This window comes from Gastrolobium bilobum, unplaced genomic scaffold (genome assembly GCF_033153095.1).
Source record: "Gastrolobium bilobum isolate Gb01-03AN ecotype WA unplaced genomic scaffold, APGP_CSIRO_Gbil_v1 utg1162, whole genome shotgun sequence".
Lineage (NCBI taxonomy): Eukaryota > Viridiplantae > Streptophyta > Magnoliopsida > Fabales > Fabaceae > Gastrolobium > Gastrolobium bilobum.
This window is the reverse complement of record NW_026898943.1, coordinates 385,907-457,123: the sequence shown is the minus strand read 5'-3', so window position 1 is coordinate 457,123 and position 71,217 is coordinate 385,907. Positions and strand designations below refer to the sequence as shown.

General features: G+C 34.6%; 9 protein-coding genes across 14 annotated transcripts in view; 3 read left to right on the top strand and 6 right to left on the bottom strand.

Moving 5' to 3' along the window:
- Positions 1 to 3,167, top strand: part of LOC133285649 (ACT domain-containing protein ACR1-like) — a 4,631-nt gene extending 1,464 nt beyond the window's left edge. Inside the window, exons 4-8 of the mRNA XM_061482898.1 lie at positions 719 to 833; positions 1,085 to 1,152; positions 1,470 to 2,123; positions 2,198 to 2,305; positions 2,424 to 3,167. Coding sequence (XP_061338882.1) covers positions 719 to 833; positions 1,085 to 1,152; positions 1,470 to 2,123; positions 2,198 to 2,305; positions 2,424 to 2,798 — 1,320 coding nt within the window. The 3' untranslated portion in view covers positions 2,799 to 3,167. The remainder of the gene's footprint in view (positions 1 to 718; positions 834 to 1,084; positions 1,153 to 1,469; positions 2,124 to 2,197; positions 2,306 to 2,423) is intronic.
- Positions 3,168 to 3,502: 335 nt separating this feature from the next.
- Positions 3,503 to 7,601, bottom strand: LOC133285660 (uncharacterized). Of its 3 annotated transcripts, none has more exons than XM_061482918.1 (4): positions 7,001 to 7,601; positions 6,512 to 6,699; positions 5,360 to 6,065; positions 3,503 to 3,953 (listed from the first exon to the last, which is right to left on the bottom strand). In XM_061482918.1, exons 1-3 carry the CDS (start codon positions 7,581 to 7,583, stop codon positions 5,385 to 5,387), a joined length of 1,452 nt encoding a protein of 483 aa, XP_061338902.1. In that variant the 5' UTR covers positions 7,584 to 7,601; the 3' UTR covers positions 3,503 to 3,953; positions 5,360 to 5,384. The 3 variants fall into 3 exon arrangements, with proteins under 3 accessions (XP_061338902.1, XP_061338903.1, XP_061338901.1); XM_061482919.1 differs by lacking the exon at positions 3,503 to 3,953 and having other exon boundaries at positions 4,389 to 6,065; positions 7,001 to 7,446; positions 7,522 to 7,601; XM_061482917.1 differs by lacking the exon at positions 3,503 to 3,953 and having other exon boundaries at positions 4,389 to 6,065.
- Positions 7,602 to 9,314: 1,713 nt separating this feature from the next.
- On the bottom strand, positions 9,315 to 9,800 carry LOC133285674 (uncharacterized). The gene has a single exon (XM_061482938.1). It carries the CDS (start codon positions 9,798 to 9,800, stop codon positions 9,315 to 9,317), a length of 486 nt encoding a protein of 161 aa, XP_061338922.1.
- Positions 9,801 to 32,897: 23,097 nt separating this feature from the next.
- Positions 32,898 to 35,438, bottom strand: LOC133285681 (U-box domain-containing protein 30-like). Its single transcript, XM_061482952.1, has 2 exons — positions 35,404 to 35,438; positions 32,898 to 34,843 (listed from the first exon to the last, which is right to left on the bottom strand). The coding sequence occupies exon 2, from the start codon at positions 34,830 to 34,832 to the stop codon at positions 33,483 to 33,485; it is 1,350 nt and encodes a 449-aa protein (XP_061338936.1). The 5' UTR covers positions 34,833 to 34,843; positions 35,404 to 35,438; the 3' UTR covers positions 32,898 to 33,482.
- An 8,876-nt stretch (positions 35,439 to 44,314) lies between these two features.
- LOC133285694 (uncharacterized) lies at positions 44,315 to 45,480 on the top strand. The gene is made up of 4 exons (XM_061482966.1): positions 44,315 to 44,551; positions 44,646 to 44,709; positions 44,792 to 45,031; positions 45,144 to 45,480. Exons 1-4 carry the CDS (start codon positions 44,471 to 44,473, stop codon positions 45,296 to 45,298), a joined length of 540 nt encoding a protein of 179 aa, XP_061338950.1. The 5' UTR covers positions 44,315 to 44,470; the 3' UTR covers positions 45,299 to 45,480.
- A 228-nt stretch (positions 45,481 to 45,708) lies between these two features.
- LOC133285687 (galactomannan galactosyltransferase 1) lies at positions 45,709 to 48,947 on the bottom strand. The gene is made up of 2 exons (XM_061482960.1): positions 47,450 to 48,947; positions 45,709 to 46,034 (listed from the first exon to the last, which is right to left on the bottom strand). The coding sequence occupies exon 1, from the start codon at positions 48,877 to 48,879 to the stop codon at positions 47,458 to 47,460; it is 1,422 nt and encodes a 473-aa protein (XP_061338944.1). The 5' UTR covers positions 48,880 to 48,947; the 3' UTR covers positions 45,709 to 46,034; positions 47,450 to 47,457.
- A 7,840-nt stretch (positions 48,948 to 56,787) lies between these two features.
- On the bottom strand, positions 56,788 to 60,307 carry LOC133285658 (heptahelical transmembrane protein 4-like). 4 transcript variants are annotated; one of them, XM_061482914.1, is made up of 4 exons: positions 60,095 to 60,307; positions 59,641 to 59,924; positions 58,214 to 58,490; positions 56,790 to 57,717 (listed from the first exon to the last, which is right to left on the bottom strand). In XM_061482914.1, the coding sequence occupies exons 2-4, from the start codon at positions 59,883 to 59,885 to the stop codon at positions 57,064 to 57,066; spliced, it is 1,176 nt and encodes a 391-aa protein (XP_061338898.1). In that variant the 5' UTR covers positions 59,886 to 59,924; positions 60,095 to 60,307; the 3' UTR covers positions 56,790 to 57,063. The 4 variants fall into 4 exon arrangements, with proteins under 4 accessions (XP_061338899.1, XP_061338898.1, XP_061338896.1 ...); XM_061482912.1 differs by having other exon boundaries at positions 56,795 to 57,717; positions 59,641 to 59,899; positions 60,095 to 60,301; XM_061482913.1 differs by having other exon boundaries at positions 56,795 to 57,717; positions 59,641 to 59,892; positions 60,095 to 60,301.
- Positions 60,308 to 66,407: 6,100 nt separating this feature from the next.
- LOC133285673 (uncharacterized) lies at positions 66,408 to 67,248 on the bottom strand. Its single transcript, XM_061482937.1, has 2 exons — positions 67,237 to 67,248; positions 66,408 to 67,040 (listed from the first exon to the last, which is right to left on the bottom strand). Exons 1-2 carry the CDS (start codon positions 67,246 to 67,248, stop codon positions 66,408 to 66,410), a joined length of 645 nt encoding a protein of 214 aa, XP_061338921.1.
- Positions 67,249 to 69,771: 2,523 nt separating this feature from the next.
- LOC133285662 (pentatricopeptide repeat-containing protein At2g16880) overlaps positions 69,772 to 71,217 on the top strand; it is a 4,645-nt gene continuing 3,199 nt past the window's right edge. Inside the window, exon 1 of the mRNA XM_061482924.1 lies at positions 69,772 to 71,217. This exon is cut by the window's right edge and continues 943 nt beyond it. Within this exon, the coding sequence (XP_061338908.1) occupies positions 69,776 to 71,217 (1,442 nt within the window). The 5' untranslated portion in view covers positions 69,772 to 69,775.

Sequence of the window (71,217 nt, the reverse complement as noted above, 5' to 3'; positions counted from 1 at the left end):
CCTAACAGTTGGAACCAATACAATTATTGTGCTTGCTTTTTTAACCATTAAAAGTTAGGATATCAATGGTAAAGGGTGGAAGAAGTCTACCTAGTTCTGTACCTGATTGCCGAATAACTTAATTTATTCCCTATTTCTGTTTTATTGTCATCTTGTGAGGGGAAGAAAAAAATCTCAGCTGAACTACAAAAGAAAAACCAAATTTGGCTCGTATTCTATGAAAATGACGTAAAGCAGTTGTAAAAAGAGTCACTGGTTTCATGTACCTAAAGATTAAAATAAAATAAAATAAAAAGAGTCTCTGATTTAGAAATCAGAGACAAGCAAACAGGCAGAAACAGTTATTGTTGCTAGCAACCAAAAATAATATAATGGTTTAGGCTTTTGGCTTAAGAGGTCTAAAACAACAACTAAATGCAGGAGCGTGAGAATTAAAAAAACTTCTGACTTCATTTTCTTTTAACAATTCAACATTAAATTTAATAAATTCTTCTTGAAATTCAAATATGAGTGATAAATAATTAAGTCCTGATGGATTAGGAATATTCTTAGTTAGAATCAGCTTAAAATTTTGGGATAAGATACGATATCAAAGTCACATATTATTGATTGGGTTCCTAATACATGGGTCATTGTTAGTGGTCTGTGTATTGGGATTGGGCTTCTCACATGCTCCCTCCCTGTCTAACTTAACAAATTGTATGTTGCTGACAAACAGGTTGATAGTGCGAACAAGCATGGGATATTATTGGAGATGGTCCAGGTGTTGACAGATCTTGACCTCATCATTTCCAAATCATACATTTCCTCTGATGGTGGATGGTTTATGGACGGTCAGTGTTTCTCCTTCTCCAATCCCCTTTTTTTCGTGCAGTTTTCTAAAATTTCCCTCAATCCTTCGAAATGATAATTGAGTAAATAATCATTAAAATGCTTACATTTATCTTGTATGAGCTATGCATGAGTCATGAAACACCAAGCTCCATGACTGCTCCATGACTATGACACCATCATCTGCCAACTGTAATGGTTCGTTTCTGATCCATGTGATGTGGTGTCGCTCTTTATTTCTTACACAATGCAGTGTTCCACGTGACTGATCAAGCTGGCAAGAAGCTCACAGACGAAAAACTCATGCTCCACATTCAGCAGGTCTTTCTCTCTGTCTCTTCCATTTTGCACTAATGTCATGCTTACACATTATTTTGTTAAAGAAATATATATATATATGTATTGAAATATATGTTTTTCATATTTTATTATTTTAAAAAATGAGATAAAATATTTACAAAAAAAAAAAAAAAAAAATAAGATAAAATAATGTAAAGAAAATGATGGGTAAATATTATTACAGGTCTCTCCCGGTAATCTTATTTATCTAATTATTCAAAGAAACAAATAATTTAATTATATGAAACTAAAATATAAAATCCGAAAGACAAATTGAACAAAGATAATTCATGTTCTAGGCTCTGTGCGCCACTAGAAGACAAGGAGAGATTTTAAGGGACTCAGAAATGTCCAGTTGCAATGGACCACAGCCGCAACCAAACGTGTCAACGGTGAACACAGCCTTGGAGATGACTGGGACGGACCGACCGGGCCTTCTATCAGAGATATCAGCAATGCTGGTGGACTTGGGCTGTAACGTCACCTCTGCAATGGCCTGGACCCACAATGACATTGCGGCCTGCATTATCTACGTGGAAGACGCATCCCAACCTGGGCCCATCAGCGACCCAATAAGGTTGGCCCACTTGGAGGAGAAGCTGGAGAACGTGGTGGAGGCCCATGGTGGGACGGGAGAGAGGAAGTGCGTGAGGTTGACAACCTTCTCCGCCGGGCGCACCCATACCGAACGGCGGCTCCACCAGCTGATGTACGCGGACAGGGATTACGAGAGCTGCCGTGCCTGTCACGGGGATAGTAGCGGGGAGCACAAGAAGGGGTGTGATGGGACCCACGTTTCTGTTGGTAGATGCGAAGACAAAGGGTACTGGGAGGTTAACGTGAGGAGCAGGGACCGTCCTAAGCTACTCTTCGATACGGTGTGCGTGCTAACGGACATGCAGTATGTCGTGTTTCACGCCGCCATCAGGTCACAGAGACCAATGGCTGATCAGGTGCTAGCACAATTTCAATTTTCAAGTGGAGCTATATTATTCTTATGCAGTTGGTATTAATCCACGTTTTGCAGGAGTACTTCATAAGGCACAGCATGGGTAGTTCAACTCTGGACAGCGAAAGCGAGAGGCAAAAGTTCACCTTATGCTTAATTGCTGCTATAGAGCGCAGAGTCTCGCATGTAAGTTCCCTATAAGACCCTGCATTAAGTTTTTCTTCTGCTTTTTCGTTATTATATACTATACCTGTATGCTTCATCCGTCTTAATCGTGGCTCTTAATTAATATGAAATGATGCAGGGATTAAGGGTGGATATTCGCACTGAAAATAGAGTAGGGCTGCTATCGAGTGTGACGCGGGTCTTTCGTGAAAATGGACTATCCATATCAAGGGTTGAGATTAGAACAGAGGGGGAGAAAGCAGTGGGATCGTTCTTTGTTACAGATTCTTCAGGTCGAGAAGTGAACCCAAATATAGCGGAGTTGGTGAGACGAGAGTCTGGTGGATCCATCGTTACTGATCACAAGTCGCCCCATAGGGTACCTCAATCATCACCCTCATCGGTTATACGTGAAACCAAGAGCAGTGTAGAGGCTAAGCCAAGATTTTCTCTTGGAAGAATGCTATGGTCTCATTTAGAGCGCTTTTCCGGTAATTTTGGCCCCATTAATTAGATCCTGATAAGCTCCCGTCTCCGGAAATGGTGTTCTATTTCAAGGAATGTCCCTACTAAATTGCTGTATACACAAAAATGAGAAGGGGTAGAGTTGTTCTAACTTCTATTTTGATTGTCACTGTACATATTTTATCATTAAAATCCCAGGCTATTACACGATGAGAAATGAGATTGACAGGCTAATTTGTACTCTTTAAGTGGTATGAGCAATGAGCTTAGTAGGATATGGCTTTGAGTGTATTGAGATTGAGGAATGGATCTTCCTACATGAGTTTTTAACATGACATGATCATGAAAAGAGAGAAATACACACATACAATAAACAAGTGGAACTCTAATAAAATTTGTAAAACCCTATTTAATATGTTTGTGTTCATCTCTCTTTACCTAACGATCTTACAATATCCATTGTCCGTAGAGGTTGATATTGTTATGTCATTTTCAAGCATTGATTTTGGTTTAATCTAATAATCATTAAAAGCTTCCAATGAGGGAGGATGCAGATCACAAAACAAGTCTTCCGCTTCTTTCCTTTGTTTTTTCTTTTGGGGGGTATACCATCCACCTACCAAAGCTTGATCGTTTGTTTTGAACTACTAGGATTCAAACTTTAAACATTTTAGTCTAATCTTTCATCAAAATCGGATACATGCAAGAGTAATAGTATAGCATACCGCCATTTAGTTATTTATTTTTGGGTACAATAGCATTCAGTTGTTTAAAAGAAATAAAAGAGTAACCCCATATTTTTTTAATAAAGTAATGCCCAAAATTGATTTTGGAGAAAAAGGAGTGAATTACAAAGAATAGAAACTTTCAAGCCGTCAGTTAAGACACCCGTCAGCGTGTACAGTGTTACAGGTTCCGGATAATTAACCACCCATCCAAACTTGGAAGTGAACTCCTTTCAGGCTTTCACAACCGTTCCAATCATACGAAGAACGTCCCCCTGAAACATATTATGCTTACTAGGATGGTAGCTATAAGCTCACTTTTACAAGAGCAAACTGGACATCTCGTGAACATAAAGAACAGACAAGCTCCTTGCTTCTTTTTAAATAGTTCGATATAACGTAATGGTTCCATCTGGCGATCCTTCTATTCTTCTTCGTACTGACTCTTCAGGTGTGTTACGGGAATAAAATGTCCAACTCTAATTGTATGTGTGACAAAGTAGCAGAGAAAGAGGATGACGACAAAAATTAGGAGAAATGCTCAAAGGAGAAAAAAGAACAAAATAAGTGATAACATATTTGATACGTCAACAAGAGTCAGTCTCTCGCAATTAATGTCAAGCTGCACAACTGACTTGTATGGCCATTCAATAGCAAGGAAATCAACTAGTTAAATTTGATGCAACACAAGTAAAATTTATCTCACCCATGATCTTTACTATCTTAATTTTGTTTCTATATCTATTGGAATAGGTCAAGTTAGTTATCATCAATGGGCGGAGTACAAAACAATTCCTAACTCCCGTTTAGGATGCAATGGTGTCAAGATACCCCAATATAGCAATTTAAATCAAAGCTACAACAGAACCGACAAGCAGGATAATTACAGTAAATCAACAACCACGCATGCCACTTCTCATATATCAATTATAGTTTTTAAATCAAGATTAAGAAAAATAAAGCCAAGAGGGTGTAGGGAGTATGACAATTACAAGAGCAGTATGCAATGGCGTCAATATACCCAATCCAGCAATTTAAATCAAAGCTACAATAGAACTGATAAGCAGGATAATTCCAGTAACACAACAACCGGCATGCCACATTTCAAAGATCAACTGTATTTTTTAAATTAAAATATAAAAACCTAACACCAAGAAGGATGTCGACAGTATGACATTGACAAGAGCAGGAATGATGCCGATTAATTTCTACTTCACTTGTAGGTTTCTTAATCTCAGAAATTCAAAAATCCCAATTAAACCAAACTACCAAAGCCAAAATAGCAGCGAGTTAAAACTAATGATGAACTATATTATTAAGCATTAGAAATTAGGACTTCAGAGTTCTGATCTTTAGGCACAACAGCAATGTTAATACCTGTAATTATGGGGATGCAAGTTCTTCAGTGTGAGGTGGTGTTTAAGAGAAACATCTAGCTATCTCCGAACGAAATAGCCCTAAGATTATGCATCACATGCTTAGAAATTTTACTATTGACAACACCAGCTTATTATAAAAACAAAGTTTTACCCTTGCTTATATATTTCAATCGCTATATTCCCTCTATTTTTATAAAGCGTAGTTATTCTCATGATCAATTAAATAAATATTCATCATGGCTGTTACTAATAATATCATGCCAGGTTACATTTAAGATCGTTTAAAAACAAGTTCAGTCAATTAAAAGTATTAATAATCTCAAATAACTTGGAATTCAATACCAAATCGAAGATTTAATTTATGTACGGTGCAGTAATAACCACACATTGGACAATGCCGGAAACTGGCTTTATGTACACACACATTTTTCAGAAGTTATTCATCGAGTACAGGGACTATATGCAAATATTTACAAAAATACAAGAGTCATATAAAAAAAACTTACCTCTAGGACATTTTCCGTGGCATTATCATATTACATCATTGTCATCAACGTTAAGCCAATCATTGGAATCCTTGGTCATAGATGTACGAGCACTTGACTGCTCAGAACCAGCATGTCTGCATTCAACGGAATTTATATCCTTATCAAAGTGAGGTGAACTTCTATCTAACTGAACCCAATCTCGTGAGTCTTTTGTTGAAGAATCAGAACCTGATCTATTTTTTTTATAACTTGCATCTGCATCACCATCCTCCTCCTCAAGATCACTGAATGACACATCCTCTTCATTACCAGTATGAAGGGAAGTTCCACTGCGACCAACCATTTCAGAACTATCCTCTTTCAACCAATCATCAGTATCATCCTCATATGTTTCATCCAAAAATCTATTTGTTGAACCAGACCATGATTGTTCTGCAGTTGCATTTATAGGTGTTTCTTTAAACACAGACTTGTCAATAATCTGAGTTAAAGTACTTTGAACGTGCTGTTTCTCCATCTCAACATCAGATACAACCATAGATGGGGCTGCTTCAGCAGCAGAGGTCTGAAGAGGTGCTGATTCAAGTTGAGCATTGCTTGGCACAAAGAGATGTTGTTCCTCCTCTTTTGAGGAAACAGTGCTTCTTGCAGAAAAGTCTGACTCTTTCTTCTCCTTACTTCTTTTGTCTAAAGTCTGAGTCAACATTGCTCTAGCTTCCAGTATCTGCATACAAAACATGAATTGCTGGTAATACAGGCAAGCAGAATCTAATAATACTAAAAGTAACAGAAGCATAAGAATGTTTATTTTGAAATGTCTTGGAGAATTTTCTGTAGTGATATAGAAGGATAAAATATAACTTACAAGGGTTTTAGCAATGAGCTTTGATCATTTAAGCATAGTTACACAGGTGTCTGTTATAATTTCCAAATATCAAACTACAAGATTCAGATGCCAAGAATGTGAACAATAAAATACCTTAATTGTCTCTATTTCAATCATTAGTTGCACATGATTAAAATTAAACTGATTTAAAACAACAGAGTAAATAACGTAACATTTGTCACACATGAGGCATCAGCACCCATTACTCCGTCAAATTTCCAAAATAAACCAAACAAGTGCATCAAACAAATTAAGAAACCAATTCCAATCAAAATTTAACTCACTTCTGGGGTTGATAAAAGATCAGCATCACTTTTTTTGAGTCTAGGGTGCAGGAGTACAAAGTAAATCTTCCAAAAGCAACCATCGCTCATGTATCCAGGGCAAAGTTCCATTCTAAGAGAAGCTAATCTCGGAGCCAGATGTTCAACAGCTAGAGCGTGTTCTTGTTGTGGATCGGACAAATCAAAATCTGAAGAATGAAAAATTTCAGAGATGGCGAAATATCAGCAAGAATCATAAGGAATACAAAGATGAAGCCTGCCAAGGCAAACAAGAGACCTATTATGGACCAGAAAATTGCAGCAAATACAAGGAAGAAATAAATCACCTCGAAATTTTATTAAAAAAAGTAAATAGACTTACATAGATTCCATAATCACGCACAAAAGACAAGTGCATTTTATTTCTTGATCGTTTTGATTTCAAAAATAAAAAAGAAACATTAATTCTCATAATAAGGAAATAAAACGAGACTGAGAAAATCAAAATACCATCAGAATCGGGAAGAGGAAAATCTAGCCATGTCTCCGGATGCATCGCTATGTCTCTCGCAAAGGCCACTACCTCCTCGTTCACTCCAACCACACCGTCGAGATCGTATTCCTCTTCGGATCCAAGTTGAAGGAAACTCGATGCGATCTTCGTGATTTCGGATACTGTCTTATTACCAGAAAGCTTCGAGATCCCACTCTTAAATCTGCCACTAATCTCGGCGAAATCGCTTCGGATTCCAGCAATAAGGTCTTCATCGACAGGATTGGGATCGGAGATATGAGTTTGAGGATCAGCGGGAGGGGCGAGGAAAGAGGCGACTCCCCATAATTGGCGGGAAATGGATTTGGTGAGCTCAGAGATATCCTCTTTGACGCCACGTCCGGTGGGACTTGGAGTAGATGGAGATGAAGATGATTCAGATTGTGATTGCAATTGCGAATCGGGTTGAATGGCATCTGATTCAGATTTCTTTGGAGGGGATTTCAGGTCACCGCCATTGTCGTTGTGAGGGTTTCCTTCTTCTTGTTCATCGTCGTCGAGTCTGAGTGAGTTTGCGATTGTCCTTGCTAACCATGACATCGTTGATTCCAACCTCTCACCTGAGTGAAGAGAAGTTCTTAACCGGATAATATAAGACCTTATGTACGACGCCGTTTCAAAGTACACTAAACAACAATAATAACTAATACTAATAATAATAATCAAATTGTTTTTTATTGAATATAAATGCATGCATATTGGGCTTTTTCACCTTTTTACCCCTTATTAATTAATTAATAACCATTTTGCCCCTGATTCGAAATTATTTATCAATCTGCCCCTCTTTAGTCGACTACATTGCATTTTTAATTGACTAAATGACCAAAACAGACAAAAAATGGCTGCTGGGAGATTTAGTCGACTAAATCTCCCTATTTAGTCGACTAAATCTTCGTATTTTATAAAAAAAAAAAAATAAGTCAGTATGATTTTAATCGATTAAGTAGAGAGATTTAGTCGATTAAATCTCCCAACAACCGTTTAGTCGATTAAAAATGCAAGGTAGTCGATTAAAGAGGGGCAGATTGGTAGATAGTTTCGAATCAGGGGCAAAATGGTTATTAATTAATTAATAAGGGGCAAAAGGGTGAAAAAGCCTGCATATTGCATAGTATATGAGTATGTAAAAATAAAACAAAAAGTCTATTATATAAAATTCATAAGACATATTCATGTACGCCACTAAAAATTCAGTAAAATTTATCAATGTTTGAAGTTTGAATATGAGCATTATTGTTTATCTTTGTTGACAAATTATTATCCTTTTGAAAGAGTGTAGCTAGACGAGTATTTCGTCCTCCTACAAAGTATCCCAACTCTTGCTTTTCACGGTGGAAAGTAATTTTCGAATGAGAAAAAATCGTATTCAAGGAAAATGTAAGAATCTTTTTAGCTAGGTATTTGTATCTTAGCATAATAAAGAAAAAGAAACTAATCTTGACCTATTATTAATATAAAAAATTCCTTTAAATAAATATAAATCTTGACCTATAAGGCTTGTTTCGTCACCTCGTTTCATATTTCCGTCTCCTTTCCTGTATTATTTTCCTCATCAATTTCTAAAGACAAAGATACAAAGAAAATTGGTAGATTGGCACTCTCATGGAGTATTTAATATCAAGTAGTTTAGAGTAACTAAAGTATGAACTACGTGAGCTTAACTAGCTATGAATGGCGTGTTATCGTAGGACAAAGTTTACTTTGAGTAGTAGCTTTCTGAATCAACATTTAGTTTATTTGTAGTTTTTGTTCGCATGCATGTAATGATCCAGATTGTGATTGTGGAATAGCAAGTGAGTTCTGTTAATGTGTAATTTTAAGAATATACTAAATATATTAACTTATATTTCTTCAATAATTTATATTAATTTTATTATTTAAACCATGGAAAAAGTGTTTGTCATTTTAAACGACATAAAGTTATGTCATTTTAAGAGAGAGATAGATATAAAATAAATTTTTTTATTTAAAATAATTATAAAAAATCACTCAATTTCTCTCTCTCATAATTTTCATTTTATATGTCTATCTCTTTACTAAAATGACATAACTTATGTCATTTAAAATGACAGACAACGTACCCTTAAATCATATCCTAAGAATACATAACAAAAGTAGCTGACACCAAGTCCAAATGGTAGAGCCGTACCAGGGTGAGTGAACCGGATTGGATAAAAAAAAAAGAGATAAAACATTATAAAAGGCCTAGGGAACCCGGCCCGGTTCCAAGCTGCTGGTCTTTGTTCCTGGCCTCATTGGAGGGAAAGAAAACTAGTTATAATAAGAAGATGATGAAGATAAATTCAATTCCAGTAAACCCGGTGGCTTTGCCTCACTGGTAGTATCCCGAGATTTCACCTCCAATGCTTCAGATTTCGCACCCTGGTACCAGTTAGTGGAGACTGTTGAGGATGCTGCTGCAATGTCTCTGCTTAACAATATTGGGTTTTGGGGCGTAGCAACAATATTGGAAGTAGAAGAAGGTGCCACACTTTGAAGAAGTTGATGATGAAGCTGATGCTTGACTTCGGGTGCACCCGTAAGCTGCTGAACAAGATCTCGGAAGTTCAGAGCATCCACCTTGTATACTTTGACATGTGTTGGTGGCGGTGGTGCTACTGGCGCTTTCTTCCACGGTTTTGCTTGTGACTTCCGCACGGAATGGAGCAAGTTATGAGATTGAAAAGGGTAAGCATTTTTCAGACCCTTAGCTTCATCAGGCCGGTTTCGGGATAAGTATGAAGACTCAGGCGTCATAGAATAAGCTTCCATATGAACCTTCAAATTTAGATCTGTAACTACACGCAAATTTAGTTGGTTTTTCTGATAATGATAAAATTCAGATAACAAGCTGACCAAAACAATTAAGTAAGAAAAATCCAAGAGACCACGTTACATGTGCTGTATTCAACCATTTATAGATTGTTGGGAGCAAATTGAGGACAGCGATAAAATAAAGGTGCATGTGTTGCACTGATTGTCAATAAAAGACAACGACCTAAGGGTGGGGCAGCTGGGTAATATTCGGACGTGGTTTTTGTCTTGACCGTCGGCGGAATGTATCATGTAAGTAGTGACATATGCAAACCAATCCCTATGGTCAAAATAAGGTAGTTGGACAGATCAGCATCTTAACTACACCATGTATTAAAAAATTCCCTCCAAACTTAGAACTTATGTATCATGTGTTTTTTTTAAAAAAAAATAATAATAATAATAATAGCAAGGTTATTTATATGAAATAACAATATGCCATGTGATTATTAATACATCATTTTTTGAGTAGTAACTCATGCAATTTTAAGTAAAAATAAATAATGGTTAAATATGTCATTTTCATAATGCAATATACTCCATTGTTTAGAATCTTAAGATTAGCTATAAGATATGGTGGTTGTGGCAATTGACGTCTATTGCATGCAACCAAATATGATTGGGTTCCCCACCCCATATATTTACATTGAATATAATATTTATTTAACAAAAAGTTATGATATATTAATATTTTGTTAACTTATATAGTAGATACAAGTTTTTTATACTACCTTCATACCAAAATTTCTCAATGCGACATGTTATTCAAGGGTAATGATATATTCATAATTAGGCTTTAAGAAAATAATAAAAATGGGTGACTGCGTTGCGAGTTGAAACCAATGCAGTCATTCGTGGGAGATTACTCATAAAGATGTGCATGGAGCGGTTTGATTCGATTTTTGTTAAAAACCAAACCGAATCAGTTTTTAATAGTTTGATTTTTAAATCGAACTAATTTTTTTTTTAAATCGGTTTTTAATTTTTTCAAACAGGTTATAAGTCAAAACCGGTTTTAGACGACCATAAACACTTATTAAGTTCAAAACTGATTTTCACCCTCATTTTATCTTACAAACGCAAATGATTATGCCAGTGGTGTGAAAATGATTTTGAAGATGCGATTTAAATGAAAAACTCTTTTACTAAAGCATAGTTGCTATTATTTGATATTTTTCACAGGTCCTCTAATAGTGTTTTTCTCACACACAAATACACAAGGAGTTCTCTAAATATACTTCTCTATTGTATTACTGATTCTGCCAAGCCATTTTTCAAGAGTTACAATGTACTTTTTATAAGCAACAACAAATGATTAAGAATAATAATGACTAACACATAGGAAATCTAAACATATTAATTATCCACTAACATATGCCTAGGGACACACCATAAACAAAAATAAAAACACCTCATAATTCTATTTTCTTTTATTTAAATTAAAGATTAACCTAACAAAACTCCCCCTTAATCTTTAATATCTCTACCGTCCTTCATGCCCATCTTCTTCTTACAATTATCTAACAGCAACGTCGGCAGTGGCTTTGTAAAGATGTCACCAACTTGATCTCGGCTTGCAACATGATTTAGCTCCATTTCTCCTTCTTTAACTTGATCCCGGATAAAATGAAATTTCACATCAATATGTTTGCTCCGCTCATGATTGATCGGGTTCTTAGCTGACTCGATCGCAGACTTGTTGTCAACTCGAATCTCGGTTGGGCCGACTTGCTCCTGCTCCAGCTTGCTTAGCAAATTCCTCAGCCATATTGCATGGCAAACACACCAAGATGCCGCAACATACTCGGCTTCACATGTAGACAGGGTTACAATGGGTTCCTTCTTCGACACCCAAGTAAACGTCGTGTTTCCCATGAAGAACACACAGCCAGCTGTGCTCTTCCTATCATCAACATCTCCGCACCATTCACTGTCTGAATAACATGTCAGTTTGTATTTGTCCGACTTCGAGTAATGAAGTCCTTGTGAGATTGTTCCCTTCACATATCTCAAAATTCTCTTAGCCGTCTTCCAGTGAGTGTACCCCGAGTCTTCCATAAACCGACTTATGTTCCCAACACTCAGACACAGATCCGGCCTTGTACATGTCAAATATCTCAGACTTCCAACTAGACTCCGGTAGTAACTCGGATCAACTCTCTCTCCTCCATCATACTTCGAGAGTTTCAAACCGGGTTCCATTGGTGTTGAAATCGGGTTGCAATCTATCATTTTGAACTTATTCAGAATATCTTTTGCATAAGCTTCTTGAGATACAAAGATCCCGAATTTTTCTTGTCTGACTTCCAGACCAAGGAAGTATCTCATCAGACCGAGATCCGTCATCTCGAACTCTGTTGTCATTTTCTTCTTGAAGTCTTTTATCATTCCTTCATCATTACCCAGAAAAATTAAATCATCAACATATAAGGCAACAAGTAAAATTTTACCTTCCTTCTTCTTTACATAGAGAGCATGTTCATACGGACACTGCTCAAATCCATCATTCTTAAAGTAATTATCAATCCTCGTGTTCCAGGCTCTTGGGGCTTGCTTCAAACCATATAAGGCTTTCTTTAATCTCAACACTTTTCTTTCTTCTCCGACTTTCATGAACCCCAGAGGTTGTTCGAGATATACCTCCTCCTCAAGTACACCGTTTAAGAACGCCGAATTTACATCCATCTGATAGATCGGCCATCCAAATTGCGCTGCTTGAGAAATCAACAGTCGTATTGTCTCCATTCTTGCCACGAATGCACACACCTCGTCATAGTCTACTCCAGCCTTCTGCTTATACCCTTTCGCCACTAGCCGGGCTTTGAATCTCTCTATCTTCCCCTTAGCATTCATTTTCTTCTTGTAGACCCATTTTACACCAATTGGCCGACTTCCCTTTGGTAGCTCGGCTAACTCCTACGTCTTGTTATTTTCTATTGCCTTCATTTCCTCCTCCATGGCAAATTGCCATTTCTCATCTCGGACAGCTTCCTCGAAGCTCAACTCCTCAGAATCTAATAACAGACATATCAGGTGTGCTTCATTGGTTGAGTCATACAAATCTTGTAGGCCTCTCAATCTCGGTTGTCTTTGCTCTTCATCACTATCAGAGTCATTCGGATTCTCTGGAATCCGGGTCGAATGTTGTCTGACCTCAATTGATATGTGTCCGGGTTCCACATTGACCCCGGCTGAACTATTCCAGTCCCATCCATCTTCCTCATTTACTTTCACATCTCGGCTCACCAAAACCCTTTTACTAACGGGGTCCAGCAACTTGTACCCCTTCGTCTTCTCATCATAACCAATGAACACAAACTTCTTACTTTTGTCTTCAAGCTTCGTCCTCAACTGATCCGGTATGTGTGCATACGCAACACTCCCAAAAATTTTAAAATGACCCACTGAGGGCTTCAAACCACTGCACGTTTCCTGCGGGGTTTTATCATTCAGACTCGAATGAGCACATCGATTCTGTACGTACATTGCACACAGTACGGCTTCTCCCCAGAACTCCTTTGGCATGTTCTTTGTTTTCAGCATAGATCGGACCATATCCAGGATAGTCCGGTTCTTCCTCTCAGCTACTCCATTTTGCTGGGGTGAGTATGGTGCGGTCAGAAACCGCCTTATCCCGTGTTCTTCACGATATCTTTTAAACGCTATTGACACATACTCCCCTCCTCGGTCTGAACGGACCGATTTGATGTATCTTCCAGTTGTATTTTCAATCATCACTTTAAACCTCTTAAAGGTATCCAGCATTTCAGATTTTTCTTTCAGGAAATAAACCCAAATCTTACGACTAAAATCATCAATAAATGAGACAAAATACCTTTTTTCACTGAAGGACCGCGGAGTTATGGGTCCACACAGGTCGATATGAATAAGTTCCAGAGGTTGCTTAGCTCGGTATCTCGCCGTCCTTTGGAATGGGCTCCTTGCATGTTTTCCCAATACGCAGTCCTCACAAAACTTTCCTTCAAAGTTTATATTCGGCAGTCCCACCACCATGTTCTTCTTCATCATCTCGGTCAGACCGCCATAATGAAGGTGTCCAAACCGTCTATGCCACAAATCCATCTTATCTTCTACCCCGGCTTGCAGACAGCCGACCTCCAAGCTCCTCACTTTCAGTTTGTACATCCTATTCTTCTCCATCTGAACTCGGGCTATCAACCGCCCTTGCTTATCTTTCAACAGTAGAACTCGGTCTGTCATTAGAACCGAGTAACCCTTCTCCATCAGTTGTCCAATGCTCAATATGTTACTCTTGAGCTCGGGCACGTAATACACGTCCTGAATCGTTCCAACCCATCCGTCCCTTTGTAGAAAATAGACCGTACCACGACCTTTTACATCAATTTTGGACGCGTCTCCGAAAGAGACATGTCCGGCTTCCACTGTCCTTAATTCTTTGAACAAATGTTTGTAACCAGACATGTGATTACTGGCACCAGTATCCAAGTACCACTTCGTCTCACTCTTCGAACTCGTTTCACCATGTGCTAACATCAGAACTCCTTCATCTCTAATCTCTTCTTTCGCAGCAAAGTTTGACGTCCCGTCAACTCTCCTTTCATCTCGGCAATCCTTAGCGAAGTGCCCAACTCGGCCACAGTTGTAGCATTTGTCCGAGTTGCAGTCCTTTGAGTAGTGACCATTCTTGCCACACTTATAACATTCTACATTACTTTGATTCGACCACCGGCCTCTTCCACCTCGGCCACGTCCTCTACCTCTCCAGTTTTGCTGACTCGGCTCAGCTCTTTCTTCATTTCTCACCTCATGACCTCGGCCACGACCACCTTGGCCATTTCCACGTCCAGCTCGTCCACGACCTCTACCTCGGACGTTCTGAGAATAGAGCGCCTTCTCATCCTTAATGGTTGCTTTTGTCTGGAGTGCTTGTTCCAGCGACTCTTCCTTTTTCTTCTTCTTGCGCTGTTCATGCGCCTCAAAGGAACCTGCTAGCTCGTCAACAGAAAGCGTAGACAAGTCCTTGGACTACTCGATTGCACACACCACGTTCTCGAAGTCGTCTGTCAATGACCTCAGAATCTTTTCTACTACTCTGGAGTCGGCCAACGCCTCTCCATTCCGCTTCAACTGGTTCACAACGGTCTGAACCCGGGTGATGAAGTCCGACACTCCTTCGGTCTCCTTCATTTTCATCCTCTCCAACTCTCCTCGAAGAGTTTGAAGTCTGACCTGCTTCACACGGTCAGCACCTTGGTAGACCGTCTCCAATATGTCCCAGGCCTCCTTAGTCGTCGTTGCGCCTCCAATCTTTTCAAGACCATCGCTTTCTTCAACAGCTTCAAACATCATAAAGAGTGCTGCTGCATCCTTTGTTCTTGTCGCACTCAACTGCTTAAGTTGATTTGCTGAATATCCTTTTGTTGTTTCAGGTTCTACGAACCCATTTTGCACTAACCCTCAACTGTCATAGGCTCTTAGAAGAGCCTTCATTTGGATGCTCCAATTCTCATAGTTGCCCTTTTTCAGGCGGGGCACTGGCAGACCATTACTCATATTCTTCATTGGCTCAAGCTCTGATACCAATTTGATATTTTTCACAAGTCCTCTAATGGTGTTTCTCTCACACACACAAATACACAAGGAGTTCTCTAAATATACTTTTATATTGCATTACTGATTTTGCCAAGCCACTTTTCAAGAGTTACAATGTACTTTTTATAAGCAACAACAAATGATTAAGAATAATGATGACTAACATAGGAAATCTAAACATATTAATTATCCACTAACATATGCCTAGGGACACACCATAAACCAAAACAAAAACCCTTCATATTTCTATTTTTTTATTTAAATTAAAGATTAACCTAACATTATTTCCGGCATTGAAATTTTGCAATAACCAGAAATAAGGAACCGAAACATTCAACCTAGCCGAGGAAAAGTTACTTGGAGAAGTGAAAGCAAATAAATGGACGCGTACCAGGTAGGTTCCATTTGTGTCCATACTGAACTAGGGTATAGCCGCATATGCGTGATGGAAGAGTGAATGTGACATGCGAAGAACAACAAGGAGTCAATGGTGAATTGATGTGTGTGGATCGAGAACGACGAAAAATTCATTACCTAATGAATTGAAATCGGAACTTATAGCGTAGATATGATTGTCACTTTTAGATTGTATATTGGTTCAAAACGGTTATAATGAATATCCAAACCGGTTTTAAAAATGGTTATTCAATTTTTATTTAAAACCAAAAAACTGGATCGTTTTATAAAGTTGTATAAAAAAACCAATTTTTTTAAATCTGTTTGGTTCAATTTCTAAAACAGTTTGGATCATTTAGATTTTATGTACATCTTTAATTAATCGAAGATTTTGGAGAATAGCCGCCTCTCCCTGTTGTTGTTGTTGGTCGGTCGTACTCGTGGGTGACTTGCACCACACACATGCCTATTTAATATTTATACCGGTTAAGAAATCTTAATTTGACCAAATATCATGCTTGACCCGAACGGCGTGGCTTCTATGAACGTTTCTTCAAGAAAGAACTTTCTCATTCCTTCTGTGCCACATTAACAGTAGGGTGTGCATGTGTCAGATCAGTTTTTTATGCCGACTAAATTCAACTTGATTTTTATAGGTCAGTTATTTTGATCTGGTCTGCTTTAATTTGATTCAAGTCAGGTCTAACTTGATTTGTATTTTTTGAACTAGTTCAGAACCATATCTACCTGACTTGGTTTCTGAAGTGAGTATGACTTGATTTCTGATGTGGGTCAAATTCGACCTGACCCGTTTTTGACTTAGTTTCAAAACATGTTTTTAATTTGATTTTTTTATAGTTATTGATTTAATTTTTAAACTCATGAAATTTCTACGTTGCAAACGACAAAAATTTCGTCACAAATTTATTTTTTCGTCGGAATACTTTTTGTCGAAAAGCGACGGAATTTTTTCTCTAATGGAATTTTTCACAAAAATATATTTTCTATCGAAATTTTTGACGAAAATGATTTTCTCTATTTAAATGTTTTAAACGAAAAAAGAATTCCGTCAAAAATTTTGACAGAATATTTTTCGTTCAAAATTTCGATGGAAATATGTTTTAACGAAAATTTCGACGAAAATTGTTTTAAGGAAAATGTTTCATTCGAAACTTTCGACGAAAATTAGATTTTCTAAAGAATTTTGACAGAATATTTCTTCCGTCAAAAGTTTTTATCGAAATATTTTTTGTCAAAAGTTTTTACGAAAATTTCTGACAAAAATGTGTACCGTTGAATATTTTGATGGTAATGTTTTTTATCAAAAAACTTGACGAAAATATTTAGTCGAAATTTTTTGATGTAAATGTTTTTCTCTAAAAAATTCGACGAATTTTTTTTTGTCAAAAAGTTTAACGAAAATGTTTTCGTCGAAAACTTTCTCCGAAATTTGAATTCTGTAACGTATTTTGTTGAAATTTTTTCCGCCAAAAAATTCCGATGGAAATGTGTTTCGTCGAAATTTTTGATGAATATGTTTTTTTGTGAAATATTTTGACGAAATTTAGATTTCGTAAAAAAATTTGACAAATTTTTTTTTTCCATCAAACTGTTTTACAGAAATGTTTTTATTCACAAATTTTGATTAAAATATTTTTCGTCAAAAATTTTTACAAAAACCTTGATGGAAATATTTTACGTAAATTTTTTTGACGTAATTGCGATTTTTTTTCTTCACAAAATGGGTGTTGGTCAAGTTTTGGGTCAATAGGTTATTATTTAAATAAGTCAGGTCAAAAACTCACCCAAATAAAAATGGGTCAGTATTTAAACCCAGTTAAAAAAATAAATATTTATAGGTCAGGTCAAGATCAGATCAAAGGCAGAGAAAGTGAATCAATTTTTCTGCACACCCGTAATTAACAGTGTATACTTACCAAAAACAAAACAACAACAATAACAGTATTTCAATTTTTAGTATTTTCCCGCCCTTCTTACTTAATTTTATCTCACGATATGTTCTATAAAATTTAACTGTATTTAATTATTTTAAATTTTCCTATGAATTTTTAGTAATTTATGTATGAAAAAATAAAATAAGAAAATTAATGAAAATAGCAAAAAATATTTATAATGAATTTATTTGTGTATTTAGACGTATGGTTTTATTAATTTATTTAGATTTTTTTTTTAATAAAATAGTTTTTGTTAGAAGATTTATAAAAAAAAAATAAAGATGCAAAATTTCTTCTCTCTAAAGTAAGAAAAATTCTGTCTCATTATATTGAATCTCACTCTTTCCACATACACTTAATAGGCTAATACACTAATTGAAGAGGTTTGTCTCACACCGGATAGGGTACCGAGGACAAAAATGGTTTTAACTTCCTCTTATCATTAATAATTCTTCTTTACTTATAAGTACCCTTCATTATTATTGAAAAGACATATTTTTCACATTTATTAACCAAACGGTTACACGCTTGAATTTAGCTAGGGCCTATTTGGTGTGACACATAAGATAATATAAGTTTATACTATATGTTATGACATTTTCAGTTGTTTGGTGTGAGCATCATATATTATAAGCTTATACAGCAGAATCCCTTAATATATCAAAATGATGTATAGCTTAATCCGGTCTAAGGGGAGGGATTAGGCCTAATAAGCGATTAGTGTACTAACATCGTTGATCAGTGCAATTTTCAAAAATTAATATATTATTTTAAGAGAAAGGTTATACTTACAACTTTTTTTTTACAACCATATCTTATCACCGTTCATTTTCGTGAATCAACGGGTATCATTTATTGTGAATTAATAATTAATTAATGAGTTTAATTTGCTAAAATGATAAACATTGATTGACGGAAATCAACGGTGATAAGATATGGTTGTAAGAAAAAAAAAATTAACTATAATCTTGCTCTTATTTTAATATTAATGTATTAAAATAAAAATTAATTTTTCAATATATTAACTTTTAAAATATAAAATATTTTTATTTTTATAAAAAATAATTTATTTTTTGGACACACTAATCAATAGAGTTTTATAAAAATTAATATCATATGACATTTTTTGAAGAATTATATAATTCTTTATTAAAAATATTTATTTTTATCCTATATAGTATTATATAGTGCATTACCAAATACTTGATGATATTATCTTATATGATATATTATTTTATACAATATCATGCCAAACGCTAGGTAGTATTAAAATTCAATCAAGTCTTATACAATCAGGTCTTATACTATCAAATCTTATACTATCAGGCCTTATCCTATCTATGCACCAAACGTGCCTCTATACCCTACTATACTCTCCCTTTCGATCTGTTTGGTATGATGTATAATGTCTGATAGTATAAATTTATATTATATGTTATAACATTTTTAGTTATTTGATGTGAGTATTATATAGTATAAGCTTATACAGCAGAACCACTTAATACATCGAAATGATGTATAACTTAATCAGGTCTAAAGGGGTGAGATTAGGCCTGGTAAGGGATTGATGTATTAACATTGTTGACCAGTGCATTTCTCAAGAATTAATATATTATTTCAATATTAAAAAATTAAAATTAAAATTAAAATTTTAATATATTAATTTTAAAATATTAGAATTTTTTTTTTTTTTTTGGACATACTGATCAATAAGTTTTATAAAAATTAATATCATATGATATATTTGGATATAAATTCTTTATTAAGGGGTATTTTTGTTGAAAATATTTATTTTTATCTTATTATAATACATTGCATTATCAAATACTGAATGATATTTTTATGTACAATATATTATTTTATACAATATTATGTCAAACGCCGAATAATATTAAAATCTAATCAGGTCTTATACAATCAAATCTTATACTATTAAATCTTATATTATCAAGTCTTATCTTATATTATTACACAACAAAATGGCCTTAATTCTCGTAGACTCACTTACCGTGACACTTCTATTAAAAATAAAAACTAACTAAATCTACCGCACAAACATTATAGTCTATAAATCTTAGACGGTGGCCCACCCTTTTGTGGATCAAATTCTATATTTGCTGCTCAGCCTTGTTTATATTAGCAAGTAAATACCCATATTAACTAAAAGAACAGACAAATTGGTAAGAATTTTATATCAGAAAGAGTTGTATGTCATTTTTAAGGGAGAGGTTACACTTATAACTTTTTATTATTATTATTTACTATCAAATATTAATTATTAATTTCCGCCAATTTAACTGTTATAGTTTATTGGATCATATTTATTAATTAATTATTAATTTTTAATAAATTATAATCGTTAGATTAACAAAAATTAACGGTTAAGATTCGATAATAAGAGGTAGTAAGAAAAAAAGATATTGAGTATAATCTCCCCTATTTTTAAATAATAATTTGGTTTTTATTTAAGAATTCAATATAACATGTTAAATATTTGAATAAATATTAACATCAACATTAATAATGTAAAGAACCTTGGGATACACCACCCCAAAAGCTAGTTCTAAGGATGGGAGTGCTCAAGGTCTTATAAACTCCACATTAGTTGCACATACAACCAATGTGAGACTATATATCTCAACACGCCCCCTCACACGAGAAAGTGGGGGGCGGCGAGGCTCTGATACCATGTAAAGAACTTTGAGATACACCACCCCAAAAGCTAACTCTATGAGTGGGAGTGCCCAAAGCCTTATAAACTCCACATTAGTTGCACATACAACTAATGTAAGACTATATATCTCAACACATAATATGTTTATCCCAAATTAATTGGGATTGGTAATTCTTAAACCCAAATGAAAAGTTAAAAATAAAATTGAGAGAAAAAAATTGAATAAATATAATACTTACACTTTATCAATAAAGTTTTTTCTTAAGCAATATAGTTATAATTTTTTTTTTTCTCTTTCAATTTTGTGGAGGCTAAAAAACAGAAAAAAATACCTAATCATATATCGGGCGTAGTTATGATGGCGTGACTTGGAATAAGTAAAGTTCTTGCACACAGTAGCGCAAATTCCCAAATGTGTTGGATTACACAGTGACCACGTTCCCTCTTCAACCCGCAAGAAGTCAGGCACAGCTTGTGTTACGGCATTTGATATTTTGACATACGTCTCCAAAAAGAATTTATGGTGTTTCTCCGACACTAGCAGTTGGTTTATTCTTTTCATGATATCTTCAATTTGACAAATGACTATAGATTTCCCCCCGTTTCCTGTTTCCGTTTCGTTTAGAATTGAAAAAGTTAGTTATGTGTGAATCAGGATTCAGGACCCACCCCGATATCAGATTCAGCAGTTGCGTTTGAAGAAACAGCCAAAGTGTAAAACAAATAGATACAATTATAGCTAGTTAGTTAGTATTGAATCTGAACCTGCCTTAAAACTCAAGAGAAACCTGGGCTCGGGCAGGCTTAACTAAAGTCATGAAAAGCATGAAAATGAACAGGGCAAATTCCAAATTTAATTTGTCGTTAGTTTTTTTACATCTTGTGCTGGTTTTGCCTCCGGCTGACTTTGACTTTGACCGTGTTAGGCAGAGGGCAATAAAAAGCAACCAACGTCAAATGTATGCAACGACCAAATTAAGAGAAATCCGTTCCCTGCCTCCAGTGGCAAACATATTCTAATTGGTTTTTTCTTTTACACCTAAATGTTCGTCTCATTTTAATACCAGTTAAAGATGATTTAATTGTGAAAAAATATACTCTTATGTTGTAGGATAATGTTTTTGTCTCTCTTACATATATATCGATTTCCATGTTGCTTTTCTTTTTCTTTTTTTTATAAGTGAATGAATCTCATGATTATCTCTATATCATGAGAGAACTTCTCACATATTACATGAGATTAATAAAATTCTTTAATTGTAGTTAAACAACAATCGGTACATTTACCAAAAAAACAATAATTGGTACAGCCTATAAAGGTTGACCATAATAATTAAACTAGTAGAGGTTTAAATCTAATCATATTCATGGTAGTAGGTTATTTGTAACTGACCTTCGTGCTTGTTAAGTGCGAAGCTTGTTTTGACCTTGAGATAGGATATCATTAATCTTAAAAATTTTATCAACAAAAAAGGAAGGGAGAAGTTATACTTACAAAATAGATTATAAGTATAACATCTTCCAAAAACAATGTGTCAAATCTAATGCCGGATTTAATTTTATAGTCTACCAAAGTTCAAAAATGTTCAAAAAAAAAAAAACTTCTATGCAGCATCCAAACACAAAATGAGCTAAATTTATGGTGCGTGATATATTACGTACCCTAATAAATAAATAAAAAATACTTCTTATTTTCATTCCTCCTAATTTTATAATATTGGAACAAAAATATTCTAGCATCTCACTTGTGGATGAAAAAAACAAGGGGCTTCCAGGGAACAATTCATTTAACATTTTTGAGATGGCTAATCTGGAAATGGGGGAGAATGATGCGTCAATGTTTTTTGCGCTCAAAGTTCAGGTTACTCTTCACTTCATACTTCATAATCTTATTAGTGCAGACATGGTTTTGACCTCGAACCTATCGGTGAGTCGCTTGTGGCGGGTCCAGCTTATTAGAGCTGGTTTGTTTGCGCTTCTCAAAAAAGTAATTTTTATCTCTTTTTTATCTTAGAAGTGTTTTTTATAAAAGTTAAAGTTATTTATATTTTTATAAAAATATTTAGTTTTTGAAAAAAATATTTGACTTTTTACTTTTTACTTTTGTTTTTCTTAAAAGTTGAAATTTTTAGCTTACGAAAAAAGTAAATTTTTGACTTTTTTTGTGACTTCTGTTTTTTTTAAAAGCAGACATCCAAACAAACTAAAAATGAGAAGTGCTTTTTTTCTTTAAAAAAATAGCTTTTGAAGAAATAAAAGCTCATCCAAAAAAAAGCTTATCCTTAGTGCTCTTTTCAAGTGTCTTGGGTACTAATATTCAATGCTCACTGCATTATATATAAAAAATAAACATATATGATTTACTTTATTGTATGTAATTTCCCCATTTTCATATTATTTTGAAGGGATTTATTAATCTCATGTTAAAGGAGATAGTTATCTCATGTCATAGAGATAAATGAGTAGGCTCCACCACCTGAAAAAATAAAAGAAAAAAAAAATGTGGCACAGCTATCGAAGAGTGTGTAGGAGAGAAATCATATCTTATGTAACATAAGAATAGTTTTTCCCTATTTTAAATATGATATGAGTCTCACATATTTTTAATTTTAATAAGGGAGTATGTAATGCAGTGAAACTAAAAAATTACTCGCATTTTAACCAAGCCAGGGACTACTCCACATGCAAAATAAAGCCGTGTATTATTTTCGTTCATAATGCTTGGTTGTCACAACAGAGTCACGCATTTTCTTACCAATCTGTGAATTTATTGAAATGAAATCTATGAGCTAATTACAAGTTACAAATGACAATCTAAAGCTTATAGATGAGCTATATAGAATAAGCTTAACAAAGCCACGTGTTCCACATGCATAATAAAAATTAACATAATCAACAACTGATTAGAAACAATGCGAAGTTGCCAACAGACTTTGCAGATATGAACCCATGCGCGGCATATCATGAAGGTTCACACAGGATCACGTCTATTAGGAAAGTGACTTCATATGACAGCTAAATGAAAACCTAGGGGGTGAATAGGTATTTCAGAATTTTCAAAAACAATTTGCGAGCGAACTTAGAATTCTATAAAGCTTAGACAATGGTTAACTTTTCAAAGCTGTCCAACCTTACTTAGATAGACCAGTTTTTAACCAGCTAGTCTTTGTTTACTCAAATACAGTCAACCAAGCAACGTATGTTCAATTTCAGTATCAATTCTAATATGTCCCTTGCCCGAATGATTAATGTCAAATTGAATGATGCGTGTGCCTTATGACGTAAGCAGTGACTTATTTAAATCACTTTCAGTGGCCGAATTGCTAGTTCCTGTGCAATTGTCACTGTGCAAAAAATGGATTGCACAAGATTTGTAGAATTCTTCTATCTATAAATTGAAACCATCCCTCTCAGTTCAAGGCATCCTTAAATCCCCAAAATCCCAAATCCCACAAGTTCAAGAGTGTTTTCCTTTATATCCCATTTAAAAGGGAAAAACACCAAGTATCTTTTAAGTGTTATTTTATGAGGTGTAGTCTCTTAGTATAAGAGAGAGTTATATTGTTCCCTCTTTATATTTTAGAGAGGTTGTAATTTCTTCTATTTAGTGAAAATCTTCATTGATTTTGCCCATAATTTTTCCAATTGTGTTTTTCATGGAAATCTTATGTATCACTTTAATTGGCATATTTGTTGCTCTCTTGACCGATGGAATAAAGATAAATTTATTACGTTGTTGGTGTTTAGGAAAGTGAGTGGTTATTTAATTAGTCATTGTTGCGTAGCACAGAGAGACTCACGCTCGTTTACACTTATCTGACCAATTGGTGTGGTTAATAATATCTTGAAATTCTGGTTTCTCTCAACACTATTTTAGCACATGGTACGTTGTTACCGTTAATAAAGAATGGCTAAACTACCACAAAAGGGGGATAAATTGTGATTGACTTCTCTTGCAAGAAACTTAGTTTTTCAAACCCCTTTTTCAAGAAACCTCACCAAAACGTGGTAGAAAAGGAATAAAACCCTTACAAACCCAAAAACAAATTCAAAGCAATGTATATAGCATCACAAACAGAAAATTAACAGCGAAAATTAAAGAGGTAAGGGTAAAAAAGATTAAACACTAAGATTTATCCTAATTCACCCTCAAATGACTAGAGGGCTACATTTAAACTGAGGTCGATCATCCATTATGTTTAGAACTTTCAACCGGTGCATGAAAAACTGATGTACAATTGAAAGTTTACAAGATATTTGATTACCCTTAATCAAACTCAACCTATACACCTATATGATCACTCCAACTGAGCAAAACGAAAAAACAATAGCAAGAAACCTTCAAAAAATGTAAAGCAGCCTCTCTATGTTCATTATTACAAAAGAAAATAGAAGAAAATATGAAAAGAAGAAGAATATTGAGCTTTTTTCTCAAGACATACAAAATAAGCCTAAATGAGGGTTTTTCTTGAATTATCTAAGTTCTTATGTTTTTCTCTCTTAATTCCTGTTTAGAAACCATAATCTTATATTTATATAAGAAACCTATGAGTATCATAACCGTTTATAGCCATTGGAATCTTAATTTAAAATTTTAACACATTAACATATCCATATCTGGATATTCATTGGGCACGTATTTGGATATCCAAACACCACTAAAAAAGTAAGAATTAGGGACGGATTTTAGAGAGAGAAAATATTCCGTCTCTAATTGGGACGGATTTAAAGACAGAAAAAACAATCCATTCCTATTTGGGACAGAATTAAGGAGGAAATAAGTTCTGTCTCTAATAGGGACGAATTTTGAGATGGAAAAATATTCTGTCCCTATTTGGGACGGACTTAGGGACGAAATATTTCCAATTTCTGCAATCTGTCCCTAATTCCGTCCTTATTAGGAACAGAATATTGTTCGTCCCAATTTGGGATAGAATTAGGATATCCTTTCTAAAATCCCTCCCTAAATTCGTCTCTAATTGGGACGAAATTTTTCTGTCCCTAATAGGGACAGAAAAAATCCGTCCCTAATAGGGATGAAAAATAATCCACCCCTAATTGGGACTAATATAGGGACTGAATTTTGTATTTACGTGTTATTGTTTATGAAATTGCAAAACTATGAACTTTTTATTAGAGTATCTAGATTGGATATTTGTGTTAAGAAAAAGTAACATTACATGACTTATGGGGCGAGAAATATTTGAAGGGTGGTTAATACAACCCGCTAGTGACCATTACTAGCAAAGTATAAGTTAGAGATGGAAAGAAAAAATATTTTCCATATGGATGGATTCAGAGATGAAATCACAATCACTCGCCAATAGGGGAGATTGATGAACTCATAGTTTATCATGTTTTATAAGATTAAAATCACAATAATTAACTCCCAAATGAAGCCTTAAGTATAAAAACTTTAAGTTATTTGGTTAGGAAGCATTAATTGCGTGTGTGCATGTGTGTGTATGAGCATGTGTGGGTGTCTGTGTGTGGGTGCATGATGAGCTTCCAACTTGCTAAGCATTAAGAGTCAAATTGAGCAATTAATTGATCTAAATATAACCAAAAGACATGAGAATTGTGATTAAAAGTGTTTTCTAAATACTTTTTTTCAAAGTTTGAGCTTGTTTTATTTTACTCTATATAATAGGCAAAGTCTGGCATGATGTAGGCTGGACCATATGTCCTTGATAGGCCGCCTGACCCATTTACATCCATACTTTGGGATGTAAACCCCTATCCTTTGTGAATACTCAGGATTCTAAATTAGACAACTTTATCTATCATTAGTCCAATAATAATCTCATATTATCTAGAAGTTCATCGACATTCATCACAAATTTCACATGTTTATTTGAGTACCTCAACATTGATATTAAGAATTTCATTTATTCATTATGTAAGGGCTCATCCACATACCTCTTTTTCTTTTCATTATTTTCAGCTTCACAAAGGGCATTACTCACTGTCATAACTATGTTTACTTTTACCTGATGTCATATAACTTTATTGAGATTATTTAAATTTTTAAATATTAACCTTTCTCTTCATAGTGATTAAAATTCTTAATTTATTTTTTCTAAAGATTGACACATGATCACACTTTTTCTAAGAGACGGACTTGTGAAAGAGATAACTTGAATGGAAATCTGTAGATAATTATTGTAAAGATATTTTAAAAATTGATTTTTCATTTTAGGCAGAATCGTAAGCTAATTTACTTTTCAATTAAGCTAATTTATGCTATTTTATTAGGATAATTTATTTCCTTTTTTGGTTAATACCAATTTGAAATACATAAAATATATATAGTAATATGATTAAAATTATTTTTAAATTATTTTTTTCTCTTTTCAATCCTTTATAATTAAAGTATTCCTTATATTTCACCTAAATTGTTTACAATCAAAGTATTCCTTTTCAATCATATGGATTTTTTTTTAATTTTTTCCTTTTTTGTATTAAATATTCCTTATATTTCACCAAAATTATTTATATTTTCTTATTTTCCAAAATTTACATTTGCCTCTTTTTCCAAATTTCCCCCCTCATCTCTTAACTTTTCACAATGAATTGCGCTATTTCCCCTAAAAATTTTAAGCTCTTGCTTCTTTCTTTAACAAATTCCCAATTCTTTCTCATATTTCCTTATCCTGTCACAGTATCAAACACCACGTCAAAACCAAATCTCTCTAATTTCTCCTTTCATCTCTGCCATCAGATCCCCCATTATCCTTCAGATCCAAAACCATCCTATTCTGAGTCAGTGGTGACTTGACGATCGAGGACTAATCGGAACTGAGCCCGCCTATGGTGGGTTCCTTGAGGAATCAAGATAAGCTCTTGCAATTGCAGAAGCGAATGGTTTGTCAAGTTACCATCAATATATGAACTGCATCATCGGTTATGCGCGGTGAGTGGAGCAATTTGCGTGAAGGTGGCATAATTTGCGCGGAGTCTGGCGCAAATCGCGCCATTTGGCAGTTTCAGCTCTGTTTTCCCGTTCAATTTGCGTGGGTGCTGGTGCAAATTGCGTGGACGATACTTTTTAATTTGAATCTGATGTGAATTACTCAAAAAGGAGACACTTTTGTATAGAGAGAATTACAAAAAGAAGAGATTGGAGAGCAAACTCTTGGCGATTGAGGATTCAAGAATTCTTCTTCTCCTTCTTCTAGTTATATTTTCATGAATCTTTTCTATTTATTTAAACGTCAGACATGAATATGTCTAGCTAGTTCTATTATTGTGGTAAGGGTCACAACCCTTGATGTGAATCCCTTGTAGTTTGGTTGAATTTATGCTTATCTATTTAAATTGAATTTATCTTTCCTTGTTCTTCATTTCATAATTCTTTTGGAACCGATCAATCTATTAGGATTGCGAGGGTTAGGGTTTTCAATAGGGAAATTGGAATTCTAATTCCTGACAAAGGGTAAGATAATTGTTCATGTATGCACTAGGGATAGGCTACATGAATAGCAAACGTTAAAGATTCGTTGATTCTAAAGTTTAACTTGAAAAGGGATTTCTAAGGGATTAGGATTCCAATAGAGTTAATAAGGTTAAAGTCACTAAGGAATTAGGGTTTAACTAATCATATAAAAGATGATGAATTGTTTGATCAATTGAATAAGTAAACGTAAATGTAATCCAAGTTGCAAGGTGGGGATCATAAAGGTGCTTGTTTCTCTTTACCGCAATATTTTCTCAAATATTTTCTCAACCTTTAATCTTTTGTTCTTGAGTTTCTAAAAGAACCTTTGAATTATTTACATTTTCTTAAATTGTTCTCATTTATTTCACAAAGCACAATTGTCCTTAAACCATTTTTATTAATCCAACAAGAGAGGAATAGTTATAATAAATTCGGTGTCTCAGTCCTCGTGGAGACGATACTCTACTCATCATTTTATTACTTGGAACGATCGGTACACTTGCCGATTGCGCAAAAGTTCTTTTAAAATTAATTTTTTTTATTCTCAAAGTTCAAAATCAAAACCTATATATATATGGGGAAAATGTTTATCCTCTTAAATGACGCAACTTATATCCTTTCACTCTCACAAAGAAATGAGACCCATACTTTTTTTTATTTTTGTCAACTCTCTTTCCCTCTTTATCTATCTCTTTCTCTATCTTAAAATGACACAACTTTACATCCTTTAAAATGACACACATTTTACCCTATATATATATATATATATATATATATATATATATATATATATATATAATAGATTTCGTTCAATTTTATATGTAAATATGTGTTTATGTTATATGAAGGCAAGTTTAGAGCAAATGAGTAATGAAAAAGTTATGGGTTTATTTTCGAAATATAACCCTTTGTAAATATACAAAAATAAATCTGCATATAAAAATTGTCCTCACACCATTCTCGCTAATCGGAGTTTAATGAGAAATAATTTTTGTGTGTTTATATTAAATGACATGTCTACTTTTTTATATTTTAATGTGAATGGCTAAGGGTGACAGTATATTTTTTTAATGTGAAGCTAGATTACCAATCTATGCAAAAAAATTACATTGAAATTACAAATCATATACTAATAAAAATTTCTAAATTCAAATCATATAATTGTCTTATAAGTGATCATGTGAGTCAATTCTTGCCGACTGATTTGTATCGTTGTTTGCATTCTTATTTGTATTGTAGTGAAAGTAGTATTTGTTATGACAGGGAGAATGGATTGTTTTTAGATTGTGCAAGCTCTACATGGCTCTAAACCAGAAAATATGTGTGCAAAGAGAAAGAAGCAACAAATTAAGCTCACTAAATTTGGCGTGATTGTATGGGATCGTCGTAATGGTGAATGCATAATAAATTACCCCTGCTGAGTTTATCAATACGTACTCCTTGAGAATATTTTTAGTGCGACCGTACTACTGCCATTCAAATCTTGACATGTGTATGAATTTTTCACGTCAATTAGCTTAGATGGCATTGAGATATTTTCATCTTCTGTCCGCCTAACTCAACAGGGACCATACAATCCATGGCCGAAATCCAGCCACCGCCATTCTTCTTGTAGCCGCTCCTTCGTTCAACTGTGATCAGTAGCCCCTCTTCGTTGCCCGTTTTCACCATACTTGATTGATGCCAACTTCTTTGATTTATTGGTCAAGTGGTTCAACCCCCAGGATCCTTAAACTACACCCACTAGCAAAAAGAGACTTGGTGGAAGCAGAAGAAGGCTTGGAAGCAAAAGTTGGAGGTACCTCAGGAACATACTGTCATATGTATAGCAAAAAATAAAGATGCTAAAATTTTATTTACATTTATATTTTATTTGAAACGAACGGATCCTAAGGATGCAGGTGAGTTCAAGCTTCAAGGTGACTTCCTCTATTAGGACCTGGGTCTGAAACCATCTACTGTTCCAATTTTTAAGATTCTGATGCCAAAGATCCGTTACGTTTCCTTTTGAAGGAGAGAAACGTACTGAGGGAGATCTTCATTTGTGTTATTGCTATGGTCTATGGACCGTATTTTATTAGCAACTTTGTGCTCAGGTTAAGTGTTCAATCAACAACTTCAAGGATGCATATCAAGGTTGCATAAATAGAAGGATTTTTATTTTATTTTTATTTTTAGGGGGGGGGGGGATAGGGGTGCTTGGCCTTTTAATTTTAAGGAGAAAAAAATCCACTAAATTTCGGCTTTTTGACCTATTTGGTTCAAATATTTAAAAGTTTGATTGGATTAAGTTTCTGGCTAAATTTATTACCATATTAATGCAGAACGACGCGTCTCGTCAGTCACCACCAAATTTGAGTTGCATTGAACGCGTCATGTTTGCTACAGTGTTTTAGCTTGTCAGAATGTCAAAAAACGATCAAAGTGTCACGCTTGGACAAAAAAATTACCATACTGCCACGCCAACAGTATATTTTGCCAAAATATCACGCGGCATAATTCGCTACACAATGTAGCGAATTATGCATGCAAATAATTCGTTACACGGTGTAGCGAAATATGCAACGTCAGAATGCACAGAACTAAAAATGTCACATGTCAAATTTTGAAAAATTAGCTACATAGTGTAGTGAATGTCAAATTTACGTAGCAAATATCTCAAAAATTTGACATGTGGTATTTTGGTTCTGACGTGACATATTTCGCTATACTGTGTAGCGAGTTATGCCGTGTGGCATTTTGTCAAAATTTATTGTTGACGTGATAGTCTAGTAATTTTTTTGTCCAAACATAACAAAATGGTCACTGTTTCAAAAAATGGCTCTGTCCATGCCACGTTTAGGCTGCAATTTTATGCAGTGTTTTGCGTGTAGGATGTAACGTCCTAAGTGTTTAGAAAATAATATATATATATTAATAAAATAGTAAAAAAATAATACTAAATAAACAAATAAATATTTGGATAAAGGAATAGTTATAAAATATGTATAATACTATTCATAAAATTAAATAATCATGATAATAATAAATGAGCATTTATAATGTCAAATGAATTAATATATATATAAATATATATATATATATATATATATATATATATAATAGATAAATAAATAAAGTAAATACAAGAGACATAATTATATAAATTGAGCAAATAAATCATAAATCTGATTAAAAATATATATATAATAAATTATGACTTTGGTGTCACCTGTGGTATTAATTATTATATTTGAAAAACATTTACTACCTTATTTGAACAGTAACCAAAGTGTGAAAAAAATTTATCGAAATGTCACGCGAACAGTACTTTTTACGAGATTGTCACATGTTATAATTCGCTATCATTGGTAGAGAATTTCGTAGCCAGTAATTTTGTGACACGTGAAGTAGTAGAGGACTCCAATAAGGGCGGAACATCGAATAAAATGTCATTTTTTGGCAAAAATTTTATCCAAATGTCACGCAAATAATATTTTTTACCAGACTGTCATATGACGTAATCCGCTATGACTGGTAGTAAATTACGTTCGTCAATGATTTTATAACACGTGACACATTTTAGCAGGAAAAAGCTGACTGGACTAAATTTGCTATCAGTCGTAACGAATTTGGTATGCAATATGATCACGTGTCACAAAATTATTGGCCACGAAATTCTCTACCAATGGTAGCAATTTGGTAAAAACTACTGCTCGCGTGGCATTTGGATAAAAAATTTACACAATTTGGTTACTGTTCAAATAAGGTAGTAAATGTTTTTCAAATATAATAATTAATACCACAGGTGACACCAAAGTCATAATTTATTATATATATTTTTTTAATCAGATTTATGATTTATTTGCTCAATATATAAAATTATGTCTCTTGTATTTACTTTATTTATTTATCTATTATATATGGGAAAAATATTTCTGCAGTTAATGCAGATAAGTTACCTACATTTATTCCCAAAACGACGTCGTTTTGGTATTGAAATCTTAAAATATTATAAATATAAAGACTATTATAACCCTGAAATAAATTAAAATTACAAAAACACCATGGTTTCCGCCTCAAAACTACGTCGTATTGGCTTACTGCAGATAAGTTATCTGCAGTAACTGCAGAAAAACGAACCCAATATATATATAAATTAATTCATTTGGCATTATAAATACTTATTTATTATTATCATGATTATTCAATTTTATGAATAGTATTATACATATTTTATAATTATTCCTTTATCCAAATATTTATTTGTTTATTTAGTATTATTTTTTTACTATTTTATTAATATTATTATATATATATATATATATATATATATATATATATATATATATATATTATTTTCTAAACACTTAAGACGTTACATCCTACACCATAAAATTGCAGCCTAAACGTGGCATGGACAGAGCTATTTTTTGACATTCTGACAAGCTAAAACACGGTAGCAAACATGACGCGTTCAATGCAACTCGAATTCGGTAACTAACAAGACGCGTCGTTCTGCATTAATATGGTAATAAATTTAGCCAGGAACTTAATCCAGTCAAACTTTTAAATGTTTGAACCAAATAGGTCAAAAAGCCCTAAATTTCACACATGCTCCTGCATAGTACCACCTTGCATAGACACTTAGATTAGGCTGTTATCTGATTTGTAGGTACTGGGCCTAACTGCAATTCAACGTTCCTATTCAGTGAAAGCTCTAAGCTTTCTTAACTTTCTTTAATCAGCCAGAGATTCAGCGAATGGTAAATTGGGTCTTGTCATCAAGCCCTACCACAAAAGGTTAAGCAAAAGTATGCACACAACCGGACGTCTAGTCATCAATAAATACTGTAGACTCGAGCACATACATGTGGTGAAGGTACACCTGCCATCTCTCTAAATATTTCACTCTGTTCCCTCCCCTCATAGGTCATTTCGTAGCAGAAAATGGTCACTTGAAAAACGAATATCAAAGAATTAATAAGATCAACATCCCAAATTGAAGAAGTTGAAGGGTCAGTGCAGAATAATAAATGAAAAATGAAATGGTTGTTTCCATTGTACATATAAAAATTGACGGTAACAGGCTCTCCCATCTCTACACGTTTGAGATCAAAAGCAAAATTCCCAGTATTTTTAATGGAAAATTGGAGGCCTCTAAGAGGAAGAAGATAAAATAAAAGTAAAGCATGGAGCAAAGCAACTCCTCAACAATTACAATTGAAACTGCAAGCTCCATCTTCGCTATGTGATCACTCTCCTAAGTATCTTTATCCAACAACAGCATGACTTTTACATCCATAATACCCCAAAGCAGTATAAAAAAATTCCAGTATCTTCTTGATGGGGTTTATTTAAAAAACATTGGACAAAAAATAACCCGTAGAGGTAAACGCACTCAATCAAGGGTGTGTCAATGTCCACATTACGATTCTTCATTCAAATCAATTGTTGGAATCAAAATACTAAAGGTATGTACAGGAGAGACTTGCACCTCAATCCCATCAATGTCACCTCTTCGGTTTTAGAGTTCGATGGTCTGAGAAGCCGCTGACCATTACTAATCTTGCCCCGCAAATTTACAAGTTGTTGACACCACCCCACGGTCATTGGATGGTTCTGGTAAGCTTGCACTTGGAAATGAAGATGGTATCTGAATAATTTAAACTACACAGCTTCAATAGCTCGGCGGATTGTTGTTTCAATATAGGATTGCAACCACTTTGAATCACAAGAAGAAGTTTTGCAGCAAGCCCTGCATCCACGGCAATTGATGAGCATTCCTCAGGCGCAAGCTTGCACACAGACCATAGGATTGACAATGCATACTGGGTGCAGTTCTCTGAGATCCTCATCAACAGTTTCACCATGATGGGTATGGTGTTAGAGCAACCTTTCAAAGCCACTCTGCCTTCAGGTATTGATGCCAACGCATCTAAAACACAAAGGGCTAATTCCAAACAATCAGGGTCCATACCAGATAACAATTCAACCAATTGTGAAACAGCCCCAATGCTCACTAGCAAATTCCTAACTTCTTTATGCAAGCATATTGTTCTGAGGAGACTTAGCCCAGGACAGATTCCGTTACTGTGTCTTTTATCCTTAACAAGCCTCATCAACCCAACCAAGAGGCTATGGCTTGAGACAAGCTCCGAACGAAAATCCTTCTCCTCAATTAAGGATTCAATGAAACGCGTGCAATTGATTTTGGTCTCAATTGAACCCTCGTTCAAGATGTCCACCATCAACGAAATTTTGGCAGGCTGCATAAGATTCTTTTTGGATTCCGAATCAAGTGTCAAACTCACAAGAATACCAATGACTTCAGAACCAACAGCATGGGAAGTAAAAGGACCAAGTAAAGAAGACATAAGAGAGACTCCACCTTCATCAATCACTGTCTTTCGGGCAGTGGCATGAGCACCCACCACCTGATGGAGTTCCTTGAGGGCCTGAACTCGAGCTTGACCCTTCACCTTCTTCAGTGTCTCCAGAAGTTCCGAAGCCCTTCCCTGCACATCCTCTGACCTCTTCTTCGTCAGCAGGTACTTCTGAGAGAACCACGTGTATATGAGCCTGTAAAGGGTGGTGTTTGGAGTGATGGAATCATCCCAAAGCTCTTGCATCGTAGTGGGGCATGTGAAATGCCCCAAGTTGAACCATTTCAGAATGTTGAACCTCTCGTAGGTTTGACCCGTGCAAAGCGTCACAGGGTCTTGCATTGGTTCGAGAGAGATTGGGCATATGAACACACTGGGCACTTCGCATAAGTCCAGCTCTTCAATCATCTTCCCCAGATCCAATTTCTCACACACCCCAGTCCCCACAACCCCACCGTCAACACCGCCCAAAACACCGTCTTTGACGGCGGTGTCCAGATCTAGAATCTGGCCGTCGCCACCACCGTCGAACCCAGCAACCATATCCCTCTTGGAAACCAGAAACATCGGCATTTATGAAACCCCTTTTCAGAAGAAAGAAAAGTAAAGACCTAGAGGGAAAAAAGCAAGGCAGAGAAGGAAGGAAACCCAAAATCAATGTAATGACAAGCACTAGCACTCTTCAAGGTTGAAAAAAGAGGAATAAAACTCGAGGGGCATTGTCTCATGAGAAATTTACAAGCCACAAACTTGCTTTACTGTACAAATTCACTTTATTATCTGATCTCTTTCTATGGTCAAAAAAATAAAATAAAAAACAATGTCCATCATATCTCACATCATGAACATATAATCGAGCTTCTTTCACTTCATGCTCAAGCTTCAAAAGGGGAAGGGTGGTGGGTTAACAAAACAATAAAAGACGTGAAGGAAACCGAAAGAATCTTAGACCAAACAGTGCAGACCACTACTACGACTACGACAACTACAAATAAGTGAAAATCAATGGCAGCAGAAAAACCTGACAAACAGTTGAAAGAAGATGGGTGGGTTGGAGAGAAATAATTGAGAGCCAGATCACAAAAATGAAGGATAACTTATAACATAAAAGAGAGCTTCAGATAATAAACCAAGAGGACCGTACCACCACACAGTGGGAAGAACCGCACAAAACAAAAGCCATCCCTCCTTCTGCCAAACGCTCCTCCTCTACACTAACGCCTCTTCTTTTGGAAACACTTCATCATCAAAGCCAAAAATTTAATAATATGTCTCAATTAATTAATGGGTTAATCATTTCTTTTTTTTTTTCTTTTTTAATTTTCCAAAAGCCGATGACCGGTTATGTACGGGTTGTAGCCGGTGGATAACACTCTCGGCCCCCGCACCACACGTGCAGTCATCTAATCTGTCGCCATAAACTCTCCCTTTTCTTAATTATTACTTTATAATAACAATTATAATAATATACGATTTACGAAGGTCTTTATGATTAGAATTACTGTATGTATAATATAAGCTAAACAGTGGACCCCTCTAACGCAAGCAAAAATAAAATAAAAAAAAGGAGCTTCTGGTGTTCAATGGCACATCTCGTTTTAGCAAATCGAATATCTTAGATGCTTTTTTTAAGAAAAATAAAAATAAAAGAAAAAACAAAGTAGAAGAAAAACGACAACCCCCGGTCTTCAAAAAAAAAATCCAAAGATGAATTTACAAATAGAAAATAAAAGGGAAAGGGCCACCAAAAAGGGTTCCCTTTATATTTTAGGTAAAATGCCAGCAAAGCATTGGACTGTGACAGTTTTTGCTTTGACTGTACGCATCGGTTTGCTTATCCGGTCTTTGCTTTGACTGGCTTTGCCCAGTGGAGTTTCGTCCCACGCTCTTTCTCTCTCCTCTGGGTTCTCCCTTTGCCTTCTGTCTAGCCCAATTGGACACTGACACGTGACTCTGCCAACTCTGTCTCCATCCCACCCTGTATGTCACTGTTTTTTATGGCTAACCTTGTACATTTTGCACATTAAATATTCCTCTAATTCTACTTTCATTTTCATTACTATATTACTTACTACAGCACTAATCGCTTTACGCAGAAAGACAAAAAAACAAAAATAAAAAAAAAGGTTTAGATGTCTGGTAATGTTAGTTGTATTTGTTAAGTTGGTGGGCAGTAATTAGATGATTAATATTAGAAATTGGGTGGGTTGCGTACTTTGGTTTTAATTTGTTTGGTTTGATGGGTGAAGGTGCAGTATGAATATTTTGGTAGCAGATCGGATCGTTTTCTTAATTGAAATTGAATAAGGGTGTAGATAACGCCGATGGTAGTGTTATGTGTCCAGACTGGATGGATCTTTATAGGTTGGATTCAATTCTTTACTCTATTTAGAGTTGGGACTTGGAAGGACAGACATTTTTTTTATTATGTTATTATTTATTTTGAGTGGTCTTCGATCTAGAGGTGAGGAAAGCTTGGTGGTGTGAGTGCAATTCCAATTTTAAAATTAAAGGTCATAGAAATTGACCAAATCTATTATCGGGCACTCAACTTTCAGACACTGTGGGAGTCACGTGATCAAGCACGATAATATTTTTATATTATATAAACGATGTCACGTGATTCACTTAGCCACTCAGTCATAATAGTAATTAGAGGATCCCTATTCTCATATTCAATTTTAGCATCCAGATTTGGGACAAAATCAAAATGTCATATTTTGAAATATATATATGCCAAACTGGTGAAAATTTTTCCTCAAATATCACGTTTAAATCTTGTTAACTCTCCGACGTTATTGTTTTTTCGCCACGTTACATAGTCAACCAGTTTCGTTGGCTCGGTCTATATGACTGATCGGTTCCGCTTGCATGATCAATCTTGCAATTGAGCTAGCAACACTCATTCCTATTTGGCCATGTGGCAAGATCGTAATTATTCATCTTATCTATATACAATTGGGTCAATTTTTAACCCGAACCCCTTAAGGCTCTCTCATTTATTGGATTAGAATGGAGCTAATCTGCGAGCTAAAAACACCCTAACCCCACACAAATTAGGGTTAACTGGGTCGGACGCACTTGTTTAGACAATTATTTTTAAAAGATCGGATATTCTTCAATCCTAATATTGATGCACCCCAAAGTACGTTGTTGTATCATTTGCATCTTATCAATTCAATTTTACAAATCATTGTCCCCACCAATTTTTTTATAGAGTTCAACTTTGATGCATTATTATATGGCATAAACCTAGTAGAGATAAAGCTCGAGATGTCCTATGGCGGGGCGGGTCAATATAAAATAGGTTCGGGTTAGCGGACTAACCCGCTTCACCCGCCAAATAAAACGGAGCAGGCCTAATTTTTTTGCCCACTTTCAAAAACGGGATGGGTTGACTTTTTTTCGACGGGTCCATTTATTCTACCACATCTAATATAGACCAATCCATCCTAATTCAATCGACTGAAGCACAGATAACATGACTTCAATAGGTTGGGAGAGTTTGCATAGGACAAACTTAGTCTAGCTAGATTGGCCTGTTAAGGGTATAACAAAAAAAAATTATCATTATCTAATAATATAATTTATTTCATTTAATGAGTTTATCAATTCAAATACAGTCAAGTCCATTAAAAAATATAATACCATATAATTAAATAATAATGTGTTATACTATTAATATATACATATCAAAATGTTATTATGCTATTTATGAGGGCTAACACGAGGCCTTCGTAGTCCAAAGACACAATGAATGAGTTGTATTTCTGTCGAATTCAAAATGGTAAATAAAAGAAAGAAACAAAGAAAAATAAAGCGAAGGAAGGGTTGGGGAGTACGTTAATGAGTTGTACCGACAATACAAGTGTTTGGCGTTTATCGCAGTTCACAAACAGGCCAACGGTATTTGCTTGTATCATTCATAATCAACTGATCAATGCTTAATACAGCTATTCGTCATGTTATTTCCGAAAAATAATTGTATGTTGTTGTTGACCTATATCTCATGTTTCAAGCCCCATCTTTATACAAGGACGCAAAAGTATTTGTAAGATTACGATATTGAGGGGTTTTTTTTTTTTACTCAGGTTAGAGTGTTATAATATTACTCCGTGTCATACTTTATATTGAGATAGATGGCAAAAAAAATTAAAAAACTATAATTTAAATAAAAAAAAGGAAATATTACTCTCATTTCACATAAGGTATATTCTCGTTCTCTTACTTCGATTTTCGTACTCCATCTTTTTTCTTTTTTCCTTTTTTCTTGTAATGGGAGACCCACTTATTTTCTCTTTACAACATAAGATAACTATCTTATATGAAAGGAGACTAATAAAATCCATAAAAAATACAAAAATATAACAATTTACAAAATATTTATAAAAGTATTGTAACCAGTTGCGTACGAGATTAGGTACAACAAGTTGCACATAAAAATAGATGCATTAGGGGACCAACTGATTCTATTTTGGTGAGCAACTAGTTGCGCGTTCCATGCGCAACTAGTTACAATACTTTCATAAATTGTTATCAAAAAAAATTTCCCCCGTGTTTGAAACTTACACAAAAAAATTGAATTAGATAGAAATATTAGCGAAGTTTCAATTTTTATTATCATCTTTGAACGGGAAGTCATTGCATAAATAAGCATTTGAGCCTTGCATTCCCCGACAATCTGCCAATGGTTAAGCCCATTACACATGAACTCAAATTTAAAAGGATTTAAAACTGGACAATGGTTACCAAATTGGGCCTAAAGAGTAAGACTACGGCTCTTAATCTGTAATACTGAAAATTTATTTTGTTGAGTGGGTTTGTTTTTCTAATAAGTGGACATAAGTTTTGTCCCAAGCATTTAAAAGCTACGCCCAATACAAATAAAAAGAGAGAGAGAGAAAAAAAAAATCTAGTCCTTAAACCTAACAAAAAAAATTGTTGTTTGAAAATGTACCAAAATTTGACAAATTGGATGGAAAATACATTGCCCGTGGACGTCCATTTCGAGACTATTCTAAAATACCTTATTATCATTATACATAGTGCCATAGTGGGTTTAGTTTATGTCTTGCTCAAAAGACTTTTCAGTTTTACTCATGTTTTGCCTGGTGCCTGCTATTAGTTTGAAAAATTACACACGTCTACCCTTCACTTCCGGCCTGCAAATTCTTTTCGGCTTCCCCCATTTTTCTCAGGTAATTGTTTGTGTTTGATATAAGAATAAAGAACCGGTTTTCACCAACAAAACTCTCTCCTATTTTATCAACGCAGAAAAATTACGTGCAGATATCTCTAGATCTCAGCAGTCACTTTCTCATGTAATTATGAGTAAAACATGCAAATGGCACAGTTAGGAATTTTGTTTTGTAGGCCAAAAATTATGATAGAAATATTACTGAAAAAAGTAATTAAGTTTTAAGGAAAAAAGTAAATTGAAATGCAAATTGGGTTAAAAGACTGATCGTTTTATGATTCAATGTTATAATTTTCTTAGACCTTTATCATTCATTTCAAATTTTAAAATAGTTTAAATTTATTTTCGTGAAAATAATAAGTGCTCCTATTATCATCTCAAAATATTTTCTAAAGCAAGCTATATGTAATCTTTATTGTTAATGCTAAATCGGATCATGGTAAGCTGAATACCTTTTCAATTAAATTACGTAATTTCTAATATGCTTTTATTTTCCTATTTAAATTCATAGTATTTTAGTGTAGTAGTCCTATTTATTTTTTTAGGTATTGAGTTATACTTTTCTAAAAAAATAATGAGGGTTTCGGGAGCCCATGGACCCACAGAGCCCCCCCCCGTTCCCTACTTCATTAATGACTGTAGATAATGCGGTTTTCACATAATCACATTTGAAAATATAAATCTTTGGTAAATACAAAAATTAGAATTATTTAGATTTCATTTGATGTATAATTGACTCGCTTTATCGTAGTTTTACTTGTTTTGTTAGGTTGTGAGCTTATTTTCATTGATAATCAAGTAGTATCTTTCTAAGTGCGAATTAACGTCAACTTTAATAAGTTTTTCGTCAAATTTCTTAAGATTGCAAAATTTATAATTATCTTATACGACTTTTTATGATCTTCATTTAATTTTGGACCTTAAGGGAACTTATAAGAGGCAAAATAAGAAAGAAAATGTAATCAAATTAAGAAGTTCAAGCAAAAAGTTCAACCTAGTAGCATGTGTCACAGCGCACAAACTAATTCTGTAGCTGGCATGACTCTTCCCTAATGTAATGATGTGTGTACGTTGCTGCACACACAGTGCGTGCGTCACACGACAACTACTCTGACGTATACGCAGCACATAAGATGTGAAAACCCCACTAAGCGTTCCCCTTGATTTTTTTTTTTACAAGAAGCATTTTGTATTTGGGTCCAAAGTTTAAAGAAAGCTTTCAATTTTGTGGGAGGGTTTAAAAGAAATTATTGGGATTTAAGGAGATTTAGAGTATTTAAAAATCAACGAATTCATATCAGAATCAATTTCATTCTTCCCATTTTGTTTTTATTTTCTTCCTTATATCTTCATGTTTCTTGATATATTTGCATTCATTTGAATATGACTTTCGATATTTCCATTCACACTTGTTATATAATATTAGATTATTTATTGCAGTTCTTTTTTTATAATGAAATAGTTTTGTTTATTCATCTCTACTCTGGCTGTTTGTACTTGATTGGCTACCAAGTGTTTGACTATGGACCCCACTCTTACCACTTTTCTGAAGTAAGTTTGTATGTAAAATGCACAACTAGAAATGTATCCACCCCAAGTTTAATTTAAAATACATCATGATCTTAATTAACCTAGTGAAATTCAAGAAGTAATTTACATACTAAGTTACTAAATCAGTCATGCGAAAAAATAGAACATCTCCCCGTGATTATATTATTGAAGCCTTTGAATACAAACAAAAAAGCACGTATAAATCAAAATAAAACCCTCCAACCTTAATTTCCGAAATAGCAAGCTAGCTAGCTTTAACATTTATTGTACGCCAATATGGGTTGGATTTGATATAAATAAAGGGAATGGGGATCCTCAATTGCCAGGATATCAGAAAATCTCCAAACATGACAAAGAAGGAGCGAAGAAGTAAAGAAAGCAAACTCAGAAGGTACATGAAGGCACTCATGAGGCTCCTAAGCAAGACCAGGGACTTATACGTCCATGGCATGACTGAGTGTTCTGGTCACTTTTCTCATATGGACCCCACCATGGGCCTCCACACTGGCCACCTCTCCACCCTGCCTAGGAGTTTCAGTTTCAGTGATTTGAAGGAGCTCGTAAGTCCTGCAGCTTCCAATAGGAGTCATGGCAATGTTGAGTTTGACCTCATTGGGAGGAAACAGCCTGCGGCTGTGGCGGTGAGAGTGCCTCGGAGTCGTAGCTTTGTAATTGGAAGGATTGATGAAGATAAACCGTGTGACTTTGATGATGATATCAACGTCATGCCTCATATTTATCCAAGAGGCAGAAGCTATGCCGTCCACGGAAGAGAAGGAAGGGTGTTTTAGTCAACAAATAAGGAAAGAAAATTGGTATTATGTGTTTTTATACCATGTGAATGAGAACTTTTGATTCGTCTCAGAATTTCGTTTTGTCTCTTACTATTCAGGATTATCTCTTATAATTCCAAAGCAAAATGAAATTAAAAAAAAAAATTATATTCCAATTACAAGAGAGTGGCGAGGATGCAGTTTGGGGGTGAGGAGGGAGAAGCTACTAAGCCTGATTGGGTACATGGCCTCTAGCTACCCGTAGATTATAAATGATGATAATAATAAATGACTCTTTAGGGGTCGTTTGGTAGAACGAATTTGTTAGGATTTCTGAGAAATTGAAAGTGGTAATCTTATTTATCTATATTTGGTACAAGTTTTTTAAAATTTTCTCAGGAATCTGATTGTTCCGGAATTTTATTTTGTGTGTAAATTTTTTTGAAAAATTCATCCAGAAATACCATTCAAAAGGTGGTATTCTAGAATTTCTATAAAAAGGAAAAATTTAATACAACTAAATATAGTATCAAGCAAATTAACCTAATATTCTCATAAATATGTTAGTCTACCAAATAACTTTTTGATAACATCCCCAGAAAACTCATTTTCTCATCATATTCCTGAAAATCGTGATTCTCGAATAAAAAAAAAAATTTCCTCTACTAAACGCCGTGTCAAGAGAAAAACAAAGTCAGAAAAAGATGGACACGCCGCCTCAAGAGAAAAACAAAGTCAGAAAAAGATGGACATGCCTATTACAATTTAAGAGCTAAAAGGAAATACAGGAGAGTTGGATTTGGAGTGGATGAGGGTGTTTGGTACGAAGAATGTTGGGAAAGTGGAATAGGTAAAATATGTTAAGCATATTTGATATGTCTTTAAGTTAGAAAATACTGATACATTATTTTTGTCATGCATTTCATTTGGAACTAGGCAATGGAAAAAAAAATTGTTGTTTTAACTGTGGTATTTTTTAATTCGACCAATAGAGAAATGAAATTCACGATTTGTGGGCAATATTTTAACATTTGCCGTGTACGTGTTTGACTAGGGATAATATTTCACGAAATTCAATATTTTAACGTAATGGAGTGCTGACTGTTTCAATACTTTAACATTATATATAGGAGATTTTGTAATTTTATAACACATTTCTATCAATATTTTATCATCAATCAAACATAGCATTAGTAAAAATAACCAATTTTTAGATAAATTTTTTGCCTACCAAACATTTTTTTTAACTTATCCGGGCAAAAAAAATATCCATCATATTTTGAAAAAAAAAATTCTCGATAAAGAAAAAATTTCTCTCATACCAAACATCTCTTAGGGTGCGTTTGATATAAGGTTTTTTTAGGATTTTCGAAAAATTGAAAGTGGTAATTGTATTTATCCACGTTTGTTACAAGATTTTTTAAATTTTTAAGGAAATCTGATTTTCCCGGAATTTTATTTTATATGTAATTTTTTTTAAAAATACCATATAGAAATACCATCCAAGGGATGGTATTCTAGAATTTCTATGGCAAGGCAAAATTTAATATAACTAAACATAGCATCAAGAAAATTAACCCAATATTCTTGAGAATATCAAGAATATTTTAGTTTACCAAATAACTTTTTGGTAACATCTCAGAAAACTCATTTTTCCATCATATTTATGAAAATCGTGATTTCCGGATAAAAAAAATTTCTCTTCTACTAAACGCTCCCTTAATGTATGATTTCGTGAACGGGTTATCTCAAAGGTTATAACTATTATAGATAAATTTAAACGGTATATTTTTTTCACCTTTATTTTAATATTTTTTCTCTTTCATATCTTATTTGTTATTGATTTATCAAAGGTCAAGAATATTACACACTATCTGATTATGTAAGAGGGTTAATTGTTTCTCTTACGGACACACACAGAAATTCGAATATATATATTTTTTTAGATGATGAATCCCACTTGATTATGAGTCAGCTTTCTCCTGTTTTGCTCGAAAAAAAGTATTGCCTTGTATAAAGTCACAAACAAGAGAATGAATTAGGGTTAAATAGACTAATAGATATTAATGAAGGCTTAAAAAGAGTAAATTGTAGCTCAAGGAAACTTATGCAGTCATTTATTGTTTAGGCAAATGTTAGAGAATAATATACATTTTTTTATGGTTTATGCCACAGACACAAAACATAAGCGAGCTCTATATTGGTCTCTGCCTTTCTCTTTCTTATGGTTTCTCTCTCAAATGTTTATGTCTTTTTTGTCACATATGTAGAAATAATTTTCTGATAATATAAATCATTAAAAAAATTATATTTAAGCAAATGTTAGAGAATATAAACTATTAAAATGATTCTCACTTAATAACTTAAATTTTGGGTTGAATTTAAATTGATTATTTACACAAAATATGTAACGGGTAAAAGATGCAAATTGCGTTTGCCAACATCTTGAAAAAAATCTTAAAATAATGAATTAATTAACCCATTTTAACTTGGACGCTGCCAAACGACGCAGCTTTGAAGTTCGAAGGAACAGACCAAGCCAAAGGTGCATATAGCGTATGCATCTCCGCTTTGGTTTCCTCGGCTCGCTGGAAGTTAATAATGTCCTTGCTTTTGAATGATCTCTCCAGTTCTTCCTCTAACTCACGTTTCAGCATCTGATAATTTTTTTATTTTTGACGTTTGATTTCATGAACGGAGATGAGAGAAAACGCAGATTCAACGAAGCTATCGTTAACATGCTTTATCATCCCTCACCGACGACTCCTCGAGTATATCTTTATCTCTCTCATCTCTTCTCCCGGTTTCATTCTTTATACTCTTTTTTAATTCGATGGTTAATGTATTGTTATCACAATCATCTAGCTTGAACAAGAGTCGGAACCTGTGGAAGCCTTGATCGAAGGGTCTGGTTCTGATGTTATTTCAGGTTCGATTTTGAATAATAAATAGCAGTAGTCTTTAGCAATCACTAAAGTTGAAACATTATTCGCATCGCATTGAAAATGTAGGCACTTTGGATGAGTATGAGAATGCCACGACGAGCGGCGACGAAGAACAAGACTCTGAGACGGAGAGGCTCACAAGGGCTCAACGAAAGAGAATTCGTAAGAAGAAGCTGAAGGAAGAAGCCACCCGTCGCGGAAGATTAATTGGGCCGCTTTTGTCTCTGACACCCACAACCACCACCCAGTGTGGCGATCATGTTGCGGAGGATGCTCCAGGTGTTCGATCAAATGCTTCTGAGGAAGGTACTGGAGTTGATTATATTCTATGTGAATGTCTTATTATGTTGTTGACCTTAAACTAATAAATGGCCCCGTTATGTTCTCTCTGACGTTTATAACACACAATTTGGTTTAGGTGATGAGCTGGCTTGTGCTAACTCGAAGAAAATGAAGCACCGGAGGATGGCAAAAAAGCTGGCCAAAGAAAAGCGAATTGCCCCTACTTTGGAGAACTGCAATCAAAGTTCCGGTTCAAGTTCTGCTCTTGACCTGAGAGAAGCCCGTATATAAGTGTTTGGGTGTAGCTTGAGTCCGTGAATTTATAAAATTCTCATTGGTATGTATTGTAGACTACTGTGCAGCGTTAAGCTCGTACTTCACTGATCAAATTTTTTAGTATTTTGGATTGAATGGCTGTATTAAACCTTGATTATGCTTCTTGTTAACTCTAGAAATTCGCTCGGTTAAAATTTTGGTCTTGTTAAAAGTTGCAATTATTGAATACTATTAATCTTATAGCAGTAATTGTGTGTTTTTCATAATTTCATTTGTTCCCCCTCAATTTCACGATGACATCCAGTTTCTTGACCTACTTCACCAATTGGAGATTTGGGGAGTTAGTAGTAATTCCGTTCTACATGAACCAAATATTTTGGGGCTTAAAAGTAATACTCAGATTGGACTACACGTCACATGTCCACAAGTTTATTGAACCATCTTGGTCTAGGATGGTACCAAATATTTGATATAACATCGTCATAAAGATTAACACTGCTATACTGCTATATATATAACATTACCAGCCAGGCGAGGAAAGTGAAAGAACAAATAAAGGGTATGTGTATGTCTCTCCTGGCGGTATCTGTGACTGTGAGTATTGACATGGTAAAGTTTTGATGATATGTGACCCACAACCCAGATGATAATACAGGTCCATGATATTTTTGTACGCATGCACGTGCTTCGTCTAGCCATCTTAATTTATGGGCCGCAGTAAAACTTCTGCAAACTAGGTGGGGCCTTCATTCTGCAGGTCCAAAATAATACATTTATGAGATCCACAAGAAAATGCTTCCCCAACAAACAACAGAGAAAGAACGGCTAGGAAATCTTGGCAGGGATAAGATTTTTTTTAAGCACAATTCTAAACAATTCACGATTTAAATATTTTTATAAAGCCACAAAAAAAAAAAAAAGTTTTGAAAGCTTCAAAATTAGTAAATCACGAATATAGTGTTTCCAAAAAAAAAAAAAGTAATTCACAAATATCACTACATGCCTGGATTAGGCATATTAATTAGTAAAAAGTAGTGACAAATTAACTTATAGCTAATGACATAATTGTTTGAACCAATATTGAAAAATATAATAAACATGCATGGGTTGATTAACTCTCGTGGATTCCAATAATTTGAACATCGTGGTGGTTGAGCGGCAATGGACAACTATAACTTCGCACCCCACCCTTATATTGTAATAATAAGGTATCATTTCATTCAATTGCCTAAAATCATATAACAAACCACCTTTCTTTCATGTTTCATCTGTTCACCGGTTGTTATTCATCTTAATTAACATTTTCACAGCTGTTTTTGCTAACTTTATAACGGTAAACATTCAACTTATATCTTACCGACACCTGCTTAGGGCATGGCTTATATAAATTATTGATAAAAACAATTTAATGTAGAATCTTCGTTTAAGTGATTTCAAATATTGTTGGACTACTTTGTTCCAAAATTGAATCTGTGTCATAAATCTTCTTTATAATAATAATTTTAAAAAGTTAGACCTAAATCATAATAAGGTATTAAGTATATTTTGAAGAATTAGTTTAAGTTTTTTGTTTTTGGTAAACAAGAATGAATTATTTTAAGTTATTTGATATAATAAAGTTATGAAAACAGCATCCTATATTAGTTTTCATAAAAATATTAAATAAGAAAGCAAATATACTTCATATCTTAAAATTATTTAAAAAATATTTTTTAATAATTAAAAATATCATTAGTTAAAAGAATTTACAATTATTCTTCTAAGAATCAAGTAAATTTATTAATAATAGGGTATGTTGTCATTTTCAAGGCGTGCATAAAGATTAAATAAAAGATCCATTCTTTTGTCAAAAGACTCAAAACCAGCGTCAAGGGAACAAAAATTACGGAAGAGGAAGAGACAAACCACCCAACAACATTATGCTCCTCGGGATTCGGGAAGAATATAATTATCCCTCCGTTTATGCAGCATTAAATGCTCTTTGCCAAAGCTTACCAACACTAATATTAATATATTAAAGCCCTTCCCAAAACTAAAAGTAAAAGCAATACGCCAGAAAAGATATTATAAACAAAAAAATTACTTCATAATAACAACAACACACAGAATCTGAGTGGACATTGGTCAACAATAATTGGATCCCATTAAATATGATTAATGGATTACCTGAGGGGTCATGGCTGGGGATAGTCAAAAGGGATAGGAGAAACGGAGTTATCCAGTAGATCCGGGTGCAGGAAACCAAATTTACGCATAACCTGATTATCAGCGAAATTAAGGGCCCTCTGCATGCCGTTCCAGCAAGCGTCGGCAGAGTACATTTGATTATGCTTTCCACTGCAAGGTTGGCACCCCGTGAAGTGCGTCACGAAGGGTCTCCTCCAGCTACCTCTACCATTCCCAGCATCCTTAACATACTCCTCTCTCATTTCACCATAGCTTTCACTCACCTTCTCCGCGTGCCTCCTCCTTAACCTGCGCTCCTCTCTTTCTATCTCATCGTACCTCTGGCTTATGTTCTGGAACGTTCCAACAATCTCCTCCCAATACCCTTCGAAATAATACTCGCTCTCCAGATAAATCCTGTCCGCCCATTTCTCCTTCTCAATCGCGATCAGATAAGCCAGGCCCGTCTGATCGTCTGACTCCGGGAAGAACTTGTCCTTGAACGTTGACCGCAGCGTTTCCCCCCATTTCTCGTAATTGGGAGTCTGTGGGCCCATGCTGGCCCACGCGTCCATGAAATCTAACGACCACTGACAGTTCCTGATTAAGAACACGCCGGCGTTAAGTCCCGTCCAGCTCCGTTTCTCGTGTATGAGGTGGGCCCAACCGTGAACCACAAGGTTGTGATCCTTGTAACGTTCCAGTGGAAGCTTGAACTCCATGTCGGTGAACAACGCGTCCGAGTCAACCCACCAGATCCACTCGGCCTCAGGGTGGGCCATCATCGCGGCCTTCACCACCGGGTACTTGGCCCAATACGCGAACATCTTGGGGTGCAGCAGAGCGTTGTTGTAGAAGATATCGTACCCGTGGAGCCGACAGTAATCGACCTTGTTCTTGAAGAACCTTAAAAGCAAGTGGTCGCCGATGGGATTCCGGCACGGCGACGGTTGCGATCCGGTCACCATGAGCACCCTTTCTCGTGCTCCGGCGGCGAAGGAAGGATGACGCTTCAGCCACTCCTCGCGCTTCTGGTCCCAGTTGCGCACCGTCTTGTCCATGGTGTACCCCATTTCCGGGTCATCATAGAAGGTACGTTCGGGTGGGTCGAACCGCAAATCGGGAGTGCCATGCTTGGCGGCGTCGGCGTCGGCGTCGTCCAATTTGTTGGTGAGGGACTGGAATTTGGGGTTGTCGTTAGGGATTGGGGTAGTGAAGGAGGAAAAACCCCAAACGAGAAGAAGAGCGGAGAATGCTCCGGCGAGGAAGAGGCAGCCATCGGAGAGGTATACAGAAGAGGACTTGTTTCTTGAAGTGGATTTTGCCATGGAAGAGTTGTGATGGTGAGAGAACTCCGATGATGCCATTTTAAGCGGTGGGGTTGTTGTTGGGTGGCGTAGTGTGCAAGTGTCACTCGTCGGATTGTGCATAATTCTCGGCTTTCGCCATGTGAGAAGTGTGAGTGACTCGCTAGATTTCAAATTAGCAGAGATTGTAAAGTGAGAAAAAAAGTAACAGAGATTGTACTTGGCGATATCGCTCTAGTTATAAAACTTGAAACGGAAGAGTGAACGTGTTAGAATGCTCGTTTCGATGGAGCTTGGGAGCCTATCTTGATGCGCATTGTCGTTTATGTTAAAAGGGGGCGAGCTATCTAAGGCATGGACGAAATGGGGAAGGGCTTGGTTAGGGTAATGGTGTTCTTTATTATTTTTATCATGTAACATGATACAGAAAAATATTCTTACTCACACATCGAATATTGTGTCAATATTTCTTTTGTTTTTCATTTTTTTTCATGATGGGTCCCATCAAAGTTTATTTGGGTAAGGAATTGATTTTATATTATGTTACATAACATTATTATGTTACATAACATATGTATTTTCCTTTATTTATATCAGTAAATAAGGGAAATTTTTAACATTTCCTGTGAATGATTACGAGCTTTATATTTTATTTTAGATAATAACAATTATAAGCTTAGTTTTATAATAATTTGGATTTGTTAACATTTTTTATTCATACTTTTATTTATTTCTTTAATAAAAAAAGAGAATTATTTGTGTTCTGATTTAATGAAAAGAAAAAAGAATTTCGACTTTATTTTTAACTTACTCATCTTATCAATTCTTAATTATTTAATTTCTGTTTGAATCATGTTTTGATATTTATATATGAGAAAAATATTTCTGCTAGATAAATTATCTATATTTACTTTCAAAACGACATCGTTTTGGGATTGAAATATTAAAAAATTATAATTATAAATACCATAATAACCCTGAAATAAATTAAAATAAAAAAATACCATGATTTTTAATCCAAAATAACATCATATTGAGCTTACTGCATATAACATATATGTGCAGAAAAAGCGAATCCTTTATGTATTAATTCTTACAATAAATATTTTCTTCAAATAAACCATATGAAGCAATAAAAATTTAATTTTCAATCAACAAATTAATACATATTATACCTTTTTCATTGTAACAAAAACAAATATTCATTATTCATAAAAAAAAAAAAATTTCGGTCTTTTTTTAAATAGATAAAATTATAAATAAGTATCAATAAATTTAATTTGTTATTTAAAAAATCATGAGCGTTTTTATTCAAAATAAAACGTCAAACTTGTCAGTCTCCACATGAAGCTGTAGAGTTTATAATTTCCTAATAACTCAATGATTGAGTTCGTTATATAAACATTACTTTCCCAAACACGTTTTATTTCTTTTATATCTTTATTTATTTTTTAAAATGTTGAGTATTTCTCTCGTTATTCCATTTCAAAAAAAAAAAATCAGAAAATCGACTTCCTAACTGTTATTATTTTTTATTGCCTCTGTTTGTCAAACTTTTCATCAATCAAGTGTGATGGATGAAGAGGCGAAGGGGCAACTTTGAAACCACGCACGCTACCAATTTTGTTAACATGTTGTTATCGATTATTTCGTGATTGAAGCTCCTAACTTGAAAAGATTAACGGAAAATTCACACTCCACTTTCAATTTGCACCAAATCATATAGGATGAGAAAATGCAACTACGAAAATAAAATACCATTAATAGTTCGGAAATCAGAAAAATTTCAAAACATTAAAATGGAAAGAATAAATTAATAAAAAATATCAGTGAATATTATAAATAATATTACAAATGGAAAGTAGAATATTTAAAAAATTTAATTCATAAATTTTATAACAGTGAAATATTATAATATAATTAAATATAAATAATAATATATAAAAACAATATTCTATTATACATTCTATATAAAGCTATATGATAAGAGCAATACAATAAATAATAAAAGAATTATTTTATATATATATATATATATATATAAAAGAAAATTGTTTATCTCATTTAACATGAGATAGACTCATTTTCCTACACTCACAACCTCTGAAATTCTTTTCATATTGGACCTTGGACATATCATAGTTCCCAACTATAGGAGAGACGAAAGAGAATAGAGGAGAGAAAAAAATATAAATAAATCTCACCTTAATATGTAAATGTAGAAAAATAAATGATAAAATCATTTCTGCAGTCACTTTATGTACAGCAACGACAGGTGTATAGTTATAATTTTTTATATTTAATGCTTTCATCTTTTGTATGGTTCCGATTTCTTACATTTAATGTTTTCAAATATATATATATATATGATAAATATTCAATTACTGCTGGTACAGCAGCGGTAATTAAAAATATAAATTTTAAAATAAATTTACTTCATATTAAATGAGAAAATAATTCTCCTCAAAAGTCATGAGTTGGTTCAAACATTTACTTTTCTTTTTGCGTTTGAGAATTCATAGATCTTTAATGTTGTTATGGACACGTGGAATATGACCGACAGTTGGTCCCGCCAAACTCCCTCAAGTCTGTTTCAACTTTCTCTGTCTCGCTTTATCTTTAGATTCTTTACAATTTCCGTAAGTAGATGTCAAACAATTTCCGGAGTATATGTAATCTTGTTATATTTTTACTTTCTGCATTTTTTAATACTGTATTATCTGTAAAGTAATAAAGCAATATTGTATTAAAAAAAAGTAATAAAGAAATATTAAAAAATGTCAATAATGAAGTATTTTTATTCTGTCCAAACTTTTCATAAAGTTTATCCCATGAACTGACTCGTGTCTCCAGACTCTCCACCATTATATCTGGAAGATTGAAATAATCAAGTAGGGCTGTTTCGTTTATAGCTGTAAAAAGGCTCAACCCTAGGACTAGCCTTATAAAATTTTAGCCTTCTATATAATGGGATTATTTTAAGTCTATCTTTTTAAAGCCCTTTTATTATAGGGTTAGATTGAGGCTAGCCCGCGAGCTACAATATTCAACCCAATTTACAATGAAAAAAATTTCATCAAAAGTTTTGACGAAAAAAAGAATTCCTTCAAAAATTTTGACAGAATATTTTCCGTCCAAAATCTTCGATGAAAATGTGATCCAATGAAAATTACAACGGAAATATTTTTTTTCAAAATTTTTGAGGGAAATGTATCTGTGAAACTTTCGACGGAATTTAAATTTCGTAAAAAATTTTGACAAAATATTTTTTCGTTGAAATTTTTTACAGAAATATTTTCGTCAAACTTTTTTACAGAAATAATTTTCGTGGAAAATTTTTAACGAAAATGTGTTTCGTTTAAAATTTTGATAGAAATATTTTTTATCGAAAATTTTGTCAAAAATATTTTTCGTCAAATTTTTTTGACGGAAATGTGTTTCGTCAAAAATTTTGACGGAAATTATTTTCTTCAAAAATTTCAACGGAAATTTTTCCGTCAAAATTTATTTCGTCAAAAATTTCGACGGAAATTTTTTCGTCAAAAACTTTTACTGAATTTAGATTCTGTAAAGAATTTTGACGAATTTTTTTTTCGTCAATTTTTTTACAGAAACATTTTTTGTCAAAACATTTTACGAAAAAATTTCTATGCAATAATTTTTCTAAAAAGTGACAATTTTCTAAAAACTATTTATTTGTTTTTTCTAATAATTTCTATGCACCATTTTATTATAAATATTTTTTTTAAAAAATACATATTATTTTTTTAGAAGGCCCGCGGGCTGACCCTAACCAATAGGGCATTGGCCCGTGTGGATCTATATCATTGTGGGCTTTTTGGCCCTAACCAATAGGGCTTTGGCCCGTGTGGATCTATATCATTGTGGGCTTTTTGGCCCTAACCAATAGGGCTTTGGCCCGTGTGGATCTATATCATTGTGAGCTTTTTGGCCCTAACCCACTTGGGCTAGGACTAAATGGGTCGGGCTGGCCCGTTTTGACAGCTCTAATTTTTTTAGTTATTTATGAGTGGCATTGTGAGTTGTCTTTTGTTTGGTAGAGGAGAAACATAAATATACTCATGAAACACGATTGTCTAGCCATTGACAAAAGCATGCAAAAAAGCAAGAAAATTATTGTGCCATTTGACCACTTTGAATGTGGTATTTTTTTTGTGTGGAGGTTACAAGGAACTGAACACAACACTCTTTACTGCACACACCCCCACACACCACTAAGCTAACTCTAGTGGTTTGAATGTGGTATTTCAATAAACATAGCTAAATAGCAAAAAGTGAATTAAAGGGATTGGCAAAACTACCCCGTTCTAGTACTGAGCAAAGTAACTGCTCAACTACCCTATCATCTTTGTAAGATTAAAAATTTTAAATAAAGAATATTTTTGTTATTAATATTAATTTTTTCATCTATATTTTATTTTCAATCAAATATAGACTCACATAATTTAACTTAATTTCTCTAATAATATTTTGGTCAATCAAACAACTTTTTTAAAACTTTCCTACCAACTTTGCTTTCCTTCTGTTTTCTTAATAATTACGTTTACCTGATTAAAAAAAATTTCTCCTGTATCAAACGACCCCGTAAGTTTATGTTTTCATAATTTATATTTTCGAGTTTTTTTTTTTGGTATATTATATTTTCAAGTTTCCAGTCATGTGCTGTCACTCTCTTTTTTTTTAACTTCAAAAAACAAAGGTCATGCGATAAACTACTTTTTTCATTTTATTTTATTTTATTTTTATATTTGACTTTCAAAAAATAACTCGATTAATTAATGAATTAAATGATTCTAACATTTTAATTCAGTGATTTGGTAATTGGATTTAATAATATTTAGTTTGAAATATAATTCCATAAAGAATTGATTGCATCTAATAATAAATGGATTCAAATCAAAATTTTATAATTTCAAATTATAAATGATTCATGATTCATTATATACAAGTTCTCTATAGTATTTTGTGTTCGTTCATATTTGGTTATTTGATTTATATTTTTACCTTTTCTATTTTGGTTCAATTTATCTTTTTTTGTTTTAATGTTTCATTTATACACCTTTTTTTCATTTTCTTTATATTCTTTCAATCCTTCTTTGAGATAAGCTTATGTATTTCTTTTTTTCATTCGAGTGACTTTTTTTCTTTCTTTCAAATTTCACGTGATATTTTACGCCTGCAACTTGTTTACCATGTTGTTTTGCCCTACATTTTCAGCCTATTAAGATGGCGCTAAATTAATACAAACTATATTCAATATTTTTTTTTATACATAACTATATTCAATATAAATACATTAATTTACCATCTATTTTCATATGGTATAAATCAATTCTTGTCCATTATTCTGACTGAACTATACTACTATAGTAATCCTATTTATTTTTTTCCCTTTGAAGTTATTTCCATTCTTCCTTTAGAAGTTATTTTCTCTTTCTTTTTAGAACTTTGTAAATTCATTTTCAAACTCGATTTTTCTTTTCAAGTCTATTTTATTCTTATTCAATTTTATACTTAATAAATTTTCACCTTCATCTCGTGCACGAGCATTAATCTAGTCAGAACATGAGAAAAATGTTTTAGTTTTTTTTTTTTTTGGTTACACAAATGTTTTAGTTCAATTACGGGTAAATATTACGAATTATTTTTTACCATGTAGGTTAAAGTGTGGAACAAAACTTTTATTATTTACCATTCTGAGTGTGAACAATTCGACAATTTCTGGGGTCCAAGTATTTCCAATCAATTCATGAATTTCTCATGTGGGTAAGACTATAAGTTTTTGACTCTCTACTTTTGAAGAGATTCTTGACGCTCAAGGGGTCACATGTCACATGCGGTTATAGAATCAATTAGCCTATAGCTCTAGTTGTGCCAACAACCAAGATGCTCACCATGGTCATCTATACCAAGATGATGTGTCATAAATTGTTTTAAGAGTTTATTGTTTATTAAGGAGAAAAATTTATTTTTTATATATACGTAAAACTGTGTGATATCTATTTTTTTTTCTCTTTATATAGATCCATATATGTCTCACATACTTTTACGTGTATGTTGGAGATAAATTTATCTCTTACAACATAAGAAATATTAAACTCGTTGTTTAAAAACCAAAAGAAGAAAGTGACACCGTGAGACAAGTCATAAAATTTCCAAAGTTTATTTCCACATGACATCCCAGAAGTTTATTTCCTTGTGATGCCATAAATAATTAAATGCCTCCGGAATTTCAGCCGAGAAATAACTTCTAAAAAGCAACGATCATTTTTATATAAAAGGATAGAATGCCGAAAAAGGTGTAAAAGATAAAATGGTAGGCTTTCCATGAAAAACTTGTATGAGGAGAAATTCATTTCCTGGATGCTTAAGATATAACAAATGGACTACGGACAATAAATGACTAATTGGTTACGTAAGGAAACGACTTAATATAAACAAAAAACACATATGTATTAGCGAGTCCACCGCCTAAGACTTAAAGTGCATGAAAACATCATATTTTCGCTGCTTTTCAGAAAGGTCCAAAACCAGAAAACGGTGATGCGGTTGCCTTGAACTTGAGGGACACATATTCTTTTTTCTCGCCATTCCTTTCGGAACGAAAAATTAAAGAATCTACATGGTCCGTCAAATGATGCTTGTGTATAAGTATTGCCTTCAATCATGCATTAATTAAAGGCCCTCGTAAAGTCCTTCTATGCACTTTTAATGACCCCATGATAAAACGAAATGTAAACTGGTAAAGGACAAAAATAATTAGTGGTTATTGATCAATGAATTCCATCGTTTACCAAAATCATACAGATGAAAATACGCGAAAGCAACAATTATTGCCAAATAAAAAATGGAAGCAATACACATTCTAGACCACAAGCATCATACAGAAGAAACACCCCTCCAAAAAATAAAATAAAAAAGTAGCGGCTATACAAACGTTCTCTCTACTTACGAGTTGAGACCTTTTCTACGTCAGGCAAAGAAAAGTTAGAGAACAAGGATAAAAGAAAGCTAAATTCTTGTTGGTGAAGGAATCTTTTTACATTATATTCATAGCAGTCTGATCTGGTTAGTTTCATTATTTTAATTCATATTCGTAAGAATCGTCACATGGTGTAAAAGAGATTTATGGGAGTTAAAACAAAAATCCCTCCAAAAGGAAAACAAATTTATTAAAGAATTAAATCTCCAAATTTTATGAGTCATGTGACTTATGTCCATTATTTAGCTGTTACATTATGAAAAGAATGAGATTATAGTGCAGATTATGAGTAAATCCGTTATGATTTGCTAATCAATTAGATGTTTCTGTATTTTGTACTTTTGAGTTTTGACATGACATCTCTTCTTCATCAAGGCTATAAAAAGATACTATCCAAGCACATTTTTGTCTTTAGAAGTTCATTTGCTACAAAGTTTTGACATATTTTGTACTTCTGAGTTTTGACATAACATCTCTTCTTCATCAAGGCTATAAAAAGATACTGTCCAAGCACATTTTTGTCTTTAGAAGTTGATTTTCTACAAAGTTGACATATTTTGTACTTTTGAGTTTTACATAACATCTCTTCTTCATCAAGGCTATATAAAGAAACTATCAAGGCTATAAAAAGATACTATCCAAGCACATTTTTGTCTTTAGAAGTTGATTTGCTACAAAGCTTTTCTGAAATTTAGAGCAAAGCCACGAGACTTGAGTTATTCTTATAGAGAAAATATAATTTGTTCGTCCCTGATGGTTAAAGAAATGCAATCACACTACCGAGCTATGTGTATAAAATATAATTTAATTCAAATGGAAAACAAATTGAGTGCTACTATCTTACGGAGAGCGCAATTGCTCCTGGCTCCATCTGAAATCGAGTAGATCCTACGTTAGGTAGATTACATGACAAAACGTGCTTCTTCAAGTTTTCTAACATTTATTTTTCGGCAATAACTTTTTTTCCCCTTGTTTTTTGGGTCCCCTCCCTCTCTAATACAGGAATGACAAGGCAATCAATGAGGTTTTTCATCTTGAGAATAATACGCTTCCGCTCCTAATTAGTATCCCAACTTCCCGGCCAAGCACCAAACTAACACAACTTGAATACAAATAGATAGAGATACACCAAATGAAATTTTTATTGTTGACTTAGCGCATCAGGATACTAAGTGTACACATAATGCCTATATGGTTTGCATAAACAACCCCCACTAGAATTACAAATTCACATCAGTCCAACCAGTAAGCACATACTTACCAGTTATACACAACAAACAGAGCAGTCAACAAAGCTCATTAAATCAGCAACCTCTAAGGTCGCGCCATCTGAGATAAACTAATCCTGCACGATAATGAGTGTATGCCCCAGCCACCACCAATATATGAAACAATTGGTGACTGTGTCCAGCAATGTCAAACTTCCCAGGCATCCATCGTTCTGGAATCCTAGTGGCATAAACCACTGCTCCAATTCCATAGAGAGCACCCATCAGAATCTCATAGCCAGTTGTGTGAAACACCTCAGGTTCGCCCCAGAACAAAAAGAGCTTGTGAAGAATAGGTGCTAAACCAGACAAACCCATTCCAAAGAAGAGGGATGCACGGATGGTGCGGTATTCTGGAGTTTGAAAGACAGGAATGAGAGAAACCACGACGGTGGCAATACCCAATAGAGTAATAAATCCCATGTAAAGGTTGCAGAAGAATGGATAACACATAAAAGAGTAATATACTGGAGGATAGAAAGAGGTAGCTATCAGGGCTGCAATTCCAGCATAGTCAAGCCTGAGCATAATGTAAGATAGGCGCTCAGAGTGACAAGAGAGGAGATGGCAAATGCTGCTAGATAGCAAGCAAAACATGGCACCCCCTAGAAATGCGAAAAAAGGCCACCTTGTAATTGGTCTAATCATCAGCGGTGCTATTATGTTTCCCAGGTCCTCTTTTACACTGTGCTGCACATAATCAACAAAGAAATAAGCAAAGTTGCATTGGCTCCCAAAACCAAATCAACCATCAATAAACAGATGAAAAAAAAATAAAAATCAAAGGAGCGGAAATACTTCTCTATTGAGAAATATATTTATTTCTGAAAGAAGGTTCTCAGCAGGAAGTTATTGACAAACTGACATCTTTAATCCATCAATCAGTACTTTTCCCCCACCAAGTCTAACTCTTAAGATTTTTATTTTTATTTTTTAAAATTTGCTCTACCATGTCATTACTATATTCCATATGAAATATACATCTAAAATGATTTGGACTCCAGCACATTGGCTATTGATAAGTATTGTGGATACCTTCAAAGAAGAATTTATCCACAAGTAAGGAAAAGGGTAAAATAACAGATACTGATATATCAATGAGAGAGCTAGTTTAACTTCTCAATGCCTCTCCCCCAACCACAAAAAAAAGAAAAGGAATAAAACTAGTCAGTTGTACAGCAGTTACCAGAACACAAACATCAGTATGATTCCCACTGGAAAAACTTTCAGGCAAACAATTATACAGAAGTTCTTTTACATGCCAGCTTGAGATTTCCTCTCCGAGTCTGTATAAATCAGACATAGAAGGAAGGCACGTCAAAAGTTCTGATTGTAATTTGTATAGGTCGGCCTTCTTGAGTATGTCAGGAAAATGCTGTAGTGAATTAAGATCTACAACCTTCGGAACTTTCATGGCAGTGTATATGGTCAATGCAAGAAATAGGAAGAATCCAATCAAATGCCTACAAGAGATAACATTTTGTCATTTTATGATTAAGAACAAGAAAATTAGGAACAGTCTCAGACAAGAAAAAAAATGCAATTTATTCAAACCAAATATCATTTACTTCTTTCTAGCAGTCTATATTCTTACAAAAGTGACAAAGAATGAGAATATATATATATATATATATATATACGGGGGCTGTTAATGGATCAATTCGAAATCAATGGCAGTTATTTTTTACTCTTTTTTAAAAGTTGATTTCAAATCGATCCAGCGATAACCAAACAGGTTGTAAGCGTGGTAAGCCAAAAATGGGGGTAAGTATAACCTTCCCCTATATATATATATATATATATAAAATCAAAATCATTAAGGCAATACACACACACACATTATTTAACTCCATCAATTGAAAGACAGGGGAAGGTTAAGAAAAACAAAACAGAAAGAAAAAAGGCAGAGCTAACTGAATACAATTCACTTACAGACATTCTTTTTCTAAAGCAAATTTTTTTTGAATGTTCAAAAGATCTATTGACATGATATACCCCCCTCAAAATAAAGAACAGAAAATTATTATTCGATTTTAAATAAATTTAAAACAGACAAAATCGTGATTAATGCTTTGTGAACTGATGGTCATGGGTTCTAATTGCAGAAAGTGCCTTTCTTTCTGCTCACAGGGGTAAGAATAAGGCAGCCATGCGTTGGGCTGCCCTTTTATAAAACGTCAAAACTGCATAAGTTATGTGCTCATACATCACATTCCCTTTCTTCATTGATCACAAATACACAAGGGCAAGGTCTTCTAATACTTCAAACAAGGAAGGAAATGATACATAAAGATCCAAAGTTCCGGAGTGACTATGACATTAGCTACATGTTTCTAGGGTATTACACGAGAAAGATAATTACAACCTTCATCCGGTTACTTTATGTATATGACATTCTTTTTTCTTTTTGGAGGGAAATGAACCAGTAGTATTCATTGGTTATATAACATTATCCAGCAACACATATCCCCAGAATAAAAAAGAATGCTTAGAATTAGTGCATATATGAGAATTAAGAAATCATTTGAATTGAGTTACAAACTTGAAAGGTTCCCACATGAAACAACAGCAAAAGTTGTAACAAAATGTGCAAAGTCAAATAAGAAGGCTCACGTCCAAACATTAAGAGTTTCATTGTGGATGGTGAAGATGCTTAGCAAAATCTGCTTCATTGGCCATTCAGATCGATAGTGACCTAGAATGTACTCGTTGTCTCTCAAGTAACCAGGCAAGGAGTGGTACTCAACCAGCTGGTACTTCACCTTCTTCCACAGCCTTTTCCCTTTCCCTTCCCTTCCAGAACATGCCCCTTGATTATTCTCCATCGAATCCTTAGAATTTGAATCTTCACCTGTCATCCTCTCTCTACCAACTCCACATGCAAAACAATTAATGATCTAAACAAATTAAACAACTAAACACAAGAAGCTTTTGGCAATCGCCTAACGGTATATATCTTATTAACAACAAAAAAGGGGAATTTTTAAAGAAAATCGGTTATATATAAAGTACGAAACCAATAAAAGATTATTCTGTAGTGTTTGCAATTAAACAAAGGGAAAGGTACCTGAAATTGAAGAATCTGCAACAAATACGAATGAATAAATGAGTAGGGTGAAGGGGGGAAGACAAAAAAGAAGGCTGCGGAAAAATCTAACAAAGGTGAAAGGAGATGGTGACGATTCCGGAGGTGATTAGACCCGCCAGATATGTCGACATTAACAACCGAAGATTCTTCAAAGAGATGCGGAGATGCCACCAACGATCTACATCGCTTTCCTTCTTTTTGTTTTATATTAGTACGTTTAGGTGCACCGTTTCTTCTGCACCAACTTTTTTGGGGAAAAATAATTTGTTTTTTAAGAACTTTGCTATTATATTATTAAAAATTGGAACAAGTATTGATATTCAAAACAAAAAAAATTGGAACAAGTATGTGTGTTTCTAAATGAAACAAACTTATGTTGTTTTATGGCAGAAATAAATACAAAAATATTGAATCTTAATAGAACCTTTATTATTATTTTTGTCTTGACTTTTTTTAATAGAATTTTATATTTTTTTATGTTTATCTCTCTCTTAAAAGAAATTTAAATTTGTATCCTTTAAAAATTTAGGTATATCTTTCCCTTAAAAATAAAGAATTTCCACGTTTATTTATTTATTTATGTTATTGGTCTAAAAGCCTCTCTCTTTTTTCACTCATTTGTCGTGAGGGGAGGAAGTCCATATGTTTTTTTTAGTATTGTATTCAAAATTGGTCAGGTTAATTTTTTGTTTCACCGTATAATTAACTAATCAATTAATTCACGTACTTAATACTTGTTGAACTAATTATTAAATTGTTAAAAATAGCGGTGCACCGATTTTATAAATTTAAATTTCATGTAAAATAATGAGTAGAATATTCAAACTTAAAATATATATAAAAGTTAAAGAAGGAGTTGAGTTATCTCTTGTCTTATTTATATCTAAGTTTTATATGTAAGCTATTGTAACTTCTAATTACACTTCACTTGGCTTAAACAATATTTTTAATTAATTAAAAATAAGTTTAGACCAATCCAATACTAATTTGCAGTTTCGCACTAATTCAACCAATACTCTACGCTATTTTAGATTTTTTATGTTGATTAATCCGCTCAAGACGAACAAAATCATCACAAGGGTGACCAAGCTTTCATTATCTGATTTATTTTAAGTACACGGAACATCTAACTTAATTTATTACATACTTTTCCAATGAAACTGTTTTATCTAATATGATTTTTTATCAATGCTTTGTACTGAATGAACGCCTTGTTTTGTATTAATTTTGAGATTAAATAATAGTTGATGTCATTTACTAAAAAAATGGTTGATGTACTCAATGCATGTGACCGACTCTTTTTTTCTTTCAAGCATCCGATTTTTCTCAAAGAGTTTATAATGAATGACACAGGTGTGCGGTGTCGTTTGCATCTGGGAAACGGAATCTGTCCACTTCTGACCTCAGAAGAAACACATGAAAAGGAAAGTGTCCACTTGTTACTACTTTACTATATGTATGGTGACTCAGTCCAATTTTTAAGCATAGATCTTTGCTCAAGGTCTAGGTGATGAAGAGGTAAGGTGACAGCGGACAAAACTAAAAATATAAGGAAGGTTAGCAGGTTTTTTCTTCTTGTTGAGGTGTTTGAGGGAAAATTGAAGCCTTTGCACCTTTGCTCCATCCCAACCCCAAAGCTTTGTCCTTTGATGTAAAGAATCTTGGGATACATCACTCCAAAAGCTAGCTTAAAGAATGGAAGTGTCCAAGGCCTTATAAACTCCACATTAGTTGCACATACAACCAATGTGGGACTATATATCTTAACACGCCCCCTCACACGAGAGCTCATTGGGCATGAAGAGTGGACAATGCAACAGGCCCAACCCACCTGTGTTAAGAAACGTCACAAGAGAAAGTGGGGGGCGACGAGGACTCCAGCAGACGTGCGATCAGGGTAACCATGGAGTTTGTAACACCGAAAAATGTCATGATTGGGACGTCCACAGTGGGAACATATGATGCGGGGCTTAGAAGGATCAAGCGGTGCAGTGTGGAGAGCACAACCGAGAGCATCAGATGGAATTTCAGCAGCTCGAACCATAGCCTTATGTGATTCTTCTTGAATCACCATAGCAAAAACACGATTGATGGTGGGAAGAGGATTGCTGTTAAGAATTTGAGTAATAAGAGTACCATATATATGATGATCAAGATCGATAAGGAATTGATAGACTCGATCATTCTCGAGTTCAGCAGCGACAGATTTTGTGAAGGCACACGTATCACCAGATGCACAGGAAGTAAACGTGCGGCTAGATTCTAGTTTATCCCAAATCGAGCGAAGCTTGGTGTAGTAATCAGTAACAGGGGCATCATTTTGCTTCATGGTGGCGAGAGAAGATTTGAGATGAAAAATACGAGGAATGTTTGCAACGGCAAAACGTTCCTTTAGATCGTCCCATAGACTCTTCGCAGAGTCGAAACATTTGATGAATGGCTGCATCTGAGGATCTATGGTATTGTGAATCCAGCTATTAACCATGGACTTGCACAAGGACCAAGCATGGGCTTCATCAGAGGATGTATCAGAGGATGTATCAGAGGGTTGCTTAACGCTATTATCAACAAAGCCAAGCTTATTTTTGGCTTTCAAGGCGTTGCTCATGAGTTTGGACCAGTTTTCATAATTGGATTGGCCACGTAGAAGGACAGTAGTGAGGATAACCCCAGGGTGATCAGAGGGATGAAGGTAAAATGGGGATTTTGGGTCGGTGATTTTAAGGGTGGCAGCCATAGTGTTGTGGTGAAAAAAAACTGACTTTAGAATCGTCAGGCTCTTGATACCATAAAGGAAGTTGTTATCGAATGAACAACTTGCTTTTCTATTCATGTATTGGTCAATTAAATACACCTATATCAGCAACAAACTACAATACAGATGCGCAGGAAACTACTCCTAAGATAAAGGAAGGTCTGCAACTAAAATACAAACATAGAATAAACCAAGTAACAAACTAACAAACCAAGTAACAAACTAACAAGTTAATCCTATCATAATAGACTTTCTAAAAGAATAAAATGTAGTTTTCAAGTTTACTGACTTTTGATTGATATCTAACAAAGTATTTCAGAAAAATCATTTCTCCCATTTTCGGTTTTCCTATCTTACGAAGTGAAAGTGAATACACTATATTCATAAAACTGAGAATGAAAAATCTAACAAGTTACAAGTGAAGTCATGTACTTATACTACTGACTAAATCCAAGAAAGAGCCCAGGTCTAAACCCTAAAGATAATTCTACGTGGCACTAAAGAGAAATTGATTACCACTAAGAAAATAGAAAATCAGCTCAGATAATACACGTGGTAATACAACTGAAATAAAGACCCCTAACACCCCACTTAAGTTGGGATGTGAATATTAATAAGACCCAACTTGGATATGAATTCTCGAAAAGGAGCAGGATGCAGCCCTTTGGTGAACACATCTACGAGTTGTTGGGCTGAAGAAACAGGTAACAGATGAAGTAACCTTTTTACAATCTTCTCATAGGTGACATGGCAGTCAAGCTCAATATGCTTGCTGCGCTCATGAAAGGAGGGATTGTGTGCTAGGTGAATAGTCATCTGGTTATCGCAGTACACCATAGCTGGACTTGATACCACAATGTGAAAATCATGAAGAAGGAAAGTGAGCCACTGAATCTCACAAGTGAGTGTGGCTAGTGCGCGGTATTCTGCCTCAGCTGAGGATCGACTTACAGTACTCTGCTTCTTTGATTTCCATGAGATCAATGAAGATCCCAAGAAGACACAAAGTCCAGTGGTCGAACGCCGTGTGTCGAGGCATGTTGCCAATTAGCATCGGCAAAATCAAATAACATAAGTGCACTGGTGGAAGAATACAAAAGACCCTTTGCAGGAGAGCCCTTAAGGTATCTTAATACACAGCAAGCTGCTTCATAATGGATCTTTATGGGATTGGCAACAAACTGACTCAGTTGCTGGACAACAAAAGAGATGTCGGGTCTAGTATTTGTCAAATAGAGGAAACGTCCCACAAGACGGTGGTACGCAACAGGATCTGAGTACGGATCTCCTTGATTTTGGGCTAAGCGAAGAGTGGCCTCAATAGGAGCAGAGGCTGGTTTGACAAAATGAGGAACAAGCTCGAGAGCACTTGTCATAAGAAACAACATAAGAAAGTGGATACAAAGTGTTAGCAGCTGATATATTACAATTAAAATCATTTAAGTGTTTTGGACGTGACCTCATTCTGGATGGTCATCTTTGCGCAATAGGTGGAGAAGGATTATTGAGTGGAGCAATTGAGTTGCTATTTGGCTGAGACAATGTGATAGTGGCTAAGAAGGATGATCAGTCAAGCTATTTGAAGGTGTTGCTTGCTGATATTGTTCAAGTGTTTCATATGAGACAGAAGAATCAACAATGAAAGGCCAAGTATGTTCATATGTCTCCAATTGCAAGTCAGAGAAAGGAAAGCGATGTTCATAAAAGATCACATTTTGTGATAAGAAAACCTCTTTGGATATCAAATAAAAAAAGACATATCCCTTTACTCCATCTTTGTGCTCAAGATAGACACACTTACTAGCTCGAGGGTTAAACTTTGAAAGTCCAGCCATGATGGTAGAAGCATACACAAGGAAACCAAATCTTCTCAGGGTAATAAGAACAAGTGGTCTATTATATAGAATTTCAAATGGGGACTTGTTGTGTAGCGATGGGGAACTCAATTTGTTGATCGGATGGATAGCATAAGAAATGCAACAACACCACGGATTATTTGGAAGCTTACTTTGGAAGAGAAGTGCTCTGGCTATGTTGGTGTTTCCTCTCCACGGTTCCATTTTGTTGAGGACACTCAGTATAGCTAGTTTGATGGAGCATCCCCTACTGGATAAAAAAACTCACGCATCATGAACTCTTGCCCATTATCCTTACGAAATGCCTTGACAGTTGTTCCAAACTTATTCTCATTGAGAACTACAAAAGTACGATTGTGATTACGAGTTTTTGATTTTAGTTTCATAAGAATTTACCAAGTGTATCGTGTGTGATCATCAACAATTGTTAGCATATAACAGTGCCTATGGATAGAAGGTACCGCGTAAGGTCCCCATATATGAATGTGGACTAAATCAAAAGCTACATTAAAAATAGTAGAGCTAAGGCTAAAAGGAAGTTTCCTTTGCTTAGCTAGATGACACACGTCACAAGGATCATCTATGTTATTACAAGAAATAAAAGGAAAATGTTTCATCATTGACGTTATTACAGTCTTTGAACAATGGTCTAATCTTATATGCCATATGTCAACAATAATTGTTTGTTATGTGAATCTTCTATTGTATCCTTCTGCATGAATGTAGTGCTTATTCTCAAGATCACATTGTCCAGCAAGAATATACAACCCTTTATGCAATCTAGTCGAACTAATCGTCTCCTTGGTAGAAATTTGCTGAATAGTGCACTTCTGGGACTGAAAATCCACATGACAGATGGACTCACACACTAGTCTATTGACTAAAATTAGGTTCACCCTAAACTCCTTAACAAATAACACATTTGTCAATTTAAGTGAGTTTGATAACATAACAGTTCCAGAAAATAAATAAGTCGCCTAATATCCAATAGGTAATGAAATAATAATAGGCTTGATCTTTTGAATAGAGGAAAGATTTTCAAGAGAATGTGTAATGTGATCAATGGCTCCAGTGTCCAAGATCCACTTATTTTCATAATTACCTGAAGATGATTCTTTTGCTTCTGCATTAAGAGCCTTTGATTGCACCATATTGCTGGAATGAGATGAGTTTTGTTGCATTGATTGGTGGAATAATTCTAGTATGGTATGGTACTGATGTTTTGTGAAATTATCCTTCAAATCATTCACCATAACATTGTTTCCAAGATATATAGAAAATGAATCAGAAACCTGTTCCTGAGAGGCAGCTGCATTAGCTCAATGCATGGGACTCCTCTGCTTGTATCCAGGAGGATATTTGTGTTTCTCATAACATGTCTCAACCATATGGATAGTCTTCCCACAATATGTGCATAGCCTAAAGTTATTTGACATTCCTCGCCCACCATTAAAATTGCATCCTCTTCTTTGAGTAGAGGAATGTCCTCTGCTTTGTATTTGTTCTGCCGAGTTGTAGAAGATCTTGGTGGCATCATGACTGGGAATGCCTCCTTCCTAATGAAGCTGCCTTTCTTGTTGCACAACAAGAGAAAAATCTCGATTGATGGACGACAAAGGGCCCATTAACATAATTTGCGATCTTACATGTGAGAATTGTTCATTAAGTCCTTTAAGAAATCTTATGGAATAGTCTGTGTCACGCATTTTTTCACCTCAGAGGAAATGTTACAACAAGGATGCACATATTTGCAGGTTGGAGTTGGTTGTAGTGCTTCCAACTTATCCCATAGAATTTTAAGCTGCGTGTAATAGTTTGAAAACATGCAATCTCCTTTATGTATACGATGAATATCGTCTTGTAGATTTGAGATTTTGAACACATCAGATTGTGAAAACCTCTCCTTTAGATCATTCCAAACATTGCAAGCGCGATCCATCCGTAAGATTGATTGAGATATCGATTCTTTTATTGAACGATGCAACCATGATAGCACCATGGTATTGCATTGTTCCCATGCTCTATAACGTGAATCTGAAACATCTGGAATCGTGATAGTTCCATTTACAAAGGACAACTTATTTTTCGACCATAAAGCCATCCTCATAGCTTTGGCCCAACCATGGTAATTCTTACCATTCATTAGAGAAGAAACCAGCACCAAAGACATATTTTCATTAGGATGAAGGAAGTGTGGACTTCCTGGATCAGATGCATCGAACACATTATTATAATTTGAGGAATTACCTCTATTTGCAGAATGATTAGTGACTGGTATTGGCTCAGTCACATGTTCTTGAACCGAAGCAGAACTCTAATTCACCATTTTCAATGAATTCAAGAAATATAGCTATAGAAATGAACATCAGAATTTCAAGAATTCAAGCAAGAAGTGTCAAGAAAGAAACGATGAATATCAGAGCTCCGCGAAGAGCTCTGATACCATCTTACGAAGCGAAAGTGAATACACTATATTCATAAAACTGAGAATGAAAAATCTAATAAGTTACAAGTGAAGTCATGTACTTATAATACTTACTAAACCCAAGAAGGAGTTAAGATATAAACCCTAAAGGTAATCCTACGTGGCACTGAGATTTCTAATTATCTAACAGAAATAGAAACTGATTAACCACTTAGAAAATAGAAAACCAGCTAAGATAATATACATGGCGATACAACTGAAATGTACAACTGAAATGAAGACCCCTAACATCTTATTAAATTCCACTATCATTTGCTTAGTCTTTGAGAAAATGATAAAGAATGGGGAGTGGATGGTGTGTTACCTTTATTTTTTCCTCCCTGTATAAGAAAAAACTGAGCCTTACATTACATTTCTAATTGTGTGATTTTTTTTAATACAATGGTGACATTTAGATTTGAACCAATCAAATCATATAAATTACTCAAATCTCTTACCATTAAATTAATACAAATGGCTTAATTGTGCGATATTATAAAATATAGATATACGAGATATTTATGATAAATGCTTCTATGAGATATAAAGGCCGCTCATGCAGCAATTGAACTAAGCAGTACATAGTAGAATATTGATATGCTTCTATCATTCAATGGGTATGGGCCTGCCGTGAAACTTCCTCTTTTAAATTATTCAGCGTCATTAATAATAACTAACAACTTAGGAATTCATGTCCGTAATTGAAGTCCTAGATGTAGATGTACGTACATTTCCAAAAGAAACATTGGTAGTGTCTCTCTTGAATCTTGTCCTTAATAATTGCAAGCGTCTCTGATATTTTTTAAGTTGGTTGTTCCTGTCGGAATTCAATGATATAATAATATATGGAGTGTCTAATTTTGTTTAATATAACGTTTCGTAGCAAATTTTAACGAAATCACCCCATAATACAAGCTGATCTCGTCGACTGGAGCGGCTTATGTACCTTGTGCACATTGCATAACTTGGTAGATAGAAAATTTCAAGTTCAGTAGAGTCGTGCGGAATTTGCCTTCGATTTATTTTCTAAATAATCAAAAGTTAAAATGAATCTTTATTTCTTTTGTCTTTGAAGAGCGCAAGGTAAACCACTTTTATGATTACTTTTATTCTACGAGTTTATTGGCTAAAGTACCATTTTAAAATTTTTAGGTAAAAGAATTATTTTGTTAAAGTTGATTGGATAAGTTTTTCAAAATAATGCAATCAAACATGTCACATATGCTGACGGGACTAGTCCGGTCAACGATACTAACGGGACTCGTGTCACGTCAGCACCGCGTAGACAATCCCGTTATCGTAAAACTTTGAAAGGCCATAACCTGTGGCTCGGATATCCAAATCATATAATTTTTTTTATTTCACATAACTTTTCGAGATCTATGCATTGACACCTCATTTGACATATTTTATCACTCACAAACATAGTTTGAAGATCTTATGGATTTAAATGCTCTTGTGATTGTGGTACAATTGTTACAAATTCAAACTATGTTTGTGGGAGATAAAATGTGTCAAATGAGGTGTCATTGCGTAGATCTAGAAAAGTGTAAAATAAAAAAAATCATCTGATTTGTATACCCAAGTCACAAGTTATGACCTTTCGAAGTTTTACGATAATAGGTGCCTACGTGGCGCTGACGTGGCACGAGTCCCGTCAGTATCATTGACGAGACTAGTCCCGTCAGCATATGTGACATGTTTGATTGCATTACTTTAAAAAAATTTATCCAATCAACTTTAAATGGACAATTCTTTTGCCCAAAAATTTAAAAAATGTGCTTTTCCCGAGTTTATTAGATATTTAGTAATTTGACAATGTTAACTGCAGTTACTAATCTAGACAGGGATTTTCTTTCTTAAACTCCTAGGGGGCGTTTGGTACCCGTCATTTTGTAGGATTTCCGAGAAATTAAATTTTTTTAAAGTTTTAAATATTATCGTAAATTGAATATAAAAATTATATTTTGAAAATCGAGATTCTCGGATAAAAAAAATTTCTCCTCTATCAAACGTCCCTAAGTAATTCAACTGGTTTATATTTGAAGGAAAAATATTCGAATGAAGAAATACATAAATTCATGATGGAAAATAATTGAAATAATTCTATGGAAACATTGAATAATGCTAAGAATCACTTCAACCCAAAATTTTAAGGTGACAATGATGATCTTTTTCATACTTTATATTTTATTCTCTAACATACCCCTCACGCAAGAGTCCTTTGAACTTAAAACGTGAATATGACACAAGTCTAATTTTGATTTGTTTTGTGCTGACCCATTTTTTAGTCTGATTAGTGCTTTTTTTAATTCCACCAGAAAATAATTTTTTTTTTTTTTTTTATAAACAAGTCACATTTCGATAATTATATTTATAATTATCGTTGTGAGGCTGATATATTTAAATACATATTTAAACTAAAGTTCGGCGCTCGGCCCGTCATTACAACTAAGTAAAAGAGTGTCGTATAACATATTCGTACCTCCTGCTCCTTCTTCTTCTTCCCTCGTCTGAAGTCTGAAAGTGCAGATGTTACAAAACCCTAAAAAACACACCCAGAAACATCGGAAGGAAAAGGGTAAATGATGAACACAAGCAACAACGAAGTGGTTCTGAATAGCATAATCTCAACCCTAAGGAGCAATGAGAACCCATTACAGAGACTGCAACCCTTGATTCCCCACTTGACCCTACCACTCATAATCTCAATCCTCTCCTCGAAGCACCTCCACGCTCACCCAACCACCCTCCTTTCCTTCTTCAAATGGTTCCAAACCAACGCACCTTCCCCTCTCTCCTCCTCCCCAGAACCCCTTCTCACCCTCCTCCATCCCCTCCTCTCGCGCCACAAGTTCTCCGACGCCAAGTCCCTCCTCCGTAACTTCATCTCCTCCGATCGCCGCCACGCCCTCCACTCCCTCCTCCTCCACCCCAATCGAAGCCTGCCCACCATCTCAAAATCTCTTCTTGACACCTCCATTGGTGCCTACGTCCAAGCCGGTCAACCCCACCTTGCTTTTCAGATCTTCAAGAAGATGAAGCGCCTCCATTTACGACCCAATTTGCTCACTTGCAACACACTCCTCAATGCCCTGGTTAGGTCCTCTTCCTCCCACTCTATTCTCTTGTCTAGGCAAGTTTTTAAGGATGCTCTTCAGCTTGGTGTCAATCCTAACACCAACACCTTTAACATATTGATATATGGGTATTGCACTGATAATAAGTTCAATGAAGCTGTTGAGTTGATGAATCGAATGGGTGAGTTTAGGTGTTTCCCTGATAATGTCACTTATAACACCGTGTTGGATGCGCTATGTAAGAGAAGTCAGTTGACCAAGGTGCGTGATATGTTGCTCGAAATGAAGAATAGCGGGTTGATTCCGAATAAGAACACATATAATATCTTGGTTCATGGGTATTGTAGGTTGAAATGGTTGAAGGAAGCTGCCGAGGTTATTGAGTTGATGACGCGGAATGATATGTTGCCGGATATTTGGACTTATAATACAATGATTAGGGGTTTGTGTGATGAAGGGAAGATTGATGAGGCGATTAAGCTTAGAGATGAGATGGAGAATTTGAAATTGATTCCGGATGTTGTTACTTATAATACTTTGATTGATGGATGTTTTGAGCATCGGGGCAGTACGGAGGCATTTGAGTTAGTTGAGGAAATGAAGGTAAAGGGAGTCAAGCCAAATGCAGTGACTCACAATATAATGGTTAAGTGGTTCTGTAAGGAAAGTAAGATCGATGAAGCAAGCAATATCATAGTGAAGATGGTGGAAAGTGGGTTTTCTCCTGACTGTTTTACTTATAATACTATGATTAACGGTTATTGTAAAGCGGGAAAGTTGGGAGAAGCATTTAGGATGATGGATGAAATGGGAAGGAAAGGATTGAAAACAGATATTTTTACTCTTAACACCATAATACACACTTTGTGCTTGGAGAAGAAGCTTGAAGAGGCGTACGGGTTAGCTGTAAAGGCCGGGAAGCGAGGTTATATTCTTGACGAGGTAAC

Excerpts from the sequence above, each read along its gene's own strand:
- LOC133285660 (XM_061482918.1), bottom strand. The coding sequence starts at position 7,583 with ATGTCATGGTTAGCAAGGACAATCGCAAACTCACTCAGACTCGACGAC. Across the intron at positions 6,700-7,000 it reads TCCTCTTCCCGATTCTGATG|ATTTTGATTTGTCCGATCCA; the intron begins GTATTTTGATTT and ends TTCATTCTTCAG. Across the intron at positions 6,066-6,511 it reads ATCTTTTATCAACCCCAGAA|ATACTGGAAGCTAGAGCAAT; the intron begins GTGAGTTAAATT and ends TTTTGTATGCAG.
- LOC133285674 (XM_061482938.1), bottom strand. The coding sequence starts at position 9,800 with ATGACGCCTGAGTCTTCATACTTATCCCGAAACCGGCCTGATGAAGCT.
- LOC133285681 (XM_061482952.1), bottom strand. The coding sequence starts at position 34,832 with ATGCCGATGTTTCTGGTTTCCAAGAGGGATATGGTTGCTGGGTTCGAC.
- LOC133285694 (XM_061482966.1), top strand. The coding sequence starts at position 44,471 with ATGAACGGAGATGAGAGAAAACGCAGATTCAACGAAGCTATCGTTAAC. Across the intron at positions 44,552-44,645 it reads CCTCACCGACGACTCCTCGA|CTTGAACAAGAGTCGGAACC; the intron begins GTATATCTTTAT and ends ACAATCATCTAG. Across the intron at positions 44,710-44,791 it reads TGGTTCTGATGTTATTTCAG|GCACTTTGGATGAGTATGAG; the intron begins GTTCGATTTTGA and ends TTGAAAATGTAG.
- LOC133285687 (XM_061482960.1), bottom strand. The coding sequence starts at position 48,879 with ATGCACAATCCGACGAGTGACACTTGCACACTACGCCACCCAACAACA.
- LOC133285658 (XM_061482914.1), bottom strand. The coding sequence starts at position 59,885 with ATGACAGGTGAAGATTCAAATTCTAAGGATTCGATGGAGAATAATCAA. Across the intron at positions 58,491-59,640 it reads GAAACTCTTAATGTTTGGAC|GCATTTGATTGGATTCTTCC; the intron begins GTGAGCCTTCTT and ends TATCTCTTGTAG. Across the intron at positions 57,718-58,213 it reads ATACTGATGTTTGTGTTCTG|CACAGTGTAAAAGAGGACCT; the intron begins GTAACTGCTGTA and ends GATTATGTGCAG.